Source organism: Schistocerca cancellata, chromosome 3, assembly GCF_023864275.1.
Source record: "Schistocerca cancellata isolate TAMUIC-IGC-003103 chromosome 3, iqSchCanc2.1, whole genome shotgun sequence".
Taxonomy (NCBI): Eukaryota; Metazoa; Arthropoda; class Insecta; order Orthoptera; family Acrididae; genus Schistocerca; species Schistocerca cancellata.
In genome coordinates this window covers 705,086,180-705,158,268 of record NC_064628.1, presented here as the reverse complement: position 1 = coordinate 705,158,268, position 72,089 = coordinate 705,086,180, and the positions used below count along the sequence as shown (strand labels likewise).

Here is a 72,089-nt window from a genome sequence, read left to right as displayed (position 1 = left end):
CCTCTGCGCTCTTCGTCAAAAGGCAACTAACTATGATTAGAGAGGTGCCGAAAGTATTTCAAGCCGACTTTTTGAAATTCTAAAACCTCGCAGCCTGCAGCCTCTTATTGATGTGCAAAAAATTAACAATCGTCTCCAGCATGTGCGAGCCTTTTATATTGAACTTAGCTACTTGAGGGACGAAGTTACACGGCTACGTCACGTAACGTCAAGAGATATTATGCAGGTCTGGCAGACATGTGAAGGAAAGAATAAAGTAGAGAGAGAGTTTCCTCACATACACGGGACTGCTATCTGGCAAAACATCAATTTAAAAATTTTATCTTTCGACATAAAAATAGCATGGTACAAAGCCGTTAATAATATCATTAGCACTAACGAAAGATTATATGAAATTGGCCTCAGTGACACCAATCTATGTCAACGATGTCGATTAGTGGACACAATTATCCATTGATACAGTTGCGACGGCAATATACATATTTGGAATTGTAATAAAAGCTATTTGCACTTTGAGCCAAGGTCTCGCTGTCAGTGCTGCACAGACCACAAGACCGTTATTTTCCAGAGACGAAGAATAATTCCGTCTATTGGCTCCTAGGAAATTATGTAACTTACGTAACTCATGACGCTGGAACTGCCACAGTTAGAGATTTCAAGATATACTTACAGTGCAAATACCACAAAATACGTACGTATGCAGACCACAAGAAGAAATATGGTAATATGCTACAAATTATATTTGATAGAATGGGGATAGGCTAAAAACCATCAACTTAAAGCATATAGTATTGAGTGACTATATTATTGTGTGAAGAAGCGTTGTCTGTTTCATTTCATATTCTTTTATTTTTATTGATTTTCCACTATGGAAAAATTGTCAAAAACCACATCTAATATAAAATTAGAAAAACAATTTTTAAAAAAGGCAGGAACAACAAGTAGATGATTGAGTTGTAATTTTCATTTTATGCTCACGAAGATCCATTACTTATTTCACGAGCGAATTCTTTTCATTTAATCATGATAATATAAAAAAACCATACAAAAAAAAGAGGAAACAAATTAAAAAAACAAAATAACTAAATATTTAAAAAATTGCTAAATCAGGTAGTTGTATTTTTGGATCATAGGACCAATATGGTCGAAACTCAGTGATGGGTATGGTGGAGACATTCTGGAAAGGGCTCAGATTATTTTTGACCCCTGCCCACTTTGCCTCCCTCTGCCTATTACTGATGGAAAAAAAGTGGCGCAATTCGATTAAAAAACTAAAAAGATGGTTAAGGCTAAAAAAAGAAAAATTGGTTAGAGAAAAAAGTCGTAAAAAAATAAAAAAGTGGTTAAGGGGTTGGGAAAAAAAGTGACTAGGATACCTGGCTCTCACCCAGGAGGTCCAGGTTCGATTCCCGGTACCGGAAATGCGCGTAAATAAATAAAATAAATAAATAAAAAAGTGGTAGAGCACTGGTCTCGTAAACCAGGGGTCGTGAGTTCGAACCTCACAGAAGGCATTCATTTTTTAACCTTCCTGCAAGGAGCAGAGCTATCTCGAGCAGCATCTAACACATGGCAGTACACTGAAAGAAAGGGATGTTCTACAACCTATGACAAGTATTCTGTTGGCCTCAGAGGTTTTCTGAATGTATAGGCAGAACAGTGGTTTCTACGCATTTTGTAGTATAATGTCATGCCTGGCGATGTCATTCGTTTATGAGCCTCGCTACAGTGTGCATGCACGTTATCCATGTGAAGAGCCGCAAGCAGATGCTACAATTCTGCAAAAACTACAAAAAAAAAAAGGGGTACGATTCCTGCTTGGGGTGCAGGAGGTCCCGTGTTCAAATCCCGGACGAGCCCTAGTGTTTTGTGCAAACTGATCGCACGTCAGTGGCTGAGTCAGCGCAAAAAGCTCGCCGTCAATATCAAATGAATTGCATAATTGATGTGAGCAATTGACACTCTGGTCCGACGAGTGAAGGTGGTTACGAAGGTTTAGGGTACAGATGGTAGCAGATTTAAAAAAAAAAAAAAGTCGTGGAGCATTTGACTGCAGATCGAGAGGTCCCCGGTTCAATCCCGGGTGCCCCCTTCATTTTTCAGTGTCTCTAAAAAAGCAAACCCCCCCATGAACCATAGACCTTGCCGTTGGTGGGGAGGCTTGCGTGCCTCAGCGATACAGATAGCCGTACCGTAGGTGCAACCACAACGGAGGGGTATCTGTTGAGACGCCAGACAAACGTGTGGTTCCTGAAGAGGGGCAGCAGCCTTTTCAGTAGTTGCAGGGCCAACAGTCTGGATGATTGACTGATCTGGCCTTTTAACACTAACCAAACCGGCCTTGCTGTGCTGGTACTGCGAACGGCTGAAAGCAAGGGGAAACTACGGCCGTTATTTTTCCCAAGGGCATGCAGATTTACTGTATGAATAAATGATGATGTCGTCCTCTTGGGTAAAATATTCCGGATGTAAAATAGTCCCCCATTCGGATATCCGGGCGGGGGACTACTCAGGAGGACGTCGTTATCAGGAGAAAGAAAACTGGCGTTCTACGGATCGGAGCGTGGAATGTCAGATCCCTTAACCGACCAGATAGATTAGAAAATTTAAAAAGGGAAATGGATAGGATAAAGTTAGATATAGTGGAAATTAGTGAAGTTTGGTGGCAGGAGGAACAAGACTTTTGGTCAGGTGCATACAGGGTTATAGACACAAAATTAAATAGGGGTAAAGCAGGAGTCGGTTTAATAATGAATAAAAAATAGGAATGCTGGTAAGCTACTACAAACAGCATAGTGAACGCATTATTGTGGCCAAGATAGACACGAAGCCCACGCCTACTACAGTATTATAAGTTTATATGCCTACTAGCTCTGCAGATGACGAAAAAATTGAAATGTATGATGACATAAAAGAAATTATTCAGGTAGCGAAAGGAGACGAAAATTTAATAGTCATGGGTGACTGGAATTCGGCAGTAGGAAAAGGGTGAGAAGGAAACGTAGTAGGTGAATATGGATTGGGAAGAAGAAATGAAAGAGGAAGCCGCCCGGTAGAATTTTGCACAGAGCACAACTTAATCATAGCTAACTCTTGGTTTAACAATCATGAAAGAAGTTTGTATACATGGAAGAAGCCTGGAGATACTAAAAGGTATCAGATAGATTATATAATGGTAAGACAGAGATTTAGGAACCACGTTTTAAATTGTAAGACATTTCCAGGGGCAGATGTGGACTCTGACCACAATCTATTGGTTATGACCTGTAGATTAAAACTGAAGAAACTGCAAAAAGGTGGCAATTTAACGAGATGGGACCTAGATGAACTGACTAAACCAGAGGTTGTACAGAGTTTCAGGGAGAGCATAAGGGAACAATTGACAGGAATGGGGCAAAGAAATACAGTAGAAGAAGAATGGGTAGCTCTGAGGGATGAAGTAGTGAAGGCACCAGGGGATCAAGTAGGTAAAAAGATGAGGGCTAGTAGAAATCCTTGGGTAATGTAAGAAATATTGAATTTAATTAATGAAGGGAGAAAATATAAAAATGCTGTAAATGGAGCAGGCAAAAAGGAATACAAACGTCTCAGAAATGAGATCGACAGGAAGTTCAAAAAGACTAAGCAGGGATGGCTAGAGGACAAATGCAAGAATGTAGAGGCTTATTTCACTAGGGGTAAGATAGATACTGCGTACAGGAACATTAAAGAGACCTTTCGAGAAAAGAGAACCACTTGTATGAATATTAAGAGCTCAAATGGTTGCGTCGGTATTTTACTTCGCGGCTTATCTGGAGCAGCAGCAGACGCTTTCTCAATTTCTGTTGCCCGCGCCTGCCCTGAGGTGTTGACCGTGGTTTCAGTTTGGCCACCATTTCCTCGTTCTTTATAAATTATTATTAATTTCACTCACTTCCTGATCGAGGGAAACAAATGGAGACTGTAGTTTGGAATCCTCTCCCTGAATTTGTTTATTAACAGATAGCTGCTAGTCTTTGCAGTCGGCTACTGCACCTGTTGTTTCTTGCAAATTAATGCTGATTGCACTCCCCTTCATTTTCTGGTACCGTATGTGTATTATCTTTCTGTTCATCAGTTTCTAATCGAATTTTGCCTTCAGGTTCCTCTGCCTCTTCATCGCACTGTTTTTTCTTGCGAAGTGGGACAAGACAGCTCGTCCTCTGAACAACTATCAGTTATCTCCAGAGGTCGTTTTTCCGGTTGCCTTTCAGTTTCACGAGTAGTGGTAACAGGGGGAAATTGACTGTTATTGTGAAGGGACACATCAGCTTGGCTCGCTGCGTTAACATCCTCAACCAGTTATTCTGGACTATTCTTTGGTAACAGATCATTTAAGGTAAGCTTCTGACGCTGTATCAAATTAATTTTTAGAACAACAGTTCGCCGCGGACATTCCTGTCTGAAGTGGCCCGTTTCGTTACATGTATGACATGTGGCTTCCTGTCCTGTATAAACAATTTGTGCCTTATACCCACAAACAGTTATGTGAGACGGAATATTCGTCTTAACGTCCATCTCTACACAGCGGACCCCGTTGAAACACTGCAGTTTAAAGCGAGGCGACCATCTTTCATTTGCAATTGATTTAACGTCTCCGTAGTTTGAAAGAGCTTCCTTACTCTTATCATTTTCAATTTCAATCGGAAGATTCAAGACACGAACGGTTTTGTAATGAATGTCCGCTCTATAGATGGAAACCTTACTTTTCTATGCACAAAATCTACTTCATAGCCCCACATTCCTAACACTTTATCAACAGTCGCAGTACTGATTAACTTGACAAAAACACAGTATTTTTCCTGATCCAGTTGCCAGGTATGGACGGTTTCAGAATTGATACCAATTACCTGTGTAATCCAATCATCTATTTCCAGGGATGTTTGCTCAACAGGACGGGATTCCTTGTCAAAAGCAAATACCAGAGTATTCTTCCTGGGGTTTGTAGCCATGGTTAATCCGAAATTCCAATTAGCAGCAGCAAGACCAAAAAGAGCGATCAGATCACAAGGAATAGGAACGAACACGGAGATTAACGGACGGACAGCACTCGGCGAAGCACAAATTCAGCGGTGTAAACACGGAAGTGCAGCGCAACAGTCAACAGCGGCCAATCGCGAGCGCGGCGGAAACGGAACTGAAGCAGACACTCTACCACTGAGTTACACCCCCGCCAGAGCGAGTACATCTGGGACGAGTCTCTCGTGGATCCTACTGTCATTATTTCTTAGGTTTGAACGGTACAGTAAGTGTTCGAGGAATCTATTCATGATAAGACCTAAGCAGCATCGACTCCGTGGCACAACGGTAGCGCATCTGACTCCAGATCAGAAGGTTGCGTGTTCAAATCACGTCGCGGTCACAATGAAATTTCCGTTTACGAAAACCATAGGCGAGTATGTCAATTTAATCAGATACCAAACGATTACAGACGAACAGAACCTGCTTGAAAAAGGCTACTAGTGCAATTTTCACATTCTGACATTAAGGTGAAAACGCCGACTCGCACTTTCTCCAAGCGTGAAGCGACTAGTATTTTCGTTATTTATATCGTTTAACGCTAATATGTAACTGAGAGATAATGATTACTCAAAATTTTGCTCGATTAGATGTCTTTAGCAAAGCTGAGTATAATATTTTTCCTTAAGTTATGCTCATAGAAAGATTGTGAAAGAGGGTATAGCTCAGTCGTCATTCCCTCTCGGGCAGCCGTGCGGTGCGGACGTACGGAGCGGCTGGTCGTGTTTACTTCGTCGCTGCCGGCGGCGGGCGCTGTGCATGGTAAGTGCGCGTTTACAGAGTAACACTAACCTCAGTAACGAATACTCGAACGCAATCACGAATCATCCAGAACGGAAAGACACTCTTCAATTGACATTTGACCTGAAATTTCCTAGACCCAAATCCTTTGAGGTAGAATTATTTGTTCGAGATGTTATGAAATTAACACTTGACGATTTGATTGGCACACACTTATCGATCGTTAGTAGTACCGTGTACTTGAAATTGGTGACGCCTGAAAGATGCGAGCAAATTGTTGAGTCTTGCGGTGGATCTCTTAAGTTCAAACATTCAGACGGAAACGTTGGAGACGTACAAATAACGCAGGCAGGCCTGGGGTTGCGTACCATTAGAATATTTGAATTGTGTTTCGAAGTAACTGCCGAGCAGATTAACGCCAACTACGGAAATATGGTTCGGTAGTAAGCAACGTTGCTGAGAAATGGTCAGGTCAACATATATTCCCAGTATTAAACGGTGTGCGGCAAGTGAAAATCGAGTTGCTGAAGCATATTCCATCTTACATCATTATAAGTGGATACAGGGCCATAGTAATTTATGTTGTTGTTGTTGTTGTTGTTGTTGTGGTCTTCAGTCCTGAAACTGGTTTGATGCAGCTCTCCATGATACTCTAGCGTGTGCAAGCTTCTTCATCTCCCAGTACCTACTGCAACCTAAATCCTTCTGAATCTGTTTCGTGTATTCATCTCTTGGTCTCCCTCTACGATTTTTACCCTCCACGCTGCCCTCCAATACTAAAGTGGTGATCCCTTGATGCCTCAGAACATGTCCTACCAAACGATCCCTTCTACTAGTCAAGTTGTGCCACAAGCTTCTCTTCTCCCCAATCCTATTCAATACCTCCTCATTAGTTATGCAACCTACCCATCTAATCTTCAGCATTCTTCTGTAGAACCACATTTCGAAAGCTTCTATTCTCTTCTTGTCCAAACTATTTATCGTCCATGTTTCACTTCCATACAGGGCTACACTCCATACAAATACTTTCAGAAACGACTTCCTGACACTTAAATCTACACTCGATATTAACAAGTTTCTCTTCTTCAGAAACGCTTTCCTTGCCATTGCCAGTCTATATTTTATATCCTCTCTACTTTGACCATCGTCAGTTATTTTGCTCCCCAAATAGCAAAACTCCTTTACTACTTTAAGTGTCTCATTTCCTAATCTAATTCCCCAAGCATCACCAGACTTAATTCGACTACTTTCCATTATCCTCATTCTGCTTTTGTTGATGTTCATCTTATATCCTCCTTTCAAGACACTGTCCATTCCATTCAACTGCTCTTCAAAGTCCTTTACTGTCTCTGATGGAATTACAATGTCATCGGTGAACCTCAAAGTTTTTATTTCTTCTCCATGAATTTTAATACCTACGCCGAATTTTTCTTTTGTTTCCTTTACTGCTTGCTCAATATACAGATTGAATAACATCGGGGAGAGGCTACAACCCTGTCTCAATCCTTTCCCAACTACTGCTTCCATTTTGTGCCCCCCAATCCTTATAACTGCCGTCTGGTTTCTGTTCAAATTGTAAATAGCCTTTTGCTCCCTGTATTTTACCTCTGCCATCTTAAGAATTTGAAAGAGAGTTTTCCAGTCAGCGTTGACAAAAGCTTCCTGTAAGTCTACAAATGCTAGTAACGAAGGTTTGCCTTTCCTTAATCTTTCTTCTAAGATAAGTCGTAAGGTCAGTATTGCCTCACGTGTTCCAATATTTCTTCGGAATCCAAACTGATCTTCCCCGAGGTTGGCTTCTACCAGTTTTTCCATTCATCTGTAAGGAATTCGCGTTAGTATTTTGCAGCTGTGACTTATTAAACTGAAAGTTCGGTAATTTTCACATCTGTCAACGCCTGCTTTCTTTGGGATTGGAATTATTATATTCTTCTTGAAGTATGAGGGTATTTTGCGTGTCTCATACATTTGGCTCACTAGGTGGTAGAGTTTTGTCAGTACTGGCTCTCCCAAGGCCTTCAGTAGTTCCAATGGAATGTTGTCTACTCCCGGGGCCTTGTTTCGACTCAGGTCTTTCAGCGTTCTGTCAATCTCTTCACGCAGTATCGTATCTCCCATTTCATCTTCATCTACATTCTCTTCCATTTCCATAATATTGTCCGCAAATACATCGCCCTTGTATAGACCCTCTATATTCTCTTTCCACCTTTCTGCTTTCCCTTCTTTGCTTAGAACTGGGTTTCCATCTGAGCTCTTGATATTCATACAAGTGGTCCTCTTTTCTCGAAAGGTCTCTTTAATGTTCCTGTACGCAGTGTCTATCTTACCCCTAGTGAAATAAGCCTCTACATCCTTGCATTTGTCCTCTAGCCATCCCTGCTTAGTCTTTTTGAACTTCCTGTCGATCTCATTTTTGAGACGTTTGTATTCCTTTTTGCCTGCTCCATTTACAGCATTTTTATATTTTCTCCTTTCATTAATTAAATTCAATATTTCTTACATTACCCAAGGATTTCTACTAGCCCTCATCTTTTTACCTACTTGATCCCCTGGTGCCTTCACTACTTCATCCCTCAGAGGTACCCATTCTTCTTCTACTGTATTTCTTTCCCCCATTCCTGTCAATTGTTCCCTTATGCTCTCCCTGAAACTCTGTACAACCTCTGGTTTAGTCAGTTCATCTAGGTCCCATCTCGTTAAATTGCCACCTTTTTGCAGTTTCTTCAGTTTTAATCTACAGTTCATAACCAATAGATTGTGGTCAGAGTCCACATCTGCCCCTGGAAATACCTTACAATTTAAAACGTGGTTCCTAAATCTCTCTCTTACCATTATTTAATCTATCTGAAACCTGTCAGTATCTCCAGGCTTCTTCCATGTATACAAACTTCTTTCATGATTATTAAACCAAGAGTTAGCTATGATTAAGTTGTGCTCTGTGCAAAATTCTACCGGGCGGCTTCCTCTTTCGTTTCTTCTTCCCAATCCATATTCACCTACTACGTTTCCTTCTCTCCCTTTTCCTACTGCCGAATTCCAGTCACCCATGACTATTAAATTTTCGTCTCCTTTCGCTACCTGAATAATTTCTTTTATGTCATCATACATTTCAATTTTTTCGTCATCTGCAGAGCTAGTAGGCATATAAACTTATAATACTGTAGTAGGCGTGGGCTTCGTGTCTATCTTGGCCACAATAATGCGTTCACTATGCTGTTTGTAGTAGCTTACCAGCATTCCTATTTTTTATTCATTATTAAACCGACTCCTGCTTTACCCCTATTTAATTTTGTGTCTATAACCCTGTATTCGCCTGACCAAAAGTCTTGTTCCTCCTGCCACCGAACTTAACTATTCCCCACTATATCTAACTTTAACCTATCCATTTCCCTTTCTAAATTTTCTAACCTACCTGCCCGATTTCACCCTAGATGCGCACACTGACCACAAAGAGGAGAACACACCAGTGGAGACGAGTAATGTACCGGAAACCAGCGGAGCTTCCTTAAAGAAAGTTAAGGAGGGAAATAAGTAGACGCAGGTTGGCAGCGAGGTCAGTGACGTCTCCGGACAGCAGCAAGCGGCGGACGTTTTTCCCATGGAAGAAGACTTTGCCACTCAAGAGAACACTGCTCAAAACTCCACGTGCCCTTCCCCGAAAAAGCAGAAGAAACGAAGAATCGGGCAACAGGGTGCTGACACAAAAGCACATCCGCTGCGCGAGAAAGCCAATCAGGTGCGTCAGAAGACGACCGTGGTGACGTCTCAGGTTTCCACTGCAACTCCCCAGACGTCCATATAAAGTCCGTACTGACGACTCAGAGGCTGACTCCGACAACAGACCCTCCCCATCACAGACGAAGATGATGTCAGTAGATGCAGACGGTACAGGTGGCCACCTGCCAGATAGCAGTGAAGATTCGCGTGAAGCTCACCATCCACGAAACTGGGCAGACGACGTCGAAGAACGCTCTCAAGACGACGATATGACGTACAGGGACAAGACAGAGGAACAGTGTCAGAAGTCCGGGAAACGGAATCGCAAGGGCAACGGAAGACTGAAGGCGGTGGATGCCGACCCCGACTTCTTTTAATTGATGCCCCTCCGTCATCACTAAGCGAGCGGCTCAACGCCACGCATACCTCTGCCATCATGCCACCTTTACAGGCATACCGTGTTGGTACGGTCAACATCAACAAGATCAGCAGCACGTCAAACCTGAGGAATCTTACGGATTTCTTATATGCAGCTGATGTCGACACTGCGCTGTTGCAAGAGGTCGCCGATATTGATCTGGAACGTATCACAGGTTACAATGCGTTAATCAACCCGGGAAATGGCAGTGAACTCGGAACCGCACTTTTGACCAAAGAAGGCATCATCGTAGCCATTGTCGACAGACTGCCAAACAGCAGAGGTATCGCAGGGACGATCCACAACACAAGATTCATAAATGTTTATGCCCCTTCTGGAACGGGAAAGAAGCGCCAAAGATCGGAGTTTTTTTAAGGAGGAGATAGTGCCACTTTTTACAACCCGCACAGGCCAAGTAATATTTGCAGGTGTTTTCAACTGTGTACTAAAACCAAAAGACCACGCGCCAAATTTTAACACTTCCATAGAACTTCTGGACATTGTTAGAGACTTAAACGTACTCGACACGTGGGAACTTAAACACGGTGACACGCCCGATTTTACCCACGTCACCAGCCATTCTGCCATCCGCATTGACGGAATTTATGCAACTTCCAATTTACGGAACAATATTTTGCAAGCGGAGAGATGGCCACTTATATTGTCTGACCATGTAGCATATATATGTACCATAAATATGGAAAAACAGTGTACATATAGAGCAAGAGGCCCGTGGAAACTGAATGTTACCCATTTATTAGATCCAGGGTGCCACGCCGTCTTCCAACACACATGGGCCGATTGTGAAAGGAAGTTTCCACTGTACAATTCGGCTTTCTGGTGGTGGATAAAATGTGCAAAGCCAGCTCTCAAAAAAGCGATGAAATGTTACTCTCGCGAGAAATGCGCCTGGCAGAGGACCACAACAGAATTCTATTTTCAGTGCCTACGCGACCTCTATAAAAGCGATAATACAGTAGTGGACAATCACGTGCAGATTAAAAGAATCAAGGAGACACTCCTAACACTGACGCGAAAGCAATATGAACGCTGTAAAGTGAGAACACGTCTGCAAAATGCAGTGCGGGAGGAGACAACCTCCATGTACCACGTTATACAAGAGCAAAAAAGAAGAAACAGGAATATACTGACTGAGCTCAAAACTGCAGACGTCACCTCTTCGACACACAAACTGATATTCAAGAAGAAATTTATAATCATTTTACAGCGTTACTAGCTGAAAAACCAATAGATGTGGCAGCGCAGGCAGTCCTTACGGGAAGGGCGTGGGGGAGACTTGGTCCGGAACAGGCGGAAGAACTCGCCAAAGACATAATTGAGGATGAAGTTGCAGACGCCTTTCTCCGAAGCCTAAGAAATAAATCGCCTGGTCCTGACGGATTACCTGCTGAGTTTTATCACACATTTAGGCGACAGTTAATTAGTAAGTTGACTCTGGTCTGTAATGAAATTATGAACATTCGAAATGACAGCCTGAAAGATTTTTGTAAAGGGATAGTGGTGCTAGTTCCAAAAACTCCCGGAGGCAAAACTGTTGAGAATCTACGGCCTTTACCATTACTTAACACTGACTATAAAATTTTCGCACGTATTGTTATGCAACGATTAAATTCGGTCATTACCAGCGTTACCGGCAACTACCAAACGGGTGTCGGAAAAAATAGAAATATTTTCCACACTTTAACTGCGTATAGAGATCTCGTAGCGATTGCCGAAACCTGTGACATCCCAAGTGCCCTTGTGTCCCTCGACTTTGAAAAGGCCTTTCACAGGGTGAACCACTCCTATCTCTTACGAACCATGGACGCCATGCATTTTCCTCAGAAAACCACTGACACTGTTAAACCCCTCTTGATGAATGGTACGTCGCAAATCAATGTAACTGGACGCCTAAGCAGGCCGATCAGTATCGCAAGTTTGGTACGACAGGGTTGCCCAATGTCGATGGCATTGTTTGCCATAGCACTGGAGCCACTCTTGTACTCCCAGAGGCGAGACCTTCCAGGACTGCTCATTCATAGTCAGAAGATTATTTGCCAGGCATACGCAGATGTCAGTTTTGTAGCAACGAAAGACGAGGACTTAGAGGAAGCTTTCAACATCGTAACAACGTATGAAACTGCATCAGGTGCAAAACTCAACCGTCACAAGTCAGGCTTAATGCACATTGGACGCGGATTAGAACTCTGTGCTGGTGACAGAATAAGAAGTTAGGAACGATCACCTGCCTCGGGATTGAATACACACGCAATATCCGCCGCACGGCTGCCCTGAACTATAGGAAACTACTGGCAAAAATGCGCGCTGCCATACAGCAACATTGCCTGCGAATTCTAAATGCCATTCAAAGAGTGTCTTTGGTTAATACCTACATAATATCCAAAGTAAATTACGTTGCCCAAGTACTGCCATTACCAAAGACTATGGCACAACAAATGTTTGCAGCACTTTGCCTCTTTGTTACTAGGGGTCAGATATTTAAAGTAAAGTATGAAACCCTCACGCTCCCAGTTTGCAAGGGAGGCCTCAATATGACAGATGTCTACCTCAAAGCAAAAGCCTTGCATGTTAGTCAAACATACTAACAGTGACACAGATCACCTAACACACTGACGGCTCGCATTTTACATGAAATAGTGCCTCCCAATCTCGACCCACCTGTAAATGTAAAATACATTCTGAACTCGCTCTGTCACTTAAGGTATTTCATCCTAAAACTTAGCTACATAAAAAGAAGAATTCCAGAGACAGACCGACACAAAAGTCAAAGCAAATTACGCCTAAATGACGGGAAGTAAATCAAGCAACGTATTAGCGGAGAAATATAAAGGTTATAACTGGAAACAAATCTGGGATAACATTCACGACCCGCATCTTTCGTCTACAGTGCGCTCAACATGGTACATGGCAGTCAATAGGAAATTCCCGACCGAGGTTACACAAGATTCACCTGGCTGAAACATCAAATTGTATCAGATGTCACTTAGTCTACACAGAAGAGCATAGATTTACTTGCGACACTGTACAGGACATATGGTCCCTCTGCACACACAAACTCGCAAGCATATTACGTACATCACGAGGAACGACAACACCGACACGCCTACTCAACCCTGACGAAGTTCCCTATCCCAATACAAAACGACGTGCAATCAATTGGCTAAAGGGCCAGACTGTATACTACATCCTATCTCGCCGGCCGTAGTGGCCGAGCGGTTCTAGGCGCTACAGTCTGGAACCGCGCGACCGCTACGGTCGCAGGTTCGAATCGTGCCTCGGGTATGGATGTGTGTGATGTCCTTAGGTTAGTCAGGTTTAAGTAGTTGTAAGTTATAGGGGACTGATGACCTGAGAAGTTAAGTCCCATAGTGCTTAGAGCCATTTGAACCATTTTTGAACATCCTATCCGAGAGAGAGAAGAGTAAAGAAGAATATTGGGTACATTTAACGATGGAACACCAGAAACTAATTCGGACGACGAAGTATAGAGAAAACTATGCTTGTTTTTTTATTAAGAACGTTGACGTAGAGTAACTATCATGCAAGCATCTTTACTTTATCACTTATATTAATCTCTTTCACCGTTTTTTTACATATCACTTTTCATACTAGTGGGGAGACATTTTTATTCTTTAATTTACTTTATGTTAAACAACCAAAAAGGTTCCCTGGTAGGATATCATGGAGACTTTGATGACCGAGAGTTCAGAGAAGCCGAAACAGAAATAAATTTTCAGAGACGGACGAAAAAACCAATGTTCGACAACGAAATACGTTAGAGTGCCGCGCAGAGGCTCATTCGCACTGCTGCTGCTGCACAGGCAACTGCATTGAACGCCGCCACGGTGCCTTACAGGAGAATTCGTCGCCGTTCTAAACAGACACTCTATAAAACGATCGAGAATATCGAGTTCGCCACAACAGCTGGGGACAAGAAGAATCGCATTCCAGTGAAGAGTGTTGCTGCCCACGCTCTCGTCGATGGTCCTAGTATTTTCTGTGGTTGTAGACTTAATTTTAGTATTGACATTAATGATACATTCTCACATGGTAATGGTTGGCTCACTGTTGCCATTGTACGTGGAGGTACAGGAGTACTTACTGTTCCTGGACTTGAAAGTTTTGTTGATAGAGACATTATTGCCATTCGCACCTATCATATGGCAGAAATTGCAATTAAAGACTTTGGTAAATCAGCTTGTATGTCTACTTAGATACACCCCCGCCAGAGCAAGTACATCTGGGACGAGTCTCTCGTGGTTCCTACTGTCACTATTTCTTAGGTTTGAACGGTACAATAAGTGTTCGAGGAATCTATTCATGATACGACCTAAGCAGCGTCGACTCCGTGGCGCAACGGTAGCGCGCCTGACTCCAGATCAGAAGGTTGCGTGTTCAAATCACGTCAGGGTCACAATGAAATTTCCGTTCACGAAAGCCATAGGCGAGTATGTCAATTTAATCAGATACCAAACGATTACAGAGAACGGACGAACAGAACCTGCTTGAAGGAGGCTACTAGTGCAATTTTCGCATTCTGACATTCAGGTGAAGGCGACGTCTCGCAATTTCTCCAGGCGCGAGATTTCTAGTATTTTTGTTATTTATATCGTTTAACGCTAATACATAACTGAGAGATAATGATTACCCAATATTTTGCTCGATTAGACGTCTTTAGCCAGACAGAGTGTAATATTTTTCCTTAAGTTATGGGAATATAAATATTGTGAAAGGGGGTATAGCTCAGTCATTCCGCCGCCGGCGGCCGTGCTGTGCGGACGTGCGGAGCGGCTGGTCGTGTTTACTTCGTCGCTGCTGGCGGCGGGCGCTGTGTGGTGAGTGCGCGCTTTCTGCGTTATAGTACACGATCACATTTCTAGAATTACATAATGTAACAGACAACGCGACGACATACTTTGAAGTTTATTTTTGATCCGAACTACGCACGAACGAAATCTTCCGAAGCTGAGGCATTTATCGAAGAAAGTTTATCAGATCAAAGTGGATGAATTGATTGGAATTCACCAGTCGATTGTCAGTCCGACTGTGTTTCTTAAGTTATCGAGTTCTGACAAGTGCGACCAAATTGTTGAAGCATGTGGTGGGGTGGCAAAATTCAAACATTCAGACGGACACGTGGAGCAGGTCACGGTTTCGCGTGCAGGTTTGGGAATAAGAACGGTTTGAATCTTTGAGCTCCCCTTTGAAATAACGCCCGAGGAAATTAACAACAAACTGAGAGACTATGGCGCCATTGTCAGCAATGTCCAGCTTGCTCAAGTATCCAGTATTATTAAATGGAGTCAGGCAAGTTAAGATTGACATGCTGAAACATATCCCATCGTATTTCTGGACTGGTGGATATCGAGCGATCATCATTTACGGTGGCCAGCCGAGAACCTGCTCGGGTTGTGGTTCGACCCAACACGTCCGCGCGCAGTGTGTTCAACGGCGTGTGACGCAACTGCCAACTGGGGAGCGAACCCGCCTAGTCAGATGGCCACGCTACCCGTGACGTACGTCGCCGCAATTTGCAGTGACGTCACCCTAGACATGTGTTTCCACAGGGCGGTAGTTGCTTCTGCCGACGCTCCGGATGGTAACGTAGCCATGGATACTAGCAGCACAGAAGCGACAGATTCAGCACACTCACAAGACGAGGAAACTGACAAGCGTGCAGAACAAGACCAGGCTACGACGGCAGAAGGAGGCATGTGTAAACCACTCGAAGAAGTCGGGCAACACAAAGAGGACACGGTTGCAACGTCGGAGGATAATGACCAGCAGCCTACAGCTATTTTACCGAAGAAACGGAAGAAACGTCGAATAGCCCGTCAAGGAGAAGCAGAAATCGCGCCAATCCTGCGTGAAATGGCGGAACAGATAGGCCAAGAACTGGCGGAGACGACACAGGCAACTACTCTGGAAGATCGAACAACAAAAAGAAGACCCGAAATGAGGACACTGAACTCGACCGTTGAATCCACATTCCAGACGGTACAGCTAGTCCGAAGGACCCTCCGCGTGTACCAAAAACGGACACGCGGGAAGTTACGTGCACGCGAGATTGGGCGGATGACATGATGCAGAGATGGCTGACATACCACAACATTCAGGACGGACGGCACCCGACCGTCGACAAGATGTGTCCACCCGGCAACAAACCACCATCAAAGACGCTCGTGCAGCAGATGATGATGCCGACTTCTTCAAAGTGGAGCAAACATCCACTTCACCTGGCAAACAATATCCCACCTGACACGGTACAATCGGCATGACGTCCTGGCAGGCGTACAGAATTGCGTCCTTGAACATAAATAAAATTAGCAGCACCCTCAGCCTGAGGAATCTCCAAGATTTTCTGTACGCCGCTGATGTTGACATCTTAATACTGCAAGACGTAACGGCTATCCCTTTGGACGACATCACTGGCTACAACGCCATCATCAATCCTGGCCATGACAATGGCCTCGGCAGAGCGTTTATGACTAAAGAGGGGATCCTACTTACAGACGTGGAGAAACTGCCGAACAGTAGAGGTCTCGCTGTCACGATAAACAACACCACGTTTATCAACATATATGCCCCATCAGGAACCGGAAACAAGCGCCGCAGGGCCGAATTTTTCAAGGAGGACATCGCCCCCCTTTTCGCGGTGCGATTTGAACAAATAATATTTGCGGGTGACTTTAATTGCGTGCTGAGTCCCAAAGATCAGACGCCAAATTTTAACACATCTCTGGAGCTGGAGAACATCGTCAGAGAATTCCATCTGTTAGATACTTGGGAACTATAACATGGTGATCAGCTCGGTTTAACCTATGTCACCAGCCATTCTGCCAGTCGTATCGACAGGATTTACGCAACGTCCAATTTAAGGCGACACGTTTTACAGTCCGAACATATCGCGTACATATGTACGATAAATTTAGAGAAACAAGGAACTTACAGGGCGAGAGGTCAGTGGAAGCTAAACGTCGCTCATCTTTCGGATCCTGGATGTCACGCAGCCTTCCACACCACTTCGGCAGAATGTGAAAGGAAGTTCCACTTGTACGGTACGGCGCTGAGTTGGTGGCGAAACTCCCGTGAAAAAGTCGCCTGGCGGAAGCGGACATTAAACTTTTACTTCAGCTGTCTAAGAGACTTGTGCGTTCGGGATGCTACAGTCATAACAAATAATGAGCATATGAACAGAATAAAAGCAAAATTGCGCACCCTGCAGAGACGCCATCTCGAAGGCTGTAAAATACGAACGCGTTTGCGGTACACGAGAAGACAACATCGATGTACCACATCCTCCAAGAGAATAAAAGACAAAAACGCAAAAACGCAAAATTCTGACGGAACTCAAAACTTCAGACGGGAGACTCTTGGCAGATCAAGCTGCAATACGAGACGAGATCCATCGACACTTTAGTGAGTTGCTGGCCAATACACAGACAGATGAAACAGCGCAGCAAGCTCTCACTGCTAGGACGACACAGCGAGTCACTCCAGAAGAAGCTGATGTGCTCGCAGCAAGGATAACGGACGAAGACGTCGAAGATGCCATCTCGAGGAGCCCCAAGAATAAATCACCTGCACCAGATGGGCTAACCGCTGAATTGACACTCGTCTGTAATGCAAAAATAAATGCCCAAACTGACCTTCCGAAGGAATTCTGTGAAGGTACAGTGGTCTTAGTCCCCAAAACACCAGGAGGCAAAACCGTGCAGAATCTTCGACCCATAATACTTCTCAATAGTGATTATAAAATCTTCACCCGTATCATGATGCAAAGGTTCAATTCAGTTATTCGTATCGTGACAGGAGCTTACCAGACAAGTGTGGGAAAGGATAGAACGATATTTCAGACCTTATGCGACTACAGAGACATTATAGCGATATCAGAAGCCAGCAACATTCGCTGTGCTCTGATGTCGCTTGACTTTGAAAAAGCTTTCGATAAAGTTAATCATTCGTACCTGTTCCGGAGTATGACATCCATGCACTCCCCACAGAAAATTATAGCCTCCGTGAAAAACATACTGACAAATAGCACGTCAAGAATCAGTGTCAACGGACAACTCAGTCGCCCAATCAATATTCAGAGTTCGGTGAGACAAGGTTGCCCCATGTTCATGACGCTTTTCGCGATTGCGCTTGAACCTCTCTTAATGTCCCTGACTCGGGAACTCCGTGGACTACATATATACGGACAGAATATCATATGTCAAGCCTACGTGGACGATGTAGGGGTACTTGTAACTGACGAAAGCGAGGTGGGCACGAACTTGAGGCGCCCTACGAACTGGCGTCAGGAGCTAAACTCAACCGCAATAAATCTGGTATTATGAATCTTTGTCGGGGTATAGAGATCAGAGCCGCTGGACATATCAACACTGTGGAAAAAATAAAATGCCTTGGAATAGAATATACGAGTAATATCCGCCGCACAGCCGCTCTCAAATATAGTAAATTACTTACCACATTACGGGCAAGCATACAACAACACAGCTTGCGTAATTTAAATGCAATACAAAAAGTGCAACTAGCCAATACCTATATAACTTCCAAAGTCAACTATTTTGCTCAAGTGCTGCCTCTGCCACGAACCATAGCACACGAAATGCAAGCAGTGCTTGGTTACTTTGTCAGCAGAGGTAAGATATTTAAGGTTTCATATGATGCATTGACGCTACCGACACGCAATGGCGGGCTACATCTGACAGACATCTACCTTAAAGCGCAAGCGCTATACGTTAGCAAAACTTATAAACAGTGGCAACGATCACCGCGGACCTTAGTGGCTCATCTCTTACGTGAAATCGCCCCAGTCAGCAGAGATCCACCAATCGATGCGCATCACATCTCCCACTAGCTGTACCACTATAAACATTTTCTTGTGGAATGCAGCTATGTACGCCATAGAATACCAGAGAAGGACATGTATCATGTTAAGGAGGTTTACAACACCTTTCTGGTGGGAAAACTGCGCAATCGAATAGAAAACAAAAATTGACATTATGACTGGAAATACATATGGGAAAACATATCCGACCCCAATCTACCATTCAATGTGCGATTGATGTGGTACCTCGCAGTCAATAGAAAAATCCCCACCAACTCCAAATTGCAATCGATACATCTGGCACATACACCAAACTGTTCCAGCTGCAATGTCATCGACACTGACGAACATCGCTTCGTCTGTGACGATGTGAAAGACGTGTGGAATCTCTTCAGGCAAAAACTAGCACATGTGCTCCGCACGTCACCTAACACGATTACACCGACACATGTCCTTCTGCCTGATGACGTGCCATATCTGTGGTGTGCGTACTGTAAGTAGGCTATTTAGGTTTTTATATTGGGAACGCCGCCGCCACGTAGCGCTCTGTATGAAAATCACCGGCTGTGCTGTGTGCAGTCTGTGGCTGGTTGGCATTGTTGTAATACTCGCCATTGTAGCGTTGGGCAGTTGGCTGTTAACAGCGCGTAGCGTTGTGCAGTTGGAGGTGAGCCGCCAGCAGTGGTGGATGTGGGGAAGTGAGATGGCGGATTTTTGAGAGCGGATGATCTGGACGTGTATCCATCAGAAACAGTACATTTGTAAGAAGGGATGTCATGAACTGCTATATATTATGACTTTTGAACACTATTAAGGTAAATACATTGTTTGTTCTCTATCAAAATCTTTCATTTGCTAACTATGCCTGTCAGTGGTTAGTGCCTTCAGTAGTTTGAATCTTTTATTTAGCTGGCAGTAGTGGCGATCGCTGTATTGCAGTAGTTAGAGTAACAAAGATTTTTGTGAGGTAAGTGATTTGTGAAAGGTGTAGGTTAATGTTGGTCAGGGCCATTCTTTTGTAGCGATCATTGAAAGTCACATTGCGTTGCGCTAAAAAAATATTGTGTATCAGTTTAAGCACAGTCATGTATAGTTTTTCTAAGGGGACTTTTCAAGACCTTTGGTACACACACCATCAGATTATTTGACTTGTCGCTCTAACGAAGTAGGCGAGTGTCAGCAATATGTCTCGTGGTCTTATCGTGGCGTCTTTATCTTCTGCCGTTAGGTCAGACGATAGAAATGCCACTTGCACGCGTAGAGTAGCAGATTGACGGTGACCAACTTTAAACAGGACTTGATTAATTTTCACACACATTATATAAATAATAACAATCATAAACATTACGTAACTTGATTCTGGATGCTATTTACAATTGACAATCTGAAGTTCTTTGGTCTTGGTACGTTAATCTTATTCTCACATATCTCTGATACTTGACAAAGTGTCTATAGATTTATCTTCATGGCTATGTACAGGAATGTGACAATCTTCTTAGGTGCAGACTGAAACTTGACTATAGACTGGTACAGACTAATGTATACTGGTGCAGACAAATGCAGACTGACTAATCGGAGAACTGTACACTCGTTATAATACCTCGCGCGTTCAGGTATCACTGCATGCGTGTGATCCTCGAGGAGAAAAGGTTCTACGTTAGTAGCAATCTCATTGGCCGTGTCACATATTAATACGCGGATCGGCGGAAGCAGAATTTGGTCCGTCTCTAAGGCAGCGCTATCTCGTAGTGCGGAGACGGACGAGCGCTGCGCCTGCGCTGTTATGTTTAGAGGGGCGCGCTCTAGTGGGAAACTTGTGTATGCGCTGACTACGCGGAACTATGTACACAACAATATCCTAACACTAGAAGAAGGTCAGCCAATTGACTCAAAGGTCTGACAGTCCATTACATCTCAACGGCTATGACAAAGAGTAAAGCAGATTATTGGATGTACCTGATGACAGAACATCAAAAGCTCGAACGACAAAAGAAATACAAAGAAAATTACGCAAATTTCTTGAACCGATCATTGTCATAGCGACAGAGCTGAAGAACGATCAAACGATATTTTGTTCAATCTCAGAATTCCTTTTTTTCTTTATGAAATTATTTATTAAGTTACTCATTCATTTTTCGGCAATAAGGTGGCTATTTCGTTTCCTCCTTGCCATCGTGTAGAAGCACAATTATGTGCTGACGTAAACATGAGATGCCAGCAGGATCAAATACGCCTGGCTCTCCTATAAGAATCGCTCCCGCACAATGACGGAAGAATGTAGCGGATCTATATTCTTTCCACTTTCTTTACTTGTATACATCTACTTCGTCAGTCTACTATCTCTTATGCAACAAACAAAGCACAGAAGCTAGCCGAAGAAGGCACAAACGGCGAGCGGAAGGACGGGCTGTAGGGAAGGAAGGAGACCCGACAAAAAAAGTCGTAGAGCATTCGTCATTATTTCTTACGTTTGAACGGTACAGTAAGTGTTCGAGGAGCGTATTCATGATAAGACCTAAACAGCGGAGCCATAGTCGAGTATGGCAGTTTAATCAGATACCAAACGATTACAGAGAACGGACGAACAGAACCTGCTTGAAAAAGGCTACTAATGCAATTTTCGCATTCTGACATTAACGTGGAGGCGCTGACTCGCACTTTCTCCAGAAGCGAAGCGTCTAGTATTTTTATTTATATCGTTTAACGCTAATTAATAACTTAGAGATAATGCTTACGCAATATTTTGCTCTATTAGACGTCTTTAGCCAGTATAATATTTTTGCTTTAGTTATGCGATCTTAGTTTTGCGATCATAGCAAAGAGTCTTTCCCGCCTTTAGCGCAAAAGAGCAAGAAGCTTCCACTTGCATTCAGCACAACGTTATCGGTCGGTAACAAACGACGCCGCACCTGTGACGATAGTGGAACTGATGAAGAGTTGTCGGCCACCGACCAGATCTCTGTCACGGACGCGAACCCTCCCTTGGAGGAAACCCTTGCCGTGGACATCATAGATGAGGGCTCCGACGCCGCTGCTTGCACGGCGGCACCGGTCAACAACAGTGCCGACCAGTGTTTACAGTTGACTGTTGTGACGCCGCCGGCCGGCCCGCCACAACGCTACTTGGATGCACAACAGGAGGACGACCGTCCGATGTCGGCTCTACAGACACACGACGAGGAAGTTTGTCTGGAAACCATTATGAACACCAACCTGCCCCTCCACGAACACAACCAACCTGAGAAGCCGGAAGACAGTTTACCAACAGACTGTGTGGATACAATCAAACATACCTAGCCTTCCGACACCGCGATTTCCAACGTGTTAGCTCTGGTGGAGGAAGCCGACACACCGACTACCAACTTCAGTCATGATCCGCCCACCCCGCCTTCTGCCATGGTACTCCCAGCTGGTGGCCGATGGAAGACTAAACCCAAACCAAATGTCTCCGCAGGAAGACTCCGAGTAAAGGAGCCGCGGAATCTGGACGCGAACCTGGCGCTGTAACTTCGCAGTGCGATGGACTGGGCCACTAATGAAATGAAACATTCTCCCTCCTCTGATGGGCACGACCCAGGCATATAAATTTCTGTCTCTTAATATTAACAAGATCACGTCAGCTTTGAAAACAGCGATGTTGCGACAGTTTATCTACGACTCTGAAGCCGATGTTGTACTCCTATCGCAAGTGTCTATATTAAGTCTCACCGTCTCTGGTTTTCTTACCATAGCTAATACAACGATAGACATAGGCACAGACACAGCCATTTTATCACGCGCATTCCTGTTCGTAGTATTGAAATACTCGAGTGTGGTAGAGGTATTGCTTGTCGAATTTTTGACGTCACCATAGTGGACATCTACGCTCCGTCTGGTTCGAATCACAAATCTGACAGAGCCAAATTTTTTTTTAAAGAAGACATCTACTTGTTGCGACGGAACCCATCACATTTAATACGTTGGGGAGACTTCAATTGTATCCTCAATCGGAAAGATCAGTCTCCAAACTTCAATTATCGTCGGGAATTGCATGATTTAGTGCGAGTGAAGGAGGCATGGGAGCTAAAGAACCCCACTAAGCTTAGATTTACGTACTTTACTTCGACGCATTCAGCCGGCTTGATCGGATGTAAGTCACGGACAATATCTGTCACCGTGTTCTCGACACGGATGTCATTCCAGCTAGATTTTCAGACCATTGTGCTCTTTCAGTAACGATCAGCTTAGACAAACAACGGACTCGCCGATTCCGGAATCAATGGATAATTACATACAAGATGTTCCTCATACGAAGTGGACGGACTGTCTCAAGCGACATTATAAGTACGCTGCCAATTTCGCCTGGTGGGATGAGGTAGTCAAGCAGAGGAACAGACAAACTCTGAAAAACTATGACTGGCAACGAGCCCAGGATACCAAACGAACCATCGATTTTTACCAGACGGTATTGCGGGAGTTGTATGCACAAGTAACCGTAACGAATACGAACTTGTAAGGGATCAAGAAAATCAAATCCAAACTACTAGCCATCGAGCGTACACAACTTGGGGGGCTGCAGACCATGGCTAAAACCAAATCGCTCAAAGAAGACGAAGTCACGTCCCTGTACCACCTAATCAAAGACCGTGCGAATCGCCAGAGAACGTTTATTGAGGAACTTGAGACCGATGCCGATGCTGGGGTCCCCCTCACTCATCAGAGGGATGTCCGCCCCAGTAGCTGAGTGGTCAGCGTGACGGATTGCCGTCCTCCGGGCCCGGGTTCGATTCCCGGCTGGGTCGGAGATTTTCTCCGCTCAGGGACTGGGTGTTGTGTTGTGTTCATCATCATTTCATCCCCATCCGGCGTGCAGGTCGCCCAATGTGGCGCCGAATGTAATAAGACCTGCGCCATGGCGGCCGGACCTGCCCCGCGAGGTGCCTCCCGGCCAATGACGCCAAACGCTCATTTCCATTTCATTTCCATCAGAGGGATATCCTTCGCGCCATTAACGAATATTTTACTCAACTGTACTCGCAATGTGCTACCCACGGCAATGCTGACGCTGAGATCTTCTTCAGTAGTCACGCACGCCGATAACTGCGCGATATTGCATGATTTTGATGCGGATGACGTCCTGGACCTGATCGCTGCTTCCCCGTCACACAAATCCGCCGGCCATGATGGGCTGCCAAAAGAATTTATGTACGCTTCTGGCCTCTCATTGGACAAACCTTTACAGCAGTCCTCAACGAGGTGATGAGAGGGACTAACTTGCCGGCAGACCTTCAGGAAGACAGAATTGTCTTGGTTCCCAAACATAAACACCGGAAAAATCTTTATCATTATCGTCCGATAACTTTACTGAACTTCGATTATTAAACTTTTGCCAGAGCACTCAATAGCAGACTGACGGCGGTGGTGAAAAAGGTGGTCGAAAACTATCAATCCTGTTTCCCTGATCGGTCCATTATGATACCCATCTCGGAATATAGACACATTATATCAATACCGTCGGTCACTAACGTGAACTGAGCACTTCTATTTGTTGACTTTTGTAAAGCGTTCGATCGTGAGCGTCATGACTATCTAATACGGTTCCTGCAGCACTGTGGATTAAATGACAACGTTATTGCCGTCATACGTCAGTTGAGAACTGGTATCACAACGAAGGTTAGCCTAAATTGACAGCTCTCGCCGCCTATCGAGATTCAGAGAGGGGTGCCGCAGGGGAGCCCCATCTCCATGCTATTGTTCGTACTGGCGCTCGTACCATTACTACGCTCCATCGACGATAAACTGACCGGCCTGCCCACGGCCGGAACTTCTTTTGTGGTTCGCGCTTATGCCGATGATGTCGGGGTTTTAATCCGGGCCGAAGATGAAATACGCATCCTTAAATCCGAAACTGATGACTACTGCCGTGCCTCTGGAGCACAAATTAACGCCGATAAATGCAGATTCATCAACTTCCGTGGACTGGAGACCGTAACTGTCCCGTGGGCAAAAACTGCGGAAAACCACAAAACCTTAGGTGTGATTGCCGATCGATGCCCACTGAAAATGTGTGCCAAAAATTGGCGGCGGAACGCCGATACCATGCACGGCGCTATTTGCGAAAACAACTGGCGGTCTATGAACCTGCTTCAACGTATTCGTCTCCTCGACACTTACATTTTCCGTGAAGCCTACTACATGGCCCAAGTTTTTCCGATTCCAAAGCTACAGGCGAAGCGACTTATGAAAATCTCCAACCAATTTCTCTGGAAAGGATACATATTTAAACCGAAATATACCACATTGACCCTGCCGAGGAAAGCTGGAGGACTCAATTTACCAGACATCGACAGAAAGTATACGGCCTTGTACATCAAACGTATTACCACGTTGTTAAGGAAGGAACCACTCAGTGTAACTCATTGGCTCTTCCAAATTTTACGTTCTATAGACCTCCGACCACCCACTGCTGTAGGAAAAATCAATTTTAAACTACAACATGTCCGGTACTATTATCTCGATGTAAGTTACATCGGAGGCACCGTTGTTCACAGGACGGATTTCTCGACAACGGTTCTGCTCGACAGATGGCATCAAACTGCGATACCACCACCCCATGGCAATCAAACACCCAATTCTTCAATGGAATATATAGTCTGGCACAACATCAGTTTATCCACCCATAATTCCGCTGCGGCATCCACGTGGTACCAGGTTGTTAATAGTGTTATCCCTACAAACGAACGATTGCACCGAATAGGCTTACACGACAGTGATAGATGTGCGCGTTGTGGCCTGGTCGACACCTTACGCCACAGATTTTCACGCGGTGGCCATCTACTTAACTGGAAGTGGGTGAGACAACGTTTGGGTCTTTTAACCCGCAGCAGTGCAGCCAATCACTCCACACATTTACTCCTCTGGCCAGACACCACATATTATCCTGTGACCAAGAACAACACTGTGATGTGGCTCCTGGGACATTATGTGACATATGTTACTTGCCTAAACGGCGACAATGATCTCATAAGTTTTGAATCTTACTTGCGAACTGCACAGTGGCAAATGAAACGGTTCTCCGCAGTCATAACGAACTTTGGCAACATGATAGACATTATTTTTGAAAAGCAAGGAGTTGGTAAAAGATACTCACTACTCACTAGTACCATTCCACGTAAACGACCGAACCTTAATATTCAACAATAAGAGCACTTAGAAATCGTATTCAGGAATAGGTGCACGTCGCTTCCCAAGACAAATCCCCAAGAGAAAAAAAAAATTTACAAGCAGCAAGCTCATGGCAAAGCAAGGGAAGAAAGTGGTTAGTGCGTCAAGGGAAAAAATCGCGAAAAAATTAAATCTAATAAGAAGTGGCTAGGATACCTGGCTTTCCAAAAACAAAAATTAAATCGTGAAAGGAAAAAATGGTGTAGAAACAAGTGGTTAAGATCAAGACTAAAAGAGTTGGTCTAGGAGTATAATTCCTGCTTAGGGTGCAGGAGGTCCCGTGTTCAAATCCCGGACGAGCCCTAGCGTTTTGTGCAAACTTATCGCACGTCAGTGGCTGAGTCAGCGCAAAAGGCTTGCCATCAGTATCAAAGACTTTCATATTTGATGTAGGTGATTACGAAGATTTCAGGTTCAGATTAAATAACAACAGCAAAAAAAAAAAAAGTCGTAGAGCATTCGACTGCAGATCGAGGTGTCCCCGGTTCAATCCCGGGTGCCCCCTTCGTTTTTCAGTATCTCGACAAAAGAAATGACGATTGTCGCTGTGAGCTGCAAATACATGTTTGAGATGCACTCCGCACGCCATACCGAAGGCTTTGAAGCAACATTTCAATGGGAGGATCGCAGCCAAGGGTCTTGTTGCAGGTCATCGTCCTCCCGCCATGAGGTCGGACTGTCCGAAATCCGCTTGCTTGGGGGAAGAATCTTGTACGATGAATGTTATACAATATGGTGATAGGCAAAAGTTTTCATGTACTGCTGCACGGAGAAACAAAAATTGGAGGAGCTGGGATTTGAACCCAGGAATCTCTGCATGCGAAGCAGACACCCCCGCCAGAGCAAGTACATCTGGGACGAGTCTCTCCTGGATCCTACTGTCATTATTTCTTAGGTTTGAACGGTACAATAAGTGTTCGAGGAACCTATTCATGACAAGACCTAAGCAGCGTCGACTCCGTGGCGCAACGGTAGCGCGTCTGACTCCAGATCAGAAGGTTGCGTGTTCAAGTCACGTCGGGGTCGTAATGAAATTTTTGTTTACGAAAGCCATAGGCGAGTATGTCAGTTTAATGAGATACCAAACGATTACAGATAACAGACGAACAGAACCTGCTTGAAAAAAAGCTACTAGTGCAATGTTCGCATTCTGACACTAAGGTGAAGGCGCCGACTCGCACTTTCTCCATGCGCCAAGTGTCTAGTATTTTTGATATTTATATCATTTAACGCTAACATATAACTGAGAGATAATGATTACGCAATATTTTGCTCGATTAGACGTCTTTAGCCAGGCAGAGTATAATATTTTTCCTAAAGTTATGGGAATAGGAAGATCGTGAAAGGGGGTATAGCTCAGTCGTCGGTGTGTCGCCCTTCAGCGGCCATGGCGAGCGGACGCACGGCGTGTTTACGTCCTCGCTGCTGCAGGGTGAGTGGTGTTTACTGGTGAGTAGACGCTGTTCTAGCGGCCACAATAACGTGTTATTGCGTGACAATGTTTAGAACCGGAACATGAACGACATAACGCGCAGAGACACGTTGAACTTTGTATTCGATCACAACTATGCACGACCGAAGTCTTTTGAGATAGAATTATGGATTGAGGAATGTCTGAAACGATCCTTTGACGATATTATCGGCGTACACCTGTCAATCGTTAGTAGCGTTGTCTACATCAAGTTTAAAATCGCTGATATTTGCGAACAGATCTTGCAGTCATGTAGTGGTAAGCTTAAATTTAAGCATCGGAGAGGTTAAGGTTTTGCATGCAAGATTTGGTCTTAGAAATCTTCGAATTTTTTAGTTACCATTTGAAGTATCTGTGGCCGAAATCGACGCGGTGCTCCAAAATTATGGTCAAGTTGTCACCAATGTTGCCGAAAAATGTGCGACGTTTAAGGTTCCTGTCCTGAACGGTGTTCGGTTGGTTAAAATGGAACTGCAGAGGCACATACCATCTTACGTTACTATTTGTGGATACAGGGCGATCGTCATATATGACGGTCAACCGCGTACCTGCTTTGGGTGCGGTGCCACTGATCACGTTGGTGCTCAATGTATCCAACGAAGGGTGATGCAGTTGCCACTGGGAGACACGGTGCCAGCTAATACGATGACTTCACTACCGCTGACATATGTGGCAGCAGCCCGCACGAACATGGCCAACGTTGAACGTTCAGATGTGGACACAATTTCCAAAGCCTTGGAAGACGACTAAGTGACACCTTGGAAACTTCCACCACAGAGGCCATCACTGATGTAACCCCTGAGGTTCCCACGGAAACTAACGAGTCAGTGGGTACGAATTTGGCCAGCCTTCACCGTGATGTACAATCCCAAGGAAACAACGATTCGAACACTGGTGACGAACAGATGCCTGTCTCAGCACACACGGCAGAATTAACTGGTGGGCAAGATAGCGTTTCATCTCCAGAGGTTGCCGAAAATGCCAGCGACCTTACCGATGCCCTACATGGAACACCTGATGAGAAGCAACAGAGGCACCAGCGATGTGGCAGACACCACGAAGCCCCATTCAGAGGTGGGAGACCACGCTCTCGCTGAAGGGGAAAAGACTACACGGCGGGTCTTCAGGGATAGCTCCACACACCTCCGTCTGGCTGAGACAGCCTCACGGACCAAGAGGGACTCAGTTAATGTTTGCGACTGGGCAGATGACGTAGAAGGCATGGCAGTGGACACTGAAACGGATAAGGTCGGCTCGGCGAAAGGTGCTTCCTCAGCTGTGAGGGATGAAGAGCTCACAAGGACAGGACCTGCTTCAACAACTCCGACAGGGGACGCTGATTACTTTTCTGATACTTATTAATGGTTCCCACCGACGTCTCCCTTCAACACTTGGATTGAGACTTCGCACCACCAGCTGGAAATGCCTCCTCCGTTTCAGGACTACAAGTTAGCCACGTTAAATATCAATAATATTACCTCGACTCAGAAGCTGTACAGTCTTCGCGACTATCTTTACAGATGTGACGCAGATGTTGTGATGCTGCAGGAGGTGACCTCCACCTAGACGTTCCTGGCTGCGAAGTGGTAAAAAACACCACTCCGGATAGCTCCTCCGGTACGGCTTTCCTAATCAATGAGGGAGTGACCATCTCTGACGTCGAACTACTGGAAAACGGGAGAGGCATTTCGTGTCTAATTCACGGTATACGATTTATAAACATCTACGCCCCTTCTGGTAATCAAAAAGGAATGCGTAGAGCCCAGTTCTTTGATACTGACCTGCTATATCTGTTACGACGGAATCCAGAAGACGTGGTACTTGGGGGTGACTTCAACTGCGTTTTAAAGCTTAAAGATCAAAAGCCGAATTTTAATGGTTGTCCAACTCTCGCAGAAACAGTGCGTCAGCTAGAACTGAAGGACACATGGGAAATACTACATGGGGACCAAAGCTGCTTTACGTATTACACCGCACAAACTGCCAGCCCCATCGATAGGATCTATGTGGGGAAAACTCTGAGGGGTCAAATATCGGCAACTGAAACGTGGCCAACATATTTCTTAGACCACTTGGCCTACCACTGTACCATTCGTATGACCAGACAGAAAACGTTCCGTGGCAAAACACGATGGAAATTAAATGTAGGCATCCTCCGAGAGCAAGGGCTACGAGAACAGTTGCAGGAGGTCTGGGAATCGAGTCTACACAGACAGGCTACTTTTCCGTCTCAGGATGTGGTGGTGCCACTACACGAAGCCTCGACTTATTAGGTGCTTGAAGGCCTATAGCTACTCCTGGAGCCGCTTGCAAAAGGAGACCTTTGAATTTTACTTTAGATGCCTACGTGATTTATACTCCGAAACGTCTGTCACGCACGAAAACATCGCACAAATTAAAAGGATTAAGGCAAAGTTGTTACTACTGAAACGGAAACAAATGGAAGGTCCCAAAATCCGCTCTAGAGACACCAACAGTACTTCCGATGAACATCCATCCTCGTTCCACCTCGGCAGAGAGAAACGACGAGCCAGACAAAAACTGATCAGTAAATTGAAAACGGAAGATGGCAGCTTCTTGACGACTCAGATGGAAATAAAGGATTATATCACTGACTGTTACCGGAGACACTATATGGCAGACCCGACAGATGATGAGATCATCTCCGCCATGCAGGATCTTCTAACAGCGAAACTAGCCGAGGCTGACAGGGAGTCACTGATGAGTGAAGTCACTGCGGATGAAATTAAGATGGCCTTGAGGAAGGCTCAGCCTAATAAATCCCCTGGCGCGGATGGACTTCCCATTGAATTTTATAAGGAATACTGGCATCTACTGGAAAATTGTTTTGTGCATATACGTAACGAAATTAGAGCAGGTCTGCAACTACCAGAAGACTTCAATGGCAGTTTAATTGTACTTGTTCCGAAACAACACCCACACGAAGACATCAATCATTTTCGACCAATCTCCCTCCTGAATTCCGACTATAAGATTGTGGCCCGTGTGTTTTCAAATAGAATTAAAAACGTCCTAGGGACAATAATCCATCACAGCCAGTCAGTAGCAGTACCTGGACTCACTATCTTCAAAAGTCTTGCGGATTACAGAGAGATCATCTCGTTCAGTGCAATTACACGGCCAACTGCAGCAATTCTCGCTTTAGACCAATGTAAGGCTTTTGACCGGGTTTCGCACCGCTATCTGTTCCAAATTATGAAACATCTTGGATTCGGTTACGACTTCATTACAGTGATTCAAAATATGTACACCGCTGCCACTTCTAAGGTCATTGTTAATGGTCAGTTCACCCGACCGATTCCTACTGAAAGATCAGTAAGACAAGGATACCCCATGTCTATGCCTCTCTACATAATAGCAATTGAGCCACTTCTCCGGATGCTCCATTGCAAACTTCAGGGCTTAACTGTCTACTCTTGCAACATAAAATGTATTGCCTATGCGGACGACGTGAGAGCTGTCATATGGTCGGAGCAGGAGCTACGGGAGATCACTGACAGTATCACTGAATACGAACGAGCATCAGGCTCCAAATTAAATTATGCGAAGACCAGATTATTGGCGATTGGGGGAGACTTTCCGACAGATGTAACTTGTCCATATAGGCTGTGCGAGACTGTCAAACTGCTAGGTATAAAAATGAGCAGTTGCCCTATAAGAACAACGGCAGTCAATTGGAAAGAACTCTTGGCAATCACGAAAGCCTGCCTTCAACAAAATAAAAGCAGAGAACAGAATCTGCTTCAACGAGTTCAATTCATCAATACCAAGATCCTTTCCAAAATCTGGTATGTTGGGCAGGCTCTCCCGGTGGTAGACACTATTGCCAGGGGCATCATGTCGGCAGTCGGATGGTATGTTTGGAGGGGTGAGATATTCAAGGTGGGGATCAACGTCGTCACTCTCCCTCCGGCGGAAGGGTGCCTGGGTCTAACAGATGTCCCAACGAAATGCAAGGCTCTCCTCGTACGTAATACACTGCAGCTGTGCCACAAATACCCCGACAGCGCACTTCGTATGGCCAGAAGGACATATCAACCATACAACATGCTAATACCAATAAACCTGGGGTAAGTGCATTATAAGGCGAATCATATCAGAATGTTTCTCTTAGAAGCCAGCTACCTGAACTCGAAATCGAGTGCTCCATTAAGTGATCTAACATCTGCTCAACTATATCGGCTGATGAACGAAACTGGAAGAGCCAACCGCATGGTGACGAAGTACCCCTCTACGGATTGGACTAGAATCTGGACAAACATCAATAACAGTGTTCTAGGCACTGACGTCCGATCCACTTGGTACAAAATTGTCAATCAGACAATACCAACTAGAGAGCGACTCCATAAAATACATCTGTCGGTGTCAGACAAGTGTCGAGAATGTAATGTCATCGACAACTTACAACACCGTTGTGCCTGTGGTGAGAACGGCCATATATTGAACTGGTGTCGTAGGACCATGGCATCGATCTGCAGGACAACAACGCAGAACATCTCTCTAACATCGATTCTCCAACCGGATGGAACTTACTATCCGGTAACCAAAAAGAACACGTGGACGTGGTTGGCAGCGCAAACGCTGCACTACATCATTAATGCCCAGGAAGACCGGACATACATGAGCTACAGAGTATACCCAGCCACACAGGCTAAGTTACTGATGAGGGACCCAAAATATAAGAGAAAGTTTGCCAATTATATCGCGGCATTACAACTAGTGACGATATGACACACATACGATGAAGAGACTTATAAGAGGATGCTAGACGAACAGATGGGTTTTAAAAACTGAACACCTGTTCGTTCATCCAAGTTCACAATTACTTTACTTGTACTTTTTTGTGTTCTTTGTTTTTCGTTGCTTACATTAGGAGTTCGTTTTGTACTATCATAGATAGTCGAGAGAAAGTTTTCAGTTTGTGGACTCACGTTTTGAATGTCACTTTATCCAAAGGAACATTGCCTAACATCACACTCCAGCACTCCACAGGACGGTCTGCGGACATCAGCGACTTCTGCCCTCACAACTACGAGAAGGAAACCTGGGCGAAAAAGAAAGGATCACTTAATAAACGAGGCCAAGCTTTAATGCTTGGGGTATATAAAGTGAAAGCTTATTAATTTCGAGAAGACGAGTTTTGAGGATCGCGTGTCAGCTGAGTCAGTGCCACCTTGTTGGAGGACGGGCAGGGGAATGTTTTCAAGGAAAATACTGTTCTTTTCTTTACAGAAGAAGTCTTTTTACTTCGTCATGAAGAAGAACATTACGTAGGGGAATGATTTAAAGGAAAACAAGTTTGTTTCCTTTACGGAAGAAGTATTTAATGGCGATGAAGCCAGGCCGAGGAGGCAACTTCTGGCGAGCGTAAGGATGGGTTGAAGAGGAGGAAGGAGACCCAGAAAACAAAAAAAACAAAAACAGTTGGTAGAGCACTTGCCCGCGAAAGGCAAAGGTCCCGAGTTCGAGTCTCGGTTCGGCATTCGACTGCAGATCGAGAGGTCCCCGGTTCAATCCCGGGTGCCCCCTTCATTTTTCAGTATCTCTAAAAAAAACAAATGACGATTGTCGCTGTGTGTTGCAAATACATGTTTGAGATGCACTCCGTACGCCATACCGAAGGCTTTGGAGGAACATTTCAATGGGGGGGGATCGCAGCCCAGGCTGTTGCAGGTATCGTCCTCCCGCTATGAGGTCGAACTATACGTTTTTTCATGTTACACCATTTTTTCTTTTATTTTACCACTTTTTTTCGTAATAACCTTTACACCATTTTGTTCTATTTTTTCTTTACATGTTCTCGTGAGGATTTGTCTGAGAATTCCTATTCAGTAATCGGTGCCTGTCGCTGCTGAAGTGCTCGTATTGTTGAATCGGAAGGTCCGGTCGTTTACGTGGAATGGTACCAGTGAGTAGTGAGTAGGTTTTACCCAACTCCTTGCTTTTCAAAAATAATGTCTATCAGGTTGCCAAAGTTCTTTTTGACTGCGGTGAACCGTTTCATTTGCCATTGTGCTGTTCGCATGTAAGTTTCGAAACTTATGAGATCGTCGTCGCCGTTGTGGCAAATAACATATGTCACATAGTGTCCCAGTAGCCACATGACAGTGTTGTTCTTGGTCGCAGGATAATATGTGGTGTCTGGCCAGAGGAGTAAATCTGTGGAGTAACTGGCTGCACTGCTGAGAGTTAAAAGACCCAAAAGTTGTTGCACCCACTTTGTAGTGCTACAACGATGAAAATTAATATTACGACGATGTCAAACCTTATTTTCATGATTTAAAGAAGTATTCAGGATATTAAAAATGTAATTATAATTTTATTATTTTCATTTTTGTGCTCAGTATATCAAAGACTTGCTAGTGCACGGAATAAATTAGCATTGTTTGTACTACGAAACTATGTATGATTGTGAAGGGTTAAGCTTGTAATAATTCGATGTAAGTCATTTTGTTGAGTCTGAATTTTGTTCTCGTACTGGTCGGTAGAGAAGGAAAAGTTCCTTAATCGATGTGAAGGTATAAAGGCTGTAAAAAGGAGAGAGAGAGAGAGAGAAGGTAAATACAAGTTATTCAAAACAAATATCTCTAAAGTGTAACGTCTTGTGATTTCCTATAATTAAAAATTGCAAGGACTAATCTGAGCCTGTCCTGAATAACAGCGAAGAACATTTATGTTATCATATATTTTCTTCGTTTGATCACGGTTGTGATTCGCGTGTTTCTTTTTGTTACGCGACGTGTTATGAATATTTTCATTACACGCGCAAAAGTGCACACAGCTTTAATCGAACCTGCGTCATTCGGAAACGATAACTTTTAATCAGTACAATTACGCGAATACCGTCTAAATCGTAACCGTGATCGTAAAAGTGTTTCCTGGACCAAATAATTCTTATAAAACGTGTATTCTCCAAAGCGAGCAGCATTGCACTATCGCTGACTCGCAACAATGGAAAGAGTAAAAACAGTGCTTAAATAAAATTGCCACCTTTTAATAATTATTATTATCCCATTAAATAAATAAATAGCAATTCAGTGGCTATCCAATCAATAAACAGAGAGAGCAATTCAACTTCCAGTTAAGTAGATGGCCACCGCGTCTAAATCTGTGGCGTAAGGTATCGACCAGGCCACAACGCGCACATCGCCTATTCAGTGCAACCGTTCATTTGTAGCGATAACACTATTAACAACCTGGTACCACGTGGATGCCACAACGGAAGTATGGATGGATAAACTGATGTTGTGCCAGACTATATTCAATTGGATTGGTGTTTGATTTCCATGGGGTGGTGTATCGTGGTTTGATGCCATCTGTCGAGCAGAACCGTTGTCGAGAAATCCGTCCTGTGAACAACGGTGCCTCCGATGTAACTTACTTCGAAATAATAGTACCGGACATGTTGTAGTTTAAAATTGATTTTTCCTACAGCAGTGGGTCGACGGAGGTCTATAGGACGTAAAATTTGGAAGAGCCAATGAGTTACACTGAGTGGTTCCTTCCTTAACAACGTGGTAATACGTTTGATGTACAAGGCCGTACACTTTCTGTCGATGCCTGGTAAATTGAGTCCTCCAGCTTTCCTCGGCAGGGTCAGTGTGGTATATTTCGGTTTAAATATGTTCCCTTTCCAGAGAAATTGGTTGGAGATTTTCGTAAGTCGCTTCGCCTGTAGCTTTGGAATCGGAAAAACTTGGGCCATGTAGTAGGCTTCACGGAAAATGTAAGTGTCGAGGAGACGAATACGTTGAAGCAGGTTCATATACCGCCAGTTGTTTTCGCGAATAGCGCCGTGCATGGTATCGGCGATCCGCCGCCAATTTTTGGCACACATTTTCAATGGGCATCGATCGACAATCACACCTACGGTTTGTGGTTTTCCGCAGTTTTTGCCCACGGGACAGTTACGGTCTCCAGTTCACGGAAGTTGATGAATCTGCATTTATCGGCGTTGATTTGTGCTCCAGAGGCACGGCAGTAGTCATCAGTTTCGGATTTAAGGATGCGTATTTCATCTTCGGCCCGGATTAAAACCCCGACATCATCGGCATAAGCGCGAACTACAAAAGAAGTTCCGGCCGTGGGCAGGCCGGTCAGTTTATCGTCGATGGAGCGTAGTAATGGTACGAGCGCCAGTACGAACAATAGCATGGAGATGGGGCTCCCCTGCGGCACCCCTCTCTGAATCTCGATAGGCGGCGAGAGCTGTCCATTTAGGACAACCTTCGTTGTGATACCAGTTCTTAACTGTCGTATGACGGCAATAACGCTGTCATTTAACCCACAGTGCTACAGGAACCGTATTAAATAGTCATGACGCTCACGATCGAACGCTTTACAAAAGTCAACAAATAGAAGTGCATAGTTCACGTTAGTGACCGACGGTATTGATATAATGTGTCTATATTACGAGATGGGTGTCATAATGGACCGACCAGGGAAACAGGATTGATAATTTTCGACCACCTTTTTCGCCACCGCCGTCAGTCTGCTATTGAGTGCTCTGGCAAAAGTTTTATAATCGAAGTTCAGTAAAGTTATCGGACGATAATGATAAAGATTTTTCCGGTGTTTATGTTTGGGAACCAAGACAATTCTGTCTTCCTGAAGGTCTGCCGGCAAGTTAGTCCCTCTCATCACCTCGTTGAGGACTGCTGTAAAGGTTTGTCCAATGAGAGGCCAGAAGCGTACATAAAATTCTTTTGGCAGCCCATCATGGCCGGCGGATTTGTGTGACGGGAAAGCAGCGATCAGGTCCAGGACGTCATCCGCATCAAAATCATGCAATATCGCGCAGTTATCGGCGTGCGTGACTACTGAAGAAGATCTCAGCGTCAGCATTGCCGTGGGTAGCACATTGCGAGTACAGTTGAGTAAAATATTCGTTAATGGCGCGAAGGTATCCCTCTGATGAGTGAGGGGGACCCCAGCATCGGCATCGGTCTCAAGTTCCTCAATAAACGTTCTCTGGCGATTCGCACGGTCTTTGATTAGGTGGTACAGGGACGTGACTTCGTCTTCTTTGAGCGATTTGGTTTTAGCCATGGTCTGCAGCCCCCCAAGTTGTGTACGCTCGATGGCTAGTAGTTTGGATTTGATTTTCTTGATCCCTTACAAGTTCGTATTCGTTACGGTTACTTGTGCATACAACTCCCGCAATACCGTCTGGTAAAAATCGATGGTTCGTTTGGTATCCTGGGCTCGTTGCCAGCCATAGTTTTTCAGAGTTTGTCTCATCCTCCGTTTTACTACCTCAATCCACCAGGCGATATTGGTAGCGTACTTACAACCTCGCTTGAGACAGTCCGTCCACTTCGTATGAGGAACATCTTGTATGTAATTATCCGTCAGGAGAGAAACATTGAGGCTCCATTGATTCCGGAATCGGCGAGTCCGCTGTTTGTCTAAACTGATCGTTACTTCAAGAGCACAATGGTCTGAAAAGCTAGCTGGAATGACATCTGTGTCGAGAACACGATGGCCGATATTGTCCGTGATGTACATCCGATCAAGGCGGCTGCATGCCGTCGAAGTAAAGTACGTAAATTTAACCTTAGTGGGGTTCTTTAGTTCCCATGCATCCTTCATTCGCAGATGACGCACCAGATCATGCAATTCCCGACAGTAATTTAAGTCCGGAGACTGATCTTTTCGATTGAGGACACAATCGAAGTCGCCACTAAGTATTAAATGTGATGGGTTCCGTCGCAACAAATAGATGATGTCTTCTTTAAAAAATTTGGCCTTGTCAGATTTGTGAGTCGAACCAGACGGAGCGTAGATGTCCACTATGGTGACGTCAAAAATTCGACAAGCAGTACCTCTACTACATTCGAATATTTCAGTACTTCGAACAGGCATGCCCTCGCGTAATAAAATGGCTGTGCCTGTGCCCTTGTCTTTCGTTGTATTAGCTATCGTAAGAAAACCAGGGACGGTGAGACTTAATATAGACACTTCCGATAGGAGTACAACATCGGCTTCAGAGTCGTAGATAAACTGTCGCAACATCGCTGTTTTCAAAGCTGACGTGATCTTGTTAATATTAAGAGACAGAAATTTACATGCCTGGGTCGTGCCCATCGGAGGAGGGAGAATGTTCCATTGCATTAGCGGCCCAGCCCTTCGCACTGTCAGACTGCGAAGTTACAGTGCCAGGTTCGCGTCCAGATTCCGCGGCTCCTTTATTCAGAGTCTTCCTTCGGGCTGCAGAGACATTTGGTTTGGGTTTAGTCTTCCGTCGTCCACCAGCCGGGAGTTCCATGGCAGAAGGTGGGGTGGGCGGTTCATGACTGAAATCGGCAGTCGGTGTGTCGGCTTCCTCCACTGGAGCTGACACGTTCGAAATCGCGGCGTTGGAAGGCAAGGTATTTTTGTTTGTATCCACACGGTCTGTTGGTAAACTGTCTTCCGGCTTCTCAGGTTGATTGTGTTCGTTGAGGGGCAGGTAGGTGTTTACAACGGTCTGCAGGCCAACTTCCTCGTCGTGTGTCTGTAGAGCAGAAATCGGACGGTCGTCCTCTTGTTGCGCATCCAAGTCGTGTTGTGGCGGGCCGGCCGGCGGCGTCACAACAGTCAGCTGTAAACACTGGTCGGCACTGTTGTTGACTGGTGCCGCCCTGGAAGCAGCGGCGTCGGAGCCCTCATCTATGATGTCCACGGCAAGGGTTTCCTCCAAGGGAGGGTTCACGTCCGTGACAGAGATCTGGTCGGTGGCCGACAACTCTTCATCAGTTCCACTATCGTCACAGGTGCGGCGTCGTTTGTTACCGACCGATAACGTTGTGCTGAATGCAAGTGGAAGCTTCTCGCTCTTTTGCGCTAAGGGCGGGAAGTATTCTTTGCTAAGAGCAGGTTCAACGGCCTCTGACGTACTGGGTTGCAATGTTGCCTCCCCCAAATTCTGATGTTAGTGCATAATATCAGCTAGCGTCAACCTCTGGCGTCTTTGTAAGGTGTTCTTAAGCGCGAAAACCCGCCGAGGACAATCACTGCGTAATTGTCCGCTCTCGTTACAAATATAACAAGTTTCTACTTGCCCACTATAAACGACATGTGCTTTATAGCCACAGACCACGATATTCGAGGGAATATTAACTTTAATGCTCATATCAACAGATCGAACCCCACTGTAGCATTGCGAATTGTGTTGGCTAGACCATTTTTCCATTCTGATTTGCTGAATATCACCGTATTTAGCAAGAACATCTTTCAACATGTAATTATCAACTTCTGGTGGCAAATTGAATACCCGAACCTGTGTATATTCTACATCGGCATTGGTGAGTATCACGGCACTCACCGACTGGTCTCGATGATGGAAACCCACCTTTCCTCCAGTTTTCTGCAAGATTTTCTCCAGTTGTAACGGATTGAGAAACTTGACAAAGAAACAGTAATCCGCCATATCACAGTACGCTGTGTGAACCTGGTCTTTAGTTATCCCAATGATATCCACAATACAATCGAGATTTCCATGGAGCTTGGTTGCACACGACGCGATGCCTTGTCAAAACATAATGTATTCTTACGGGAAACCGATTTTGCCATAACTGTAACGATAAGCGGCCGAAACCGCTAGTAAGAGAAACAAGACGATGAGAATGGACAAAAACTCAAAAATAACACGCACAATCACAGTCACAGAAATGACGTAAACACGGCTTGCGGCGCTACGACGACACGGAAGTTAAGGCACGTTCGATCGCTGTCACGTCTCAAGCGAAACTGTACCACCGAGTTATACCCCCGCCAGAGCAACTACATCTGGGACGAGTCTCTCGTGGATCCTACTGTCATTATTTCTTAGGTTTAAGCGGTACAGTAAGTGTCGAGGAACCTCTTCATGATAAGACCTAAGCAGCGTCGACTCCGTGGCGCAACGGTAGCGCGTCTGACTCCAGATCAGAAGGTTGCGTGCTCAAATCACGTCGGAGTCACAATGAAATCCTCGTTTACGAAAGCCATAGGCGAGTATGTCAGTTTAATCAGATACCAAACGATTACAGAGAACGGATGAACAGAACCTGCTTGGAAAAAAAAAAAAAAGCTACTAGTTCAATGTTCGTATTCTGACATTAAGGTGAAGGCGCCGACTCCCACTTCTTCCTGGCGCGAGATGTATAGCATTTTTGTTACTTATATCGTTTAACGCTAACATATAACTGAGAGATAATGATTACGCAATATTTTGCTCGATTAGACGTCTTTAGGCAGGCACAGTATAATATTTTTCCTTAAGTCATGGGAATAGAGAGATCGTGAAAGGGTGTATAGCCCAGTCGCCAGTCTACTCGCGGCTGGCGAGGTGCGCGGACGTGCGCTGTTTACGTCCCCGCTGTTCCGTGCCAGCGCCACGGCGAGTGGTGAGTAAACACGGTGGGACTAGCCTTTGCTCGAGGCAGTTAGTCATGCATGCGTGGTAACGATGGAATCTCATTTCCGTAAAAACACACTGTAGTTTAGACGACCATTATGCACGACCTAAGCCATACGAAATAAAGGCCTTTTTGCGCGATGTAGTGAAGTTACAATTTGACGAAGTGATCGGGATCCATTTGTCGATAGTTAGCCGAACAGTCTATGTGAAGATGGCGAACACAGAATGCTGTGCGCGAGTAATAGCCTCTTCGGGAGGTCGCTTCAAATTCAACCATTGTGACGGTAACGTGGGGGATGTGACGATTGAAATGGCGGAACTTGGCGTCAGGACCATAAGGATCTTTGAACTTCCGTTTGTGGTGCCTGCAGGGCAGATCGATACTGTTCTAAATACGTATGGCACGGTCTTAAGTAATACAGCGGAGAAGTGGACAATTTTCAATACCTTCCCTGTTCTCAATGGGGTGCGGCGGGGTAAAAATTGATCTCGGCGTCACGTCCCTTCGTATATACACGTCGGTGGATGTAGAGCCATTGTAATGTATGAAGGGCAACCCCGAACGTGCTCAGGTTGTGGTAAGGAAGGACATGTTCGCTCGGACTGCATGCAGAGGAGAATAGCGCAGTTACCCGTGGGAGAAGCCGTAAGCCCTGCGACTATGCAGACGTTGCCGGTGAGTTACGTTGCAGCAGTCAGAGGACCGGAACCGGACCACTTACCAGTAGAGGAGGCAGATCCTCGCACGTCACCACATGAGAAAAATGGTCGCGAACCGGATAGAGGCGACAGCCTTACCCGCTGCCCCGTCGGAGCAACGGGTAACTCCTGATGACGAGGGCCATGCCGCAGTTGCTGCGGCTGAAAACGTCGTGTCACAGGATTCGGAGGAACCGGACCAGACCGGCTCATCTCACTATCTGAAGATACGACCACGGCACTCACCGCGCAGACGCAAAAAACAACGGATTGCGCCCCCGAACGCAGACCAGACGACGAGGGAGGTGCGTTAAAAGGCTCAGCGGGTTGCCCGCACTCTTGGAGGAACACCGGTCGCACAGGACGATGGCATCCACCAGGTCCTCATTCCAGCAGGCATTCTTGCGTCGGCCGAGCCAAGAAACCCACCCATCGAACAGATGGAAGTGAACGGGACACGGGAGGTGACCCCGCATGACATACCCATGCAGACACTTGACGGCGACACGACGTCGGTTGGACTCCGGGAGACCGGCAATTGGGCCGATGATGTGGAAAGCGTTTCACCAGGAGGGGACTTGAATGACGACCGTATGGTTCGTGTAGGGGCAGCGATAGTGCGCGGGGTCAGAGATGATACGGATGGGATTCCCACCCGCCCCAGTGAACAGTAATCTATAGTGCGTGTAGTCACAGAAAAGGCCTTCCTCCCTTCCATCAGCGAATGACTTCTGCACAAGCATACAGGATAGGGACTGTTAACATCAACAGTATCAGCAGCAATCTCAAGCTGCAGACCTTACGTGACATGTTATACGCCGCCGAACTAGACGTGGCCTTACTACAAGAGGTGAAGAACATAGACCTCGACACGATTAGTGGATATATAGCCTTCACTCATCCCGGAACTGTGCAAGAACTTGGAACAGCCATCCTCACAAAGGAAGGGATACTAGCGAATGACGTAGAGTACCTACCAACAGCGAGAGGCATGGCGCTCACTATTTACGATATTCGTATTGTGAACGTCTATGCCCCTTCAGGCACTGGTAACAGACAACAACTGGCGACATTTTTTTGAAGATGATATTGCACCATTGCTTGTAGGCCATTACGACCTCATTATATTCTGTGGCGACTACAACTGCGTCCTATCCCCGAAAGACCAGACGCCACATTTTTAACAATTGCCCAGATCTAGCGGCTATAATACTGGACTTTCATTTCATTGATACCTGGGAACATGTCAATAGCGATAGGCCAGGATTCACGCATGTCACGAATCACTCCGCCAGCCGACTAGATCGTATGTACGTAACGCTGGATTTAAGTCGCAGACTTTTGCAGACGGAGATATGGCCGACCGTCTTCTCTGACCACGCGGCGTACATTTGTACAATCAACCTCCAACGACAAGGGACGTACCGTGAAAGAGGATACTGGAAGTTGAATGTATCGCATTTGGACGAACAGGAATGCCATGAATTCTTTGCTACGTCTTGTGCAGCTTGTGAGAGAAGGTTTTCTCAATATACCTCAGCGTTGGAGTGGTGGCTAACTTGTGCAAAACCGACAATCAGGAAGGCCTCTATGAGATACTCCCGTGAAAGGAAGGAGTGGTACACCAAGACGGTCGAGTTCTATTTCCAGGTCCTTCGAGACTTATACCGCCCGGACGCGTCGATTATAGACAATCACCAAGAAATACAACGGATAAAAGCCACGATTACGGCTTTGACGCGTCAAAAGCTCATCGGGTGCAAAGTCAGGGCGCACCTTCGTGACGGTGTCGCAGGCGAGCAACCATCTATCTAACACGTGCTTGAGGAGCGGACAGGTCGCCGCAGGAAACTAGTCACTGAACTACAGACGGAGGACGGATGTTTGTTGCAGCAACGAGAGATATCAGCTGAGCTGAAGCGCTATTATGCGACGCTATACGCCGCTAGCCCCGTGGATTCCGAGGCGATGGAGGCTTTACTGTCGGGTATAACCCGCAAGGTGAATCAGACGGAAGCCATTCAACTGTTGGCTGAACCTACTGAAGAGGAAGTAGAAGATGCGCTGCTGACGGGCCCTGAGAACAAGTCACCTGGTCCTGACGGCCTACCGGTGGAGTTCTACCGCACATTTAAACGACTGATGTTACCGAAACTGACGTGCATATGCCAGGAATTAATGGACCCCGACAAAGACATCCCACGACAATTCAGTGAGGGCCTGATCATACCGGTTCGTAAGTCACCATTGGCGAAATCCGCAAAACACTACCGCCCGCTTACACTTTTAAACTGTGATTATAAGATCTTTGCAAGGATTATAGCTAGGAGGCTCAAACCGGTGATGAACACGGTCACAGCCCCGCCACTAACGAGTGTCGGTAAAGGCCGCAACATTCACGACACCTTGTGTGACTATCGCGACATAATAGCGATAGCTGCCGCCTGTCGCATTCCGTACGCCATGGTTGCTCTCGATTTTGACAAAGTATTCGACCGTGTAAACCATGAGTATTTACTGAAAATCATGCAGACAATGTACTTCCCCCACCGTTTCCTGACCATCATCACACGTCTGCTGCGCCACTCCCAGTCCACGATACTGCTCAACGGGCGATCAGTGGGGCCGATAACTATCGAAAGTTCGGTCAGACAGGGCTGCCCTATGTCGATGGCGCTGTTTGCTCTCGCCATCGACCCACTAATAACAGCGCTGAACACACACTTCCAAGGTGTCATGATGTATGGTCACAAGTTTGTATGCCGCGCCTACGCGGATGATGTGGCCTTTCTTGTGCGAACCACGGCTGAGATACAGACGGCGATGGACATGGAAGAGCAGTATAGGAAGGCGGCGGGGGCTCTGCTGAATGTGATGAAGTCCGGTGTCCTGAACATCGGTCGCGGATTGAGGGCCCCCATTCCTGGACAGATCAAGGTGATTACGGTCATGAAGTGCTTGGGTGTGAAATTTATTCGTGACATTCGACGCACGATTGCAATCAATTACAAAGATTTAATAAATACAGTGCGCGCGAGCATAAGTCAACATAACCTCAGGTCCCTGGACGAAATACAACGGATGGCCTTGGTGAACGTTTATCTCGTCTCTTAAGTTAACTATGTGGCACGCGTACTCCCACTACCCCTCTCGATGGCAAACAGATTGTTAGCTGCCTTCGGCCACTTTGTCAGCCGCGGCCACATTTTCAAAGTCAAGTATTCTACGTTGACTCTACCGACGGCGTCAGGTGGTCTCAACCTCATCGACGTATATACGAAGACACGGGCCCTGTACGTCAGTTCTACATATAACAGATGGAAGGCTTCGCCTAACAGTATCACCACTCTCCTATTGAACGAAATTAAGCCGGCTAATCTTGACGCGCCTGTGGATGTTCATCACATACCAGATGACCTTCACCATCTCAAGCAATTTTTGATTGACTATAGCTACATCAGCATGGGGATGCCAGAGGCACAAATAGTCACAGTGCGAGCAGTGTACAAACATTTGATCACGACGCACGCTCGAAACAGTATTGAAGATAAGTACCCAGAGGCAGTCTGGCCGCATATATGGAGAAGTGTTCATCATCCACATTTGCCAACGAGGGAGAGAGCATTGTGGTATTACGTGGTCAATAGGAAACTTCCCACGACTTCCCGATTACATTCGATACATTTGGCTGATACTTCCCTTTGTGCAACATGTCACGTGCAAGATACTTGTGAACACAAATTCGTATGCGGTACGGCGCATGACATCTGGAAAGCGGTTAGAAACCTCTTGGCACTTCTACAACGCACGTTCCCGCAAACCATCACCCGTAAGAGTCTACTTCTACCAGACGATGACCTCTACCCTACCACGAAACAAAATGCCGTAACATGGCTGAAAGGACAAGCAATATATTATATTTTTACAAACTCAGAACGTATTATTGGAGACTTTTCGACATATTTACAAACACAGCACGATGGACTTCACAAACATCCACATTATAAACAGAAATACGCAAATTTTCTCATCAAAGCGATCATGGATCCCCCACGGACTTGGAGAGTGTAAAGATAAGAGAAGACAACAAAGGAAAGTAAAGAGAAGAGACCAAAAGATGAAACAGGACGAACATACAACGGAGTGAAAACATTGCAACACGAGAAGCCGATCTTTACAGTTTTCCGACGTACGGGGGACACTAACGTTCAGTTGCCAAAGGTAATTCGAGAAAAATCACTAACCAACACAGTGCCGATGGAGACGGCACATACAGAGGATTCCTTCACGGAGGTGGCATTCATGGGTCGAAGCCACTCCCCCGTTTTGTTTCGTTTACTTCATGTTATATCTTTACACACTACAGAAAAAAAAGTCGTAGAGGATTCGACTGCAGATCGAGAAGTCCCCGGTTCAATCCCGGGTGCCCCCTTCATTTTTCAGTATCTCGAAAAAAACAAATGACGATTGTCGCTGTGAGTTGCAAATACATGTTTGAGATGCACTCCGCACGCCATACCGAAGGCTTTGGAGCAACATTTCAATGGGAGGATCGCAGCCCAGGGTCTTGCAGGTCATCGCCCTCCCGCCATGAGGTCGAACTGTACGAAATCCACTTGCTTGGGGGAAGAATCTTGTACGCTGAATTTTATAGAATATGATGATAGGCAAAAGTTTTCGTGTACTGCTGTATGGAGAAACAAAAATAGGAGGCGCTGGGATTTGAACCCAGGACTTTCTGCATGCGAAGCAGACACTCTACCACCTTTTTTCTTTTTCTTTTTTTAATGAGAATAGAAGCTTAGCAGCATGAGGCAGGTGGAGGCAAAACGAGCAGGGGTCTGAGTCTTGAGGCCCGGCCGTGATGTCTCCCCCAGTCCTGTTGCTTAGTTGCTTCTTTATATTATTCCTGGCTGAATATGCAAGATATGCTTTGTTCTCGTCTCACTCCTGAACCGTAGATGTTTCATTTTATACAAAAAATCTAGTTCATGTTGAGACATTAGCAATTGAAGCTTATAGCTAGTAGTGTATTTTTATTTATTTATTTTTTTTTATTCCCACTGCTTCTTGAAAACAAAAACATGCCTCTTGGTAACAGAAAAGTAATGCATGAAGCAATGGATCCTGCACGTGTATATTTGTTAGCCCTTGTTTTTGTTTTTTTGTTTTTTTTATTAATTGGGTTGTTTTATTTTCGCTTCTCTTTTTTCTTGTAAGAGAAGAAACTTCATTGAATGCAAAAAAATAAATTGTATGGAAAGGCACTATTGCCATAGCCTTGTTGTCTTCTTGATAGTTATAATAATAACTACAAAAAAAGGAAAAACGAAACAAATCCTCTTCCATTAAAAGAAATGAGACTTCCATGTTAGTAATAAAATCGTAAAAAACTTATCTGTACTCTGCGATGCAGGCTTTTCGGTTTTCTTTCTTAATTTTTTTTCAGCTTCTGCTGTGCAATGAACAAAATAGCCGTCTGTGTCAGCAGAGTATAATTGATGGTAGTATGAAGCTGTAAAATTGGCATTTTTTCCTGGTTTTTAGAAACAAGCGTCCTTTCGCTTAAATAAATGATTTGTGTTTATCTCAGTTCCGTGTCAACCAATGCCTAGTCGCTCAAATACTATATTTAGCATATTGCCGTAGTTATTCTTGTGATCTTTATGTTTCAGGGCTCTATAAAAAGCATACTTCCTGTTCACGAAAAACTCAATGGAATTGTCAGTTCCCAGGTGATTCATTACGTAATTCACATAGTGTCCCATTAACCAGTGGACGGAGTTGTTTTTTGCTGCGGGAAAATAGCGAGTCCGAGGCCTGAGGAATGTCACAGGGGGAAAATTTTCTACCGAAGACCTCATAAGAAAAGCCAGTTGTTCTCTAATCCAATTACAGATTTGTAGATTCCCACCGCACGTTAATCTGTGCACTTAGGTATCAATCAGTTTGCATTTGAGCCACAGATTCGTTTCGCTAATGCCGATTGCATACGCCTTATTTCTAATGTCAACTAACCCTAAACCTCCATCCCTGGGATCTAAGGTCGCTGTTTTTGCATCTTCTCGGAATAGTTCACCTCTCCACATATAGCTGGCAATGGTAGACATTATCTTTTTTCCATTCATTTTTGGTAATGGGAAGATCTGCGCTGTAAAGTAACCTTAGAGAGGGAGCAGTTGTTAACGATAAGTACCCTCTGAACCTGGTTCATATTACGGTGTAGGTTTTCTCTTGTTCCAAGAATTTGTCCTGACGTATTTCTCCAATTGATAGCTGCCATTTTCAATGGACAAGGCGTCAGCGTTATTCCCAGTGCTTTGCACTGGGTGACTTTTGTGGCCCAGGCTAATGTGGTGTGCTGGAAACCCCGTAGGTTTAAAAGTTTGCTTTTGTTTGCGTTGACACTTGCTCCGGAGACGCTACAGTGCTTTTTAATTAGCGTTTCCAATTTCGAAATGTCTTCGGCATTACGCAGGACGACTCCGACATCATCGGCATAGGCGTTTATAACAGTTCGGTGACCAGATAATATGAGGCCAGTCAGACTGACATGAACACTGCGGAGAAAAGGTTCTAAGGATAGCACGAAGAGGAGCATTTAGAGGGGGCTTCCTTGAGGGACGTCACGCCTGATCTGGATTTGCTTTGTCCTCTGGCTGTTGACTGATATACAAGCGATGATTCCTGTTGCGATATTTCTAATCACACTTAGGACTCGCTCATTAAAACCTATTTTCTTCAGTGTGGCATTAAGGAATCTATGATCCACATGATCAAATGCTTTCTGGAAGTCAATAAACATGATAGCACATTGTATGTTGGTCACAGCAGTGATTGCAATTATATCTCTATATTCAGCTATGCTTTTAAAAATACTTATATTATGAACACACGACTGGTGTGAGCTTACTATCTTTGTAGCGACCTGTGAGAGTCTGTGGTTTATAATTCTGCCGATGATTTTATAATCAGAGTTTAACAGAGAGATAGGACGAAAGTTATTAAGGTTTGTTTTTGCAGTAGTTTTTGGAATGAGTACTATTGTGCTCTCTTTAAAAACTGAAGGTATTTGTTTTCCCTGAAGTACCTCGTTCGTCATTCGGGTAAACATGTCACCAATCAAAGGCCAGTAACGTATATAAAATTCAACAGGCAAACCATCCGGTCCCGGTGATTTCGTCAAAGGAGACTTGCAGATGGTTCTGTAGAGTTATTCGTTAGTACACTCGACGAGGAGGTTTTCGTTTTCCTCGTCTGACACCTGAGGAGCTATGGAATTAAGGTACTCATCGAAGGACTCTTCACATACCAGACTGACTGAGTATAGGTCTGCGTAATATTTGTGCACTGCAGTCTGAAAATGGCGAGACACTCATGACTCAGAGAGACATCGTCAATGAAATCCATCGATGAAGGTGCGTCTCCTATTTCTTTCGTGCCTCAGTAGATGGTACAAGGAAGCATGTTCATCCTCCACGACTGTTTTAGCCTTGGATTTTATTTTCAGACCCTCCATCTTTTGTCTTTTAATGCTGAGCTATTTGGCCTTGGTTCGCTTGATATCTACCAGACGGATGTTGGAAGTGTCTGCCTGCTCATACAGATTTCTCAGCATGGTGTAATAAAACTCTATGGAGTTTTTCAAGTCTTTCGATCGTTGTACACTATAATGAATGAGAGCTTTCCTCAGTTTAGCTTTGCCCTATTGCACCACCACTCTAGTACTGAGACATGCCTGTTTACGGAGCGGAGACACATGGCCCACGCTTCTGTCAAACTTTCTTCCAGTCCGTCTTCCTGCATCAGTGACATGTTAGGGTGCTATTGACTTCTGAAACGACGAGTAGGTTGCGCAGTAAGGCTGACGGTAGCGAGCACGGCACTATGATCAGAAAAGTAGACAGGAGTCGTCTCCGCTTTAATGAAGCAGCTGACTAGACTTTGCGATATGTAGAGTCTGTCAATTCTACTTCGTGATCGAGGACCGATATATGTGAAAATCACAAATGTGGGATACGTTATTTCCCAAGCATCGTTAAGCTGTAAAACAGTGACGAGACGCTTCAGTTCGTTGCAGCTAATAAAATTTGGAACTAGCCTTTTTTATTGATCACACAATTAAAATCACCGCCGATTATAAGATCCTGTGGGTTTTTCCGCAATAAATAAATGATCTCTTCTTTAAAGAACTGTGCTCTTTCCATTCTCTTGGATGTGCCGGAAGGGGCATACAGATTGATAAGCGTAAAACCGAAGACTTTTATACCTATCGCTCTGCCGGAATCCAGTCTCTCAATATCTGTGGCACGGATCCCCTCCCTGACTAAAATTGCTGTCACTACGTTGGTGTCAAGCGAGACATTTGAAATTGCCAAATATCCTGGCACTGTAAGGTTAGTGAGTAGAACTTCTTGTAGGAAAACAATGTCCGTGCCTGACTCATATAGGTACTCTCAGAGCGCTGCAACTTTAGTCGCGGATGTAATCATGTTAACATTGATGGTTGCATGTGTATACGCCTGGGAAGCTGTGCCGCTTCTAGAAGGGATAAACTACTCCAATTAAACAAGCTCCTACAAGAATAATCTACAGAGAAATACCTGTGTGTATGGAAAATACGTGAACCACTGCTTTTGGTTCCTCCGAAAAATGACTAAGACAGTAGTACAATCAGAACATAAAGCGGTTCAACGATTTTTTCCCCCTTTTTGTTTGTTGATTTGTGAACCTCAGTTTGGTGAAGTATTCCTAAATTCTCGGGTTTTAGTTTTACAGAGGGGCTTCCCATCACTAATGTTACTTGAATGTACCTCCTTAGGTTTTTCCGTAATAATTTCATACAAGACATTCTTGGCCGTTGCGTTATCTTGTCCAAGTTGTTGTTTGCTTTGGTTACGGGAAGCTTTGAGATTAGGTTGCGGTTTGCGTCTACGTCATTGGACATCTTAGACAACGCGAGGGACGGCGCATTGAACCATCTTCACCACCGTTGAGACCGAAGCTGCCTCAATAGTGTCCTGACTTCCACTTCCTTGTCCTTCCGTCACTAACTCCAGGGCACTGACTGAATCGGTTGGTTGGGGGTCAGTGAGTTCGTGAATGCGGTTCTGCTCCGTCACCTCATGGGGTTCGGAGTGCCGCTCGTCCGTCGCCGCGACAACCGTTACTGCTTCGCCTCCGTGGACTGTTGGTACCTGTGCAGCCGCCGACAGCGGTTGGGTTGCCTTTGCCGCTGTCGTCACGTCCATACATGTACTGTCTGTTTCCTCTAACACATCCGCATCACACTGCTTCTGTTTGCGGGTGGAGGGGGAATTGCGGGAGGACTCGCCGTCCGAGCCGTCATCAGTCGCTTCCAACGGTCGTTTCTTATTCTGAAGATCGCATTCGGGAACAGAAGGGTGACTTGTTATTACTTTCAGAGGTGGGAACTCTTTGTTAGTTATAGCGGGCATCGTAGAAGTACCTGCACCACTGTCATTATCAGAAGGAGGGGAGTTGCTGCTTGGTAAGACGTAGCTAAGGGTCAGTTTTTGACGCTGTGTCAGATTATTCCGGAGGACAAAAACACGGCGTGGACAATCTTGTCTGAAATGACCTGTCTCATTACAAATATTGCACGTACGTTCCTGTCCAGAATAAACAACATGTGCTTTATGACCTGCAACAGATATATGGGACGGAATATTGGCTTTCATCTCCCTTTCGGCGGATCTAATGGCATTATAACACTGTATCTTGTGCAGCTTCGACCATCTTTCGTTATAGATGGATTTAACTTCCCCATATTTATATAGAGCGTCTTTGATCAACTGGTTATCAACTTCAGTAGGAACATTCAAAATCCTCACATTGGTGTACATGACATCAGCTTTTCGTACAGAAACATTACTTTTTGAACCGTCTCGATGAACAAATTCAACAGAATTACCCCATTTTGAAAGTAACTTATCGACAGTCACGGAGTTCAGAGATTTAACGTAAACACAGTTTTTTTCAGCATCTAACTCCGTGGTATGAACAGAGACAGAATTGATACCGATTACCTCTGTGAGCCCATCTTGAATCTCCAGTGCAGTGGGTTGGACCGGCCGGGTTTCCTTCCCGAACGAGAAGACTAACGTATTCTTCCTGACGGTGTCAGACATTGTCTTCTGTTCCGACGAAATTCCGGTAAAAACCGAAATCGCGACGAAGAACGAAACGGAGAACGGACGAAAACACTTCAAAAACACTTATCAGGTCCACCACACAAAATAATACTACGAAAATGCACAGGCAACTTTAGGTAAACACAAAACACCGGCGATAGCGCTAACAAGCCGGCACGGTTAACTCAGCGTGTTCGGTCAGAGGGTTAGCTGCTCTCTGTAATAAAAAAACTGAGGTAATTGATCAACGACGAACTGAAACGGGTGTCTTGCGACGTCCGCCACGAGCAGAAGCAACGAACAAACACGAACAAAAATGAGATTAAAAAAAAAACAAAAAACAAAAAACAAAAAGAAAAAGAAAAAGCCTTTTCGTGTAACTTAGAAGTTCGGGAAGCAAGGTAATAGTAAATAACAGTAAGAACACAAGTGACTTAATTGTCTTCTGTTCGGTCTCGTTCAAGGTGTTGTAGTGGTTCCACATATTTAACCAACACCCATTCTTTCAAAAATGATCTTCAGCATGTTGCCGTAGTGCTTCTTGTGGTTGCGATGCGTGCTGATTTTTGCCTATTCACACTTTATGTAAACGCGGAATTCTATCTCATTGTCCGACCCAAGATTGTTGTTGACATAACTAACATATTTTCCCAGTAACCAGCTAATGGCGTTGGTTTTTAATTTCGGAAAGTATGTCATGTCTGGTCTCAGGAGGGGCGATGTCGGTATATATTCGGTCGAGGATCTGGTGAGAAAGGCGATTCGTTGCCTGATCCAATTCCAGTTATGCACATTGCCACCACAGGTGAATCTGTGGATGAGTGTATCCACCAGATTGATTTTCCACAAAGGTGCGTCTGTTTTAAACCGATCCCATATAGTCTCTCGTTGTTGCTGATGACATTGTTAACTGTTTTGTACCATGCGGAAATAGCGTCTGTAGATAGCCCGGCGTAGTTGATGTTCCGCCATACAGCTTTCCAATCACAATTTGGGAATTTCGTTTCAATTTTGTTTCTGCCCTCATTTAACTTCCTTTCAAGTATGATGTCGCGCGCTGTGATCCGTGTGTTGCTTCTGATATCGTCACTAAGATAACTTGCTTCGAGGAAAAAGTTCCTCACATACTGCAGACGGGCATTAATCCTTCGCACATCAATCGGTGCTTGCAGGCTATGGGGTGTCACAGCCTCAAAGAGCTTTGCGGTTATACATTGTGGAAGTTCTCTGAGTATATGGAAATTCCGTTTGAGGAACGGAGCAGACGCTTTATTGGGAATATCCACCAAACCGAGGCCCCCGTTTCTGACATCCAGTATAACGGTAGTCGCACCAACCCTGAATGTGTCTCCTCGCCATAAATAATTGGTAACAGTGGACATGATCCCTTTCACTACTAGTTTAGGGATTGGAAATACCTGCGCAGTGAAATACGCTTTAGACAAAACGCAGGAGCTGATGAATCTGACTTTTTGCACCAGGTCCATAGTTCGATGGATGTTCTCCATTACAGCACCATGACCTTTCCTCCTAGTTTCCGTCCAGTTAAAAGCAGCCATCCTCATCGGACATGCCCTTAAGGTTATTCCCAAAGTTTTATGTTTGTTGTCTTGTTTTGCCCATGCCAGTCGGAGATGATCTAGGCCTCGTAGATTCAATATTTTACTTTTGTTTTCATTTGTTGTCGCTCCGGACGCTAGACAATACCTTTGGATTTCTCTTTCCAGTGTAACTGTCTCCCCCTTATTCCTTATTACAACACCCACGTCATCAGCATAAGCTAGTATGACAGTTTTCTCACCACTCAATGTTATGTCTGTTAATCTTGCGTGGACAGTGCGGAGGAAGGGCTCTAAAGAGACGGAAAATAAAAACATAGATAAGGGACTGCCCTGTGGAACCCCTCGCCTTATATGTATGGGTTTAGATGTTTGGCCATTGATTGCTAATTGCTCAGTTTTCACTTCTTGTGGACAATCACACAGCATCTGTGGTAACAAGCACATCTCAAGCCCCATTGTGCACTCGACTGTTCATGCCAACTCACTGCCTCGCATTTTACTACTGTGCACAACTCTTGCCGTCCAACTGCAAAAGACTGGGCCACAACACGTTTCCGCGCCTCCATTGCACTGTGCAAACTACGAAACGCTCCCCAAACATGGCACTCACCCATGCAGACGACTTTTCCGACTTTACATTCGCACTTATGTCTGTTGCAATATTTCTTAGCATGTTGACAATCTGAGGGTGGAAAGCCATTCATACAGCGTCGCAAAGTGGTATCTATGGCTAACGCGGTCAAAAGCTTTGTTTAAATCTATAAAGATTGAAGCACATTTTATACTTGTCACTGAGGTAATTGCAATGACGTCTCTGTATGCAGATAGACTTTCGAATATCGTTCTGGTCGGAGAACAAGATTGATGATGACGCAATATTTTGTTGGAAAAGGCAGAGAGTCTTTTGTTGATAATACGCGAAATTATTTTGTAATCAGAATTTAGTAGCGAAAGAGGCCGAAAATTGTTTAAGTTGGTTTGCCTTTACTCTTAGGAATCAGTACTATTTTACTTTCCTTAAACTCTGCAGGGACCGTTTTTCCGTTCAGGACCTCATTTGCCATGGAAGTGATCTTGTCCCCAATTATAGACCAGTAGCGGGCATAAAACACAGGGAGGCCATCAAGTCCTGGAGATTTTTTGAGAGGTGAGTTACGCACTGCCTCATGCACTTCATCTTTAGTAATAGGTGATAGGATGTCAGCGTTGTCTGTTCTCGACAATTGTGGATTTAAAATAGTGAGAAAGTCCTCGAGAGCTGCATCTTCCACTGCGGTAGGGGCATATAAAGTTTCATAGTATCTGTGGACTTCGTCCAGTATTTCTTCCTGGCATGTGAGCCTCGTACCAGTATGCGTCTGGACTTCATCAATAAAAGATTGCCGTCTGTTTTTAGCATGCCGCACCAAGTGATACAAAGAAGCTGTTTCATCTGCTGCGACCGATGTGGCTTTAGATTTAATTTTTAGTCCCTCCATCTGTTGCCGTTTAATGGTTAATAACTTGGCTTTTACTTTTTTGATATCATTTAGACGAATTACGTCATCATGGGCCTGTTGATATAAGTCTCTTAAAACTTTATAATAAAACTCCAATGTATTCCTCAACTCCCTGTGCCTCGCTGCACTAAACTGCATGACAACTTTCCGCAGCCTTGGTTTAGCCCCCCTAGTCCACCAGTCAATGACTGTTGGGTGCTTGTCTACCGTGCGGAGGCACATAGTCCACACTACTCTTATTTCCTGTTCCAGTTCTTAGTCAGTTAAAACAGAGATATTTAAATTCCATTGGCCTCTGAATCGACGGGTTGGCAGTACACTTAAATTAAAGCAAGTTAAAAGGGTACTGTGATCGCTAAAATACACGGGAATAGTTTCAACGTTTAATAAACAATTTTGCAAATTTGGTGACAAGTAAATTCTATCTAGTCTGCTGCGGGAGTGGCTGGTTATATACGTGAACCCGACTGACGTCGGGTGCTTAAGTTCCCACACATCCGTAAGGTGTAGATCACTTACTAACTTTTTTAACTGTGGCGGGTAGTTGAAATTGGGTTGTTGATCTTTCTGGTTTAAAACACAGTTAAAATCTCCACCTGGTATAAGAGAACACGGATTTTTCCTCAATAAATAAATCAGTTCATCTTGAAAAAACTTCGCACGATCCAATTTGTGGGAAGTTCCTGATGGGGCGTAAAGGTTTATCACTGTCACATCGAAAAATTTTATGCCTATGGCTCTTCCTGATTCTAGTCGTTCGATTTCAGTCACCGGAATGCCTTCCCTTATAAGGATGGCTGTACCGATATTGGCTTCCGTAGAAACATTAATAATGTCAAAAAAGCCTGGGATCCGAAATTCCTTTATCGCAACTTCTTGTAGCAACGCGATATCTGTCCCACACTGGTACAAGAATTCTTTTAGTGCTGCCAAATTGAAGGGTGACTGTATTTTATTAGTGTTAATAGTCATAATGCTATAAGCTTGTATCACAGACATACCAGAAGAAGCTATTTGGAATGAGGATCGGTATGATTATAGCAGCAACGTGCCTCACTACAAGTCACGATCTTTACAAGCTGTGTGCCCATTACATGTACTAACTTCCTAGTAAAATTTTCACTGCTTTGAAACAAAGAGCTTGAAAAGAAAAGTATCCTGAAATCCTGACAATGCATTGCTATAAGTCACTATGGCCCTTCTCTTTCTCCTCTTCAATGTTTGCCCTGATGACTTCATATTTAATATTCTTTTTCTTGATGTCTTTCTTCTCTGGTGTGGCTTTCGCTTGATGACGCGTGACAGCAAGACCCAGTTTGGGTCGCAGGCGCCGGCGGTGGCCGTCTGGCGCAACGGCCGTGGCTTGCGAGTCGTCAATATTTGCTTCCGGCGTGGAATCTATTGTGTTATCTTGCTGGCGAGGCGGCGATGCTTGTTTATTTCCTCCTCCGGCGCGGCGTTGCGCTTCGGAGTCAGCAGATTGTTTACTTGGTCCTTCCTCGTACTGTTCGCACTGTACGGGCTTTGAGCCTGAGGTCACAGCTGCAATGACCGCATGAAGTGCAGTCACATTTCCGTGAAAGGTCACTAAAGTGCGCGTCATTTATGTTGGCGGCTGAGTTTAGGTTCGTTCTGCGCATCTGACTTCACAAAACACAGTCGGCCAATGAACAGAGAACGACGTTGCCACATCTCGACTGCAGTGCAGAGCATGGACGAGTGTCTTCAGTTTTAGGAACTTTCAGTCATAAATAAAGTAATAGAACAAAAGCAATGTCTTGATAGCAGACATTCTTTTATAGAAAGTTTGGAAAAATCATTCTTTATACCAATTGCTTCATATTCTATTAATTAATTAAACCAAACAAGCAATAAGACTCCTAATTCAGGCGATAGGAAGGAAAGGTGTTTGTATCAATCTCACGAACCGCTTTTTCGCAATAAAGAACAGCGGTAATTGTTTATTTCCTATTGTACTTCGACGAAGCGTGAGTAATTCATAGTCATACCAACAGCGTTTGTCAGTATTTTGCGTGACGTGTTATACTCCTCAGGCGTTATGTAGTCAGACGAGGTGCGTTAGTGTAACGGTTAAGGTGTTGGGCTGCTACGCGGAAGGTTATGAGTTCAAACATTATGTGGCGCTTAATATTTTCATTCTTTAAAAACAATATCGAAGTGCATTACTTCACGAATTATATTCGTTTGAATGCAATTTTTTTAAATTTCTAGTGCTTTGTCTCTTCATTAACCCTTTCGCTGCTACAAAGACGTGCTCCCTGCATTCCGCGCTGTGCGCGATTTTGTCACTGCACTGCTCGCCTGTGCAGACACATCGTGTTTCGACTGCTTTGACACTCTTTTCAATCGATTTCACAAAAACTATTTGGCCCAAAAATTTGATTTTTACACGTCTTCTTGACTGATACCTTCCCCCCATAAATGACTTAATTTTGTTTCGATGTTCAACGCAGTTATTATGCAGCATTAAATATAGTAAACCATTGCACGAAATTTTGAAGAGTTTGCAGAGGTAAAAGTCCATAGAGTATACTTTCCGTATGGTCGATTTTAGTTGCCACAATGTTGAGAATGAAATGTGGACAAGATACCTAAATTTCATACAAAATTTACTGTATAACAATATCTCATTTAATTGAAGTACGACATAGGTGTCGTATGTAATACTGAGAAATATTCCGTCTTTCGCGACTGTAATAAAAGTATTATTTACACCGGACGTGTTTGGCTTTATTTTAAAGCACTTCTATCAAGGAAAGGTATGGCACATACACAATGGTACTCATGTTCTCTTTCTCGTTTTTGTTCCACAGTCGCAGTTTTACCAATGGTACTGAAATATATTCCTCTTCTGCAACTGCAATAAGGGACTTGTTTAGACCAGACGCGTTTCTCTCTTTTGAAGCATCTTCAGTAGACAGTATTTTGTCTCCTCCATTGCCAAGTCAACTTTCGTAGTTTTGTGCTGCGGTAACACAATATTCAACGTTTGTGTTGGCAGATCAGTGTTTTAGCAAATAAATGATGGACTTACCTCTGCAAACTCTTCAAAATTTCGTGCAATGGTTTACTATATTTAATGCTGCATAATAACTGCGTTGAACATCGAAACAAAATTAAGTCATTTATGGGGGGAAGGTATCCGTCAAGAAGATGTGTAAAAATCTAATTTTTGGGCCAAATAGTTTTTGTGAAATCGAATGATAAGTGTGTCAACGCAGTCGGAACACGATGTGTCTGCACAGGCGAGCAGTGCAGTGACAAAATCGCGCACAGCGCGGAATGCAGGGAGCACGTCTTTGTAGCAGCGAAAGGGTTAATGCGGCCGTGGTGTCTGTACTTCATAACTACGCGCTCCCCCCTACACGTAAGCTTGCGAACTATGCTATACTATGGCGCTGCTTCTATTGGCGCGTGCGTCGTGTGCAACTGGCAACGCAGCCATCTCCCGCGTCTGGGCGGGCATGCGCAAGCCGCCAAGATAAAAGAATTGAACTATAGCAGCTACTTCACTATCTGTTCGTGGCGGTATAAGTCCTTGTGCGGAAGTGGGAGCCACATCGACCTGCATTTCATCTCCTTTTTCCACTTCCAACAGATCTTCAGGACTGGGCTTCGGCTTCCTGGCAACGGGTGTTTCACAGGAAGAATCCTCATCAACATTTTTTTCAGTGTCCTCTAGAGGACGCTTTTTAGTGGGAATCTCGTTGTCACGGGACGGTATTTCAGCAGTTAATGCAGGTTTTAAAGACGGAAAGTCATGAAGTGCAACATTTTCAGAGCTAGTAACAGGATACACGACAGCCGCCGGCTCTGTTGTATTACTGGCTGGCAACAAATCGTTGAGTGTTCATTTCCGGCGTTGCGTAAGGTTATTTGTTAGCACAAAAACACGGCGAGGGCAGTCCTGACGGAGGTGACCAGACTCGTTACATACATGACATGTAGGGGTTTGCCCTGGGTACATAACATGCGCCTTGTGCCCGTCAACGAAGATGTGGGAGGGAATGTTTGCCTTCACTTCCATCTCCACGGAGCGAATGCCGTTAAAGCACTGCAGCTTGAAATGCGAAGCCCACCTTTCGTGGACTATTTGCCTGACAACCCCATACTTTGAAAGGACAACTTTAATTTGCGAGTTGTCTGCTTCTATGGGAATATTCAAAACCCTAACATTCCTAATTACAGACTCGGAATTCCGGAGTTTTACAGTACTTTTAGTACCATCACGGTGTATAAATTCCGTTTCATAACCAAATTTTGCCAGAAAGCGGTCTACACTCGCGGAATTGTTAAGCTTTACAAAAATGCAGTATTCATCAGAGTATAGCTGCATGGTACGAACATATTCAGAATGAAGGCCAATTACCTCGTTAATCCAGTCGTGTATTTCAAGTGCAGAGGGCTGTACGCGACGGGTGTACTTGTCGAAGGTGAAAATCACGGTGTTTTTTCTCACGGTGTTTGCCATGGTGTTCTGCAGCGAAGAAATCTCGGACAACGCCGAAATCCCAACGGCACTACGTAGAAAGGCGACACGAACGAAGACCAAATGCTCAATTGATAACGCTTAATTCACGTGCAAAACGCCAATAAACGATCACGAAACACGGAAACACTGGCGTAAACACTGAACGTGCACGGAGCAAACTTGAGGAGCTTGCGACCGCTGCGACAGCTAAAGCCAGACTGCCACTGAGTTACACCCCAGATCACATAAGAAACAGATTGACCGTCCTTACGGCGGAACAGGCAACCGTAAAAATAGTTTTCCCGTCGGTCAACAGATGTCACAGGCGACGCTACAATGCTAACTGACCTGTTTATGTCGCGGAATTGGCAACGCTGTATCTTCCGTGACGTGAATTAGGCTGATTGCGTTCGGCTAGAGCGCTGGGCGCGAAGTGCATTCGTCACACTGCTGACTGTATCTCATGATCGGCTGTGGTTTTTCCCGAGTTTTCAATCTAAGAATGTAGTTTGGCTCCTGTAATTCTACAAACCAAGTTTATTTCTCACAATCATATGCGAAATAAAATAAATGAAAAGTAACACAAACATTTCTCGCGAGTTACTGTTTAAATGCAGAGTGTATTGCAGTCGCAAGGGTTTTACACTCGCCTTCCATGCCGTCCTTTTCCTCTTTGCTTACAGCTCTTCCGATACGGATTATGGTGGTAAAAAAGAACTCGACGTGCAGGTTAACACTAGAAAGTTTTCAAAATCCGCACTCGGTTATGATGCGAATTAAGGCTGGACATATTTCAGTGACAGTCATTTCAAATTTAAATTCTTTTACTTTGCATGTAACTTATCGTAAATGATATAAGAGTGGCACAAAACGATGAATTTTGTATTGTAATTGAAACGGGGCTGCAAACGCGGTAATACAAAGTGAAAGCGTGTTTTTTGAGCATATTTTGGCGGTGTCAACTTTGAAGGGCCACAGACGGCAAACCATAATTATGTTAAAAATTTACTTTGTACAGTTTAAAGATAACCCGCAAATATTCGCAACAGACGTACGCTTTTATCTGCAACACAGTTATTACTGTGGATATCTACACTCGCGCAGACCTGTTACTATAAGTAGTGTTGTTTTCAAGTGAAAGATGTGTGAGAATTATTAGCGCACAGATAAAAAAAATTAAAATAGGCAGCGTCTATAGTTTGCATGTTATGCTCGTTCCCTTCATTCCAGTCTAAACGCTTGTTCACAAGAATAAACGAATGGCAGTGAACATTGGCGAATTATCTACGAATACTCGTTTGCAGCAGTGTAAACGAGGTTTTACACTCTTTCACTTCGTTCGCTCTTGTATATACCAGGATTTAGAGGGACCGATGACTTAGCAGTTAGATGACAGCTATTATTCATTTATTTCACTGTTGCGATTTCAGCTCTAGAGACATTTTCAAGTACAAAGGGAAAGGTCTTGTAAGGTAATGCTTCTTAAATTGTTTACCAAATGTTACCACACTATGCTTTGCATTTTGTTATCCATATGTTACACTGGCTTCAGTTTCACATTGCACACAAAAATGCCTCTACACCCATAATCAGTTTTAAAAAGTCCAAATCGCAGCAAAGATTTCATTTAAAAATTATATGATATGATTCTTGTGCAGGAAGGGCTGCCACGTTATATCGAATATAACATCTACAAAATTTAAATAGGATCGAATGCTTATGGCTCTTTATTAACTCTTACTCGTAACTAATTTATTGATTTACCTGAATTTAAAATCCTCTCGCGTAACCTTTCTTTATCTTTGACGGGAAATCTGAACATTTTTAGTTCAGGATTTGTTCGTCTACTCCTTCCACAGTTGATATACTCGTAGGTCCTCGGTATGACGACTCGATCCACTACCACCGGTATGTCAGAAACAGCTGCACTTCACAGACGCCAAATAGTGGAAAGCTGCACGCGTTCGGCCGATGTTGCCACATATTTCAGAGAACGGAGTGCCATCTAGTGGTTGATTCCACAAGTATGGGTGTGATGCTGTTGCCACCTGGTGGCCGTTCCCTGGCAAGGGTTGCCTGCTAGACCAAGCGATCGGTCAATCTGTTTCTTACGTGATCTGGGGTTACACCCCCGGCAGAGCAAGTATATCTGGGACGAGTCTCTCCTGGATCCTACTGTCACTATTTCTTAGGTTTGAACGGTACTGTAAGTGTTCGAGGAACCTATTCATGATAAGACCTAAGCAGCGTCGACGGCGCAACGGTAGAGCGTCTGATTCCAGATCAGAATGTTGCGTGTTCAAAGCAAGTCGGGGTCACAATGAAATTTTCGTTTACGAAAGCCACATGCGAGTATGTCAATTTAATAAGATACCAAACTATTACAGAGGACGGACGAACAGACCCTGCTTGAAAAAAGCTACTAGTGCAATGTTCGCATTCTGACATTAAGGTGAAGGCGCCGACTTTACCAAACGATTACAGAGGACGGACGAACAGAACCTGCTTGAAAAAAGCTACTAGTGCAATGTTCGCATTCTGACATTAAGGTGAAGGCGCCGACTCGCACTTTCTCCAGGCGCGAAGTGTCTATTATTTTTGATATTTATATCGTTTAACGCTAATATATAACTGAGAGACAATGATTACGCAATATTTTGCTCGATTAGACGTCTTTAGCCAGGCAGAGTATAATATTTTTCCTTTAGTTATGGGAATAGAAAGATCGTGAAAGGGGGTATAGCTCAGGCGTCAGTCGCGCTTTAGCTGTGCTACCGTGTGGACCTGCGTACTGCTGCGCCCCGATTGTGTTGTTTACTTACGGGTTCTGCTGTTGTCTCCTTTTCTCTCTGTCGGTTAATCTTCGTGTTACTGTATCTTCGTTAGTGTTTGGCTGTTAATCATCGTTGTGTCACTCACCGGAATTTCGGCTTTTTAATCGGAATTTCATCCCTGCTCTGAATCATGTGTACGAACGTCAGGAAAAACACACTGGTCTACGCTTAACACACGGGTTTCCTTGTCGAAAGCGTAGACCAGTCATATCTAAGCCAACGTCACAGGAAATACACTATCGGATTACTAAGGTAATTGGTGTCAACTCTGATTCTGTCCACACATTGCAGTTAGACAATGATAAATACTGTATTTCTGTTAAGTTTGAGAGCTCGGTGACTATAGATAAACTTTTAGCTAAGTGGGGTAGTGAAGTAGAATTCATTCACAGAGAGGCTCGAAGAGCAAAGTTCGAATCTGGTGAGCTGACATTGTTTACACTACCGTTCGCGTGCTTAACTTACCTATTGAAACTGATAATGATTTAATTAAGGATGCACTTTGCAAGTATGGTGACGTTAAATCTGTTACTAATGAACGTTGGTCTCGTCACTACAAAATGCAGTGTTTTAACGGGATTTGATCTGTGGAGATGGATATCAAGACCAATATTCCGTCTCATATATTTGTAAATGGCTACAGGGAAAAAATTTTGTGTTCAGGTCAGGTACCAACCTGTCATGTCTGTAATGAGTCTGGCTACTTTAGACAGGATTGTCCGCGGCAGGTTTTTGTATTGAAAAGCAACCTAACGCAACGCCAGAAACTTACCCTAAACGATGTCTTGCAAAATAATATATCTGTCCCGTTGGATGTGGATACTGCCAAAGCAAACCACTTTGATTTATCCGTACAAGATATTACTCAATTTCCATGTTTAGACAGAAAGGCTGATCTTGACTCCCCCGCGTCTTCCGAATTGCAGACAAAAAAACGGCCCCATGGGATAACTGATAGCTGATAGCTGTTAGCTGTTCTGACGACTAGTTGTCTGACAAATCTCACTCCGCACACAAACAAAAACAATGCGAGGTGGAGGTAACACCACAACTCCAGGAAATGCAGATGGACGCTTGTAAACAATCAGAACGTAAACAGTTGGTGGGAAACTGCGAAGACGGGGATGTTTCTAGCAATAACCGCGAAACATCAGGAGGGGACACAGTTTGCAAAGACGAACAGCCTTCTGACAGTAATGAGAAACATGTAGTGTGTCTGGCAGAACCCTCTGTAACGGCTAGTGCTTCCCCGAAGAGCACTGACCACACGACAGAACTAAGCAGTACAGGCCGTGTCGTACAATTGGACGACCCGACAGGATCTGCGTCACAACCGACCACCACAAAACCCGTCACAGAGCCTTCGGATGCCCCACGAAGGAAGATAAAGCCACAGCCGAATGTCAGTGCTCCTCGTAATCGAGCGAAGTTAAAGAGCGTGAAAGGTAACACGAAACCCCATAATGTGCGTTACGAAACTGTCAGGCACGGGTCATTGAAAGAATCTCCTGAGGAACTTCCTGATAATCTTCTACTGACTCAGGAGGAAAATCTCAAACCTAGACTACACCAATACTGTAATTTGCAATCTCTCAGTAAGACGTTCTGTTCTGTCTCATTTTTCTGTCTCTCCTAAGTAACAATTTAGCCGCATGTTACTAATTTGTTCACTGTCCTAACATCCAACAAGTAATAGCGCAATGACCCAGTGTTATACTATTGCTACTGTCAACATTAATAAAATACGGTCGGCATTGAAAATAGCAGCGCTAAAAGAATTTTTATATGATTCGGGAACTGATATAGCCTTACTGCAGGAAGTTGTCACGTCGGATTTAAATATTCCCGTATATGTTGCTCACCTAAATGTCTCCCACGAAACTAGCGTGGGGACAGCTTTTTTAATCCGAGGTGGGATTCCAGTAACGGAAGTAGAACGACTGGAATCTGGAAGGGGAATAGGACTCAAGATTTATGACGTGTCCCTTATTAACTTTTATGCCCCATCCGGCAGCTCACATCGATCGGACAGAACACGATTTTTTAATGACGAGGTAATATACTTATTACGCAAAAACCCCAGTCACCTTATAATGGGGGAGGGGGGGATGATTTTAATAGCGTGCTGAACAGGAAAGATCAGAGTCCGAATTTTAATTATTCTGCTAAATTAAAACATCTCGTTACTAGCTTCAAGCTAAAGGATGCTTGGGAATGCAAACACCCTGCTATTGTCGAGTACACTTATGCAACTTACAATGCATGCAGCTGAAGCGATAGTTTCTACATTACCGAAAATCTCGAAACAGCTCTATTGAAAACAGAAACGATTCCTGTCTACTTTTCGGACCATTCCGGTGTGTTGGCCTGTATAAATTTACAAGTGCAGCCAATACGCCGCTTCAAAAACCAGTGGAATTTAAATGTCTCGCTATTACAAGACCGTGAATTAGAAGATCAGATAAAAGACGCATGGGCGCTATGCCTGCGTGCTCTTCCTAGATATGCGACTACCATAGACTGGTGTACAAAAATGACAAAGCTGAAACGTAGGAAGACTATAATACAATATAGCGTTCAGAGTTCTATTACTTAATACTCAGATAGCTATATGGTCATACATCTGGTTCACATCTTCGCCTGACATATATCAAAAAAATTAAGGCTAAATTACTCAGCATTAAGAGGCATCAACTGGAAGGACTTCAAATAAAATCCAAGGCGAAATCTGTATCGGAGGACGAGTACTTTTGATATTTATACCGTTTAACGCTAATATATAACTGAGATATAATGATTACGCAATATTTTTCTCCATTAGACGTCTTTAGCCAGGCAGAGTATAATATTTTTCCTTAAGTTATGGGAAGAGGAAGACCGTGAAAAGGGGTATAGCTCAGTCGTACAGTAGGGCTTGAGAAGCCGTGCAGCGCGGACGTGCTTAGTCTTCCGCTCCGCCGTAGCGTTACGTATAGTGGACTATCTTTTACGTGTTGTGTTGTACCTTCTGTGAGTGTTTCTACGCCGTTCTTTCGTCCTTTGTGTTCCTTGCTGTGTTGATTTAAGTGTGTTTTGTGTAGCTGTTTCGACCGCGTAGTTCGAAACATGTCGTCTCTGGTTATTCCTCACCAGGCTACAGTTAGTTTTGCCTTTGACGAGTCAACACGCCATGTGCAACCTAGCTCCCTCGAGATCCATGACTGGTTAGTTGATACCTTTGGCATTAATTCGGATCAGGTGCACGCTGCCTATTTTGATATAGAACTCTATGTCTTCTTTGTTAACTTTATGGACCCCCTTCAGGCTGATAAAATTCTTTCCAGATATGGTAATGAGGTTCTCTTTCGGCATCGGGATAGTTCTGTAAGTACCGTGCTGCTTTCAAATGCTTCCATTACATACAACAGTGTTCGTGTTTACAACCTCCCGCCAGAGGTTCATAATGTGTTTTTTAAGGAGGGTTTACTCAAGTATGGTGATGTTAAGGGTATTCGCCTCGAACGCTGGTCCAGCCAACATCGGTTGCAATGTTACAGTGGTATTCGTTCAGTCCAAATGCAGGTGAAACATAATATTCCATCTCACCTGCAGGTCGATGTCTATCGTGTCCATGTCACATATAGTGGTCAGGTTGGGACCTGTTTTTTGTGCAATGAGAGTGGCCACGTGCGTACCGACTGTCCGCGAAGAGATTTTGTTTTAAAAAATTCTCTCGAACAGCGTCGCAAATTAACGGTCGCTGACCTTGTTGCAGGTGGTTCTGATTTTGGTGTAGAACAGTCCAGTGGCAGTAGCAACCCGCCGCAGGTTTTGCAAACCCCTGACACAGAATTTCCACCTTTACGTGCAAAATCTGACGTTGTTCCGGCAGTCACTCAGGTGGGTGTGCCGAATTTGAATAATAAACAGTGTAGCGCACAAGATGGAAATACGAGGTGCATTCAAGTTCTAAGGCCTCCGATTTTTTTCTAATTAACTACTCACCCGAAATCGATGAAACTGGCGTTACTTCTCTATGTAATCGCCCTGCAGACGTACACATTTTTCACAACGCTGACGCCATGATTCCATGGCAGCGGCGAAGGCTTCTTTACGAGTCTGTTTTGACCACTGGAAACTAGCTGAGGCAATAGCAGCACGGCTGGTGAATGTGCGGCCACGGAGAGTGTCTTTCATTGTTGGAAAAAGCCAAAAGTCACTAGGAGCCAGGTCAGGTGAGTAGGGAGCATGAGGAATCACTTCACTTCAAAGTTGTTATTACGAAGAAACTGTTGCGTAACGTTAGCTCGATGTGCGGGTGCGTTGTCTTGGTGAAACAGCACACGCGCAGCCCTTCCCGGACGTTTTTGTTGCAGTGCAGGAAGGAATTTGTTCTTCAAAACATTTTCGTAGGATGCACCTGTTACCGTAGTGCCCTTTGGAACGCAATGGGTAAGGATTACGCCCTCGCTGTCCCAGAACATGGACACCATCATTTTTTCAGCACTGGCGGTTACCCAAAATTTTTTTGGTGGCTGTGAATCTGTGTGCTTCCATTGAGCTGACTGGCGCTTTGTTTCTGGATTGAAAAATGGTATCCACGTCTCATCCATTGTCACAACCGACGAAAAAAAAAGTCCCATTCATGCTGTCGTTGCGTGTCAACATTGCTTGGCAACATGCCACACGGGCAGCCATGTGGTCGTCCGTCAGCATTCGTGACACCCACCTGGAAGACACTTTTCGCATTTTCAGGTCGTCATGAAGGATTGTGTGCACAGAACCCACAGAAATGCCAACTCTGGAGGCGATCTGTTCAACAGTCATTCGGCGATCCCCCAAAACAATTCTCTCCACTTTCTCGATCATGTCGTCAGACCAGCTTGTGCGAGCCTCAGGTTGTTTAGGTTTGTTGTCACACGATGTTCTGCCTTCATTAAACTGTCGCACCCACGAACGCACTTTCGACACATCCATAACTCCATCACTAAATGTCTCCTTCAACTGTCGATGAATTCCAATTGCTTTCACACCACGCAAATTCAGAAAACGAATGATTGCACGCTGTTCAAGTAAGGAAAACGTCGCCATTTTAAGTATTTAAAACAGTTCTCATTCTCGCCGCTGGCGGTAAAATTCCATCTGCCGTACGGTGCTGCATCTCTGGGACGTCTTCACAATGAACGCGGCCTCATTTTAAAACAATGCGCATGTTTCTATCTCTTTCCAGTCCGGAGAAAAAAAATCGTGGGCTTTAGAACTTGAATGCACCTCGTAGTACGGATGAGGATCTCCCCGAGATGCCCGAGTCCGAGCGACCGAGTAGTGTAGCTGCTCCCTGCCCTCCTGAGGTAGCGGTTCCTGTGGCGGCTGCTGACGTCGCTCCGGCCTCCGGCGCAGCTTCTCTCGAGTGGGGTCGTCGGTCGGGCCTGTTGGCGCCGTCTTCCGAGCCGACTTCGATGTCACATCAAGTGGAGCTGCAACAACTTCCTGCTTCGCTGCCCCACACCTCTGCCGGCGGAGCTGCTCCGCTTCCTTCCAACTTTGCGGCTTCTGACCTTCCTGCTCAAGTTTCGCATCCGTGCAGTCCATGTTTGCCAGATGCTAGTGTTGGTGTCGGCCAGTCCGTTTCGTCGGATGTTTCCCCCACAACCCAGGATCCCGAATGTGGGCTGGCGCGGGTGGTGTCGGATACAGAACTTGACCCTCCTACGTCGCTGGCGCCTGAAGCTTCCTTGCCCGTCAGCCGACGCAAGTTACGCGTCCAACCGAACGTCAATGCTGTTCGTAAAAAACCGAAGCGTAAGGGATCCGCGGAACGGGGTAGCAGTCCCCCTCTCTCGGATGCCTCCGTCTCCCCTGCTATGGACTGTGACGTTGGTGCGTCGGTGTAGGTGGTTTCTTCTCTCGTTTTCTCTCCATGGTTCAAGCGAACACCTGTCTTACCTTAAATGTTAACCGTATTGAGTCTAACGCTCGCATTGCCTCCTTGCGGCAGTTTATTTACGACTCCTGTGCGGACGTAGTGTTTTTGCAGGAAGTGTTGTTTTCTGATCTCTCTCTACCTGGTTTTCAAACTGTTTTTAATGTCGCACCAGAATATTCAACAGGAACTACTCTTTTCTTTCGAGAAGGTATTCCTATTACTGACATTGAATTCCTTGACTCTGGCCGTGGGATTGGTTGTCGTCTTTTTGATCTCCGCCTAGTTGTTTTGTATGCCCCCTCTGGTTCGGAGGAGGAGGAGGAGATTAGTGTTTAACGTCCCGTCGACAACGAGGTCATTAGAGACGGAGCGCAAGCTCGGGTGAGGGAAGGATGGGGAAGGAAATCGGCCGTGCCCTTTCAAAGGAACCATCCCGGCATTTGCCTGAAGCGATTTAGGGAAATCACGGAAAACCTCCCTCTGGTTCGGGTCACGCTGTGGCTCGATCGCGCTTTTATAATGAAGAGCTTATTTATCTTTTGCGCAAGAGCCCTCGGAGTCTCCTGCTCGGAGGCGATTTTAATTGTGTTTTACGTCCTGAAGACCAGCCCCTCCAATTTTAATTATTGCAGTGATTTACATGACTTGGTTCGTACGATGCACCTGCGGGATGTTTTGGAACACAAATGTCCAACCCTGGTGAAGTTTACGTTTTTTACCGCGTCCTCATGCAGTAGACTCGACAGATTCTATTTATCTGATTTTTTATGTGATAAAATTCTTACTGTCGATGTTATTCCTACTAGTTTTTCTGACCATTGTGCTTTTGCTGCAACTTTCAGTCTTAGTCACCAATCTGCGAAACTTTGCCGTTCCCAGTGGATGTTAAATGTTTCCCACCTTGCCGACGGTGCTATAGAAGATGAGTGCTGTGTGGGAGCGATGTCTTCGCTCTGTCCCGCGTTACCCCTCCTTGTTGGTTTGGTGGACTGCGTTTGCCAAGCCCAAGATTCGTCAGACTTTGATTTTTTACTGTGCTGCAAGAACACGTATGAATTTTACTACTCTGTCCTGCGTGACATGTATGACGCGGCGGGTACCTCTCCTCCGCGGATCCACGATGTTCGTCGTATTAAAGCTAAGCTCTTGACCCTCAAACAACTACAGATGGATGGTCCGTGAGATAAGTCGAAACCTCACTCTCTTGTTGAAGGTGAACTGACATCTTTGTACCACCTGCTACGGCATCAGACTCGTCGTCGTCGCTCCTTCATCTCTTCTCTTACGGTGGATGATGGACGGCAGCTTATTGTACAGGTGGAAAGGGTTCGTGCTCTTCATCAGTATTACCCTAGTCTGTATTCTGCCGATTATTCTGGAGGGTCACTTTCGGATGATGTCCTCGGGGATCTTACTGCGACGATCACGCCTGACGCGAACGGCGAATTTCTCCGGGAGTTCCAGGTAGATGATGTTTTCGATTTTATTGCTAGCTCTCCGTCCGGTAAATCGCCGGGCCCAGACGGCCTACCTAAAGAATTTTATCTCCGTTTTTCGCCTCTTTTGGGTGGCACTTTTACGCAGATTTTAAATGAGATTGTCAGGGGGATGGATGTGCTTGCCGAATTTGAAGTAGGGAAAATTGTTTTAATTCCGAAGTCCTTTGGTCGTTTATCTACTGCCAATCTTCGTCCGCTCACATTGCTGAACTTTGATTACAAGACAGCTGCTAGAGCGCTCAATAGCCAGTTATCTTCTCTTCTTCGGGGTGTAATTGGTGCACATCAATGTTGTTTTCATGATCGAACTACTCTGACCCCAGTAGCCGAATATCGGGATGTTGTCTCGGTTGCGGCGGTTACAAACGTACATTGTGTCTTTGCTTTCCTTGATTTTTATAAGGCTTTTGATCACGTCAGCCATGAATTTTTAGATCATGTTTTAGGTACAATAGGTTTTAACGCTTCATCACGTGGTGTTCTTGGCAATTTGTATAGGGGAATTACTGCTCAGGTGTCAGTCAATGGGCAGCTGACGCCGCCCATTGCTATCCGCCGAGGGGTGCCTCAGAGTAGTCCACTTTCTATGTCTTTATTCATATTGTCCCTGGAACCGTTGCTCTCAAGCTTCAGGGTATGACCCTCTCTGGTGGGAACCTCACTGTTAAGGCATACGCGGATGATGTCGTTCTCCTCCGTCAACGTAATGATATCCCGTTGTTGATAGGGGCAGTTGATGGGTACTGTCGTGGCTGTGGAGCGCGTCTCAATCAAGGTAAACGCAAGTTCCTTGATATTCGAGGATTTCGCGATGCTGATGTCTCTTGGGCCACTTTTGTCGATCGCCATACGTCATTGGGGATTACCATTGATGAGTGTCCTCAAAAAATGGCAGCTCTCAATTGGAAATCTGTCACCGAGAAGATAGAGGGGGCTCTGATGGTCCATGAGCAGCGCCCTGCTACCATTTTGCAAAAAGTCAGAATCTTAGACACATACGTTCTATGTGAAGCCTATTATGTTGCTCACGTGTTCCCACTTCCCATGATAGTGGCGAAAAGGTTGCGCCAATTGTCTAGTAGGTTTATATGGAAGGGCCATCTATTCAAGTTACGTTACGAGGTTATGACGAAACCGCGTATCTCGGGAGGCTTAGGCCTCTCTGATATTACTCGCAAGGCATCTGCCTTGTACGTCCGCCGTACGACTCACGTTGTTACGCAAGAAGTGACTACAATTACATCCAGGCTTTTTACTGTCGTGCGTCCGGAGAGCCTTACTCCACCTGTCGACGTCGGTCGCCTCAATTTTAAGTTGAAACACATCCGGGAATTTTATATTGCGGTGAGTTAACTCGGTGACGTCTTCTTGCAACGACCGGTGCCAACGACCAAGGGCTTGAGTGCCCGCTGGGAAAGGCTGGCCGGTCCCAATCCAATAGAACTGGCGTCCCCATCCGTGTCCTGGAGGAACGTCTGGAAGAGTGTTAGTCTGCCGATCCACTCTATGGCTGTGGCGTCCACGTGGTATAGGGTAATTAATAATTTGGTCCCAACCAATGTACGACTGCACCGTATTGGTCTTTCTGACACGGACAACTGTACTCGGTGTGGTCTCCTGGATACCCTTGAGCATCGATTCACCTGCTGTGGGCACCTTGCTAATTGGCATTGGCATTGGCATTGGCTCAGCAAACAACTGGCTTTTGTCATTAGGTCTGCTGAAGCAGCTTATACTATTGACATCATCGTCCGGCCCGATTCTTCCTTTTTTCCACGAACGAAGCTCAATACCGTCATGTGGTTGATAGGATATTTCGTACATTTTGTCAACAGTTGTCATGAAGAGGATGGACACTTAGCGTTTCGGCAGTACATGCTTACTGCTTACTGGAACCGCTTGCGATTGCCAGGCCTCCGTGATGATTTTACAAACATGCTTAGCCTGACATTTGAAAGAGAGGGTGTTGGCTAAGGTCGCCTGTGTGAGCCATTTTCTTTTATACTGTTTCTTGATTTGCCGCCTTTATGTATACTTCTTCTCTACGCCAGGACTGAAGTTTTCGTGGACCTTTAGGGCGCACAAGAAAACCAAACGTGAGACCAAGTAACGAGACAGTAGGGGAAAGTACGACGCCCTTGTACAGGTGGCATTCGGAAACAGGACGGTGGAGTCATCGTGGCCAGGCCTCGGGTTTCGACCCCTGCCCACTTTGCTTCCGCAGGCCTGAAGCTGACTGTCACCTCTCCTAATATAGAAAATATCTAAATCAGAAATAAAGGATCCATATATAGAAAATGTGGGTTGGCAAGAGAGCCAACCCGGTACTACTAGAGGAAGCCGAAAGGCACGCGTTTTAGCTCACGCAGGCTGTCGTGAGGTCTGGAACAGGACAAGGAAATTAGACTTTAGCAAAAAACGTACGTAGCTGCTGGAATACTTAACTTTAATCCGTAAATGGTGAACATCGCTCTTGAGGGTACATGTTTTACAGCATCAATAGTAACTGGTAATGGCGCCTTGCTAGGTCGCAGCAAATGACGTAGCTGAAGGCTATGCTAACTATCGTCTCGGCAAATGAGAGCGTATTTTGTCAGTGAACCATCGCTAGCAAAGTCGGTTGTACCATTGGGCGAGTGCTAGGAAGTCTCTCTAGACCTGCCGTGTGGCGACACGCGGGTCCGACGTATACTAACGGACCGCGGCCGATTTAAACGCTACCACCTAGAAAGTGTGGTGTCTGGCGGTGACACCACAGAAAAGACAATAGAAAAAACAAAAGTGGGTAGAGCGTTCGCTTTGCATCATGTAAACTACAACTTAAAAGAAAAAAAAGGGGGTAAAAAAAGAAAAAAAGAGTGGTTAAGGCGTTGGACAAAAAAAAGAAAAAATGTTGGTAGAGCGATGGACTGTAGTGGAGGATTCACGGTTATCCATAGGTAAAAAAAATTGCTAAGTTGGGAAAAAATTTTAAAAAATAGTCGTAGAGCATTCGACTGCAGATCGAGAGGTCCCCGGTTCAATCCCGGGTGCCCCCTTCATTTTTCGGTATCTCGAAAAAACAAATGACGATTATACATGTTTGAGATGCACTCCGCACGCCATAACGAAGGCTTTGGAGCAACATTTCAATGGGGGGGGGGGGGGGGGGATCACAGCCCAGGGTCTTGCAGGTCATTGTCCTGCCGCCATGAGGTCGAACTGTACGAAATCCACTTGCTTGGGGAAGAATCTTGTACACTGAATTTTAGAGAACATGGTGATAGCAAAAGTTTTCATGTACTGCTGCACGGAGAAACAAAAATTGGAGGAGCTGGGATTTGAACCCCGGACTTTCTGCATCCGAAATAGACACACTACCACTAAGTTACACCCCCGCCAGAGCTAGTACATCTGGGACGAGTCTCTCCTGGATCCTACTGTCATTATTTCTTAGGTTTGAATGGTACAGTAAGTGTTCGAGGAACCTATTCATGACAAGACCTAAGCAGCGTCGACTCCGTGGCGCAACGGTAGCGCGTCTGACTCCAGATCAGAAGGTTGCGTGTTCAAATCACGTCGGGGTCACAATGAAATTTTCGTTTACGAAAGCCATGGGCGA

General features: G+C 44.9%; 5 non-coding genes across 5 annotated transcripts; all 5 read left to right on the top strand.

Annotated features, from left to right (window-relative positions):
• The first annotated feature begins 5,308 nt into the window (after positions 1 to 5,308).
• Trnaw-cca (transfer RNA tryptophan (anticodon CCA)) lies at positions 5,309 to 5,380 on the top strand. The gene has a single exon. It is a non-coding gene; the product is annotated as a tRNA-Trp (tRNA).
• An 8,896-nt stretch (positions 5,381 to 14,276) lies between these two features.
• Positions 14,277 to 14,348, top strand: Trnaw-cca (transfer RNA tryptophan (anticodon CCA)). The gene has a single exon. It is a non-coding gene; the product is annotated as a tRNA-Trp (tRNA).
• A 12,576-nt stretch (positions 14,349 to 26,924) lies between these two features.
• On the top strand, positions 26,925 to 26,996 carry Trnaw-cca (transfer RNA tryptophan (anticodon CCA)). Its single transcript has one exon. It is a non-coding gene; the product is annotated as a tRNA-Trp (tRNA).
• A 12,336-nt stretch (positions 26,997 to 39,332) lies between these two features.
• Trnaw-cca (transfer RNA tryptophan (anticodon CCA)) lies at positions 39,333 to 39,404 on the top strand. The gene has a single exon. It is a non-coding gene; the product is annotated as a tRNA-Trp (tRNA).
• Positions 39,405 to 71,983: 32,579 nt separating this feature from the next.
• Trnaw-cca (transfer RNA tryptophan (anticodon CCA)) lies at positions 71,984 to 72,055 on the top strand. The gene has a single exon. It is a non-coding gene; the product is annotated as a tRNA-Trp (tRNA).
• The last annotated feature ends 34 nt before the right edge of the window (positions 72,056 to 72,089 follow it).